Source organism: Chelon labrosus, assembly GCF_963514085.1.
Source record: "Chelon labrosus genome assembly, chromosome: 11".
NCBI classification, from domain to species: Eukaryota; Metazoa; Chordata; class Actinopteri; order Mugiliformes; family Mugilidae; genus Chelon; species Chelon labrosus.
This window is the reverse complement of record NC_140344.1, coordinates 24,553,745-24,625,833: the sequence shown is the minus strand read 5'-3', so window position 1 is coordinate 24,625,833 and position 72,089 is coordinate 24,553,745. Positions and strand designations below refer to the sequence as shown.

Genomic DNA, 72,089 nt, shown 5'->3' with positions numbered 1-72,089 from the left:
GGGCTACAGAAGCCCAGGAGGTTCGCAAAAGGCAGAGTGCAGGAAGGTAATTTCCACAGGAAAAGTTAATAAAATAATAGTAAATGAAAATAACTCATAGAGATAAAATTCACAAATACTCAAAATAATTATAAAATAATAAATAAAACTTACAAATACAAATTGGAAATAATAATTAGTAGTGCATTTTTAACTCCGTTACATCCACCCCCACTGAATTTTATCGAAGATGAGTACCAACTACACAGTCTACACCATAGAGAACACTACAAGTTCACAAATTACTAGGGGCCATTCACAAGTAAACCAACACAAAATGTATCCCATAAGGATGAAGTGGCATGAGAGCAGCGCTTATCCCTCAATCCAGCAACTGGTAACAGGGTGCCTTGTACACCCCACAGGACCCCAAAACAGAGTGTAGTGCAGGCTCATGACACAGTATAATATGAAAACAGCGGAACATTACATCAACATAAAAACTTTCATACCCAAAAGGGGCACAAGCTATCTGATTAAGTTTTTAGTCAGCAAAAGCCTGGAACACCGATTTGCAAACAGCTTTAACACTGAACTTATCCTGAACAACATCCTGCCTGGACATCGTTTGTATGAGCCTGTTCACAGGTTTGACTAGGCGACCAAATCTTGACCTGACTTGTGTCTGTGCATCAGAACGGTCACAGTGCATGGTTGAGGTCTGGTCAACAGTGTGCAGAACGTCTGTCTGTCTGTGTCATGGTACTGAGAGCAGGAGCTGGCTGTCTCACACTTGCCAGGACATCCACAGCAGTCACAGGGGCAGGGTCACAAGTCACAGACAGAGCAGTCGTGTGGCTCTCAGGTGGGACAGAGCAGTTTCGGGGGTCAGAGGTCATGCTTGTCATGTCAGTAACATCCTCTGCTGACTGACTTGGTGCAGACAGCTGTGTGATCCATTCTATGGTTCTCCTCTCAGAGTCCACAGGTTCCGGATCAGTCAAAGGGGACTGTCCCTCCTCCACAGACACAGGTGAGTTTCTGTCACTTCCAGCATCAAGGCTCTCACAAGCTCCGCAAAGAGTCTCGCTCTCCCTCTCAAACAAGGTCTCTCCAACCTCTCTGACACCATCATTTCCTGAGGCTGAGGATTCTGTAGCAGGCATGGATGAGGCAAGGTCAGACATTTCACATGTGTCCTCCACAGGGAGAAAATTGGCCAGCATCAGCAGGTTTCTGTGGATCACCTTCTCCTGGCCAGTGACTGTGTCACAGATCCTGTACGTGTGCGTCTCTGCGTTCATGTCCACCACAGTGTAAATGGTCGATTCCCACCTGTCAGCGAGCTTCTTCTTACCCCTTTCCTTCCTGTTGGCCAAGAGCACTCTGTCACCGATGTTAATGTCTGATCCCTTCACTTTCTTGTTGTACAGCTGAGCGTGTCTCCTCTGCTCTTTTGTGGCGTGGTCCTGAGCAATCACCATCGCTTCCTTCAAGTCATTAGCGAGACATGCCACATACTTATCATAGCTCGTCACAGCAGAGTCATGAAGGACAGTACGGAAAAGGACGTCAACAGGTAGGCGGGGGACTCTGCCAAACATGAGGTAAAAGGGGGGATAACCTGTCGTCTCATGGGCTGCGCAGTTATACACAAAGGTCAGTGTCTGCAAGCGGCGTGGCCAGTCAGCTTTCTCTTCAGGGGGCAATGCACGGATCATGCCACCCAAGGTTCGGTTGAATCGCTCCACACTTCCGTTTCCCATTGGATGGTAGGGGGTTGTGTGTGATTTTCTGATACCTGACACCAGTGGCGGCTGCTGGTCTTTCAAATAGGGGAAGCCCAGTTTTGTAAAATTGGCCAATTATTACATCATTACTAATTAATTCTCCTTATATTGTATAGGCCTATGTTTATAGTTATTATTAGTTAATTGATAGCATAGGCCTATATTGCTTTTGACAACATTGTCTGCTAAGGACCACATCCATGTTATTTATATGTAAATTCTGCCCTCCTTTCTTTTTCAAGGAAATGCTCTGTTACCCTGTCATACCAACTAGGAGTCTTTTCCAGAGATTTCACCAGTTTCCTCTCAATGGCCAGAAGAGCAAGGTTGCTTAAACGGGTTTGGGCCATTGTGTTGCGGCTGTATGACTTCACTCGTTTTAAGCAAGAGAAGCTCCTCTCTACACCTGCAGATGTAGCCCCAATTGTTGCCACTAGAGACAAAAGCTTGTACAGCTGAGGCATTGCATTATCCAACTCCATGTCTTTAAAAAACTGTAGGAAATCACACAGCTTACCCCTGTTGCCCTGCAAGTCACGATTTGAATATAGGACTTGGAGTTCAGATCTCAGTCTCCCTGCATCAAAGAAATTGCCATAACCTTTCAGGAGATTTTGGAATGCCTCCTCAGGAAACACCTGTCTCATTTCATCAAATTTCCCTGGATTGATTAGTTCTAGGTAGCGCATACTTTCCAAATTTGAAAAACGCTGAGAAATCTGCTGCATAAGATTGTCCAGGATGGACATGTACAGTTTTCTGTAACGCTCCTGGGGATCCTGACACCGACGCTTTCGCCTAGGCTCATTTTGGGGGTCTGATGTGAGACTGGCTGCTTTTGCATACATAGCCTGAAAAGCCTCCTCTGATCTCTTCTCCTTTGCAAAAGCAAGGAGACCCTCAATTCTTTGTCTGCAGTACAGAACATCCATAGCCCTCTGCTGCACAATGTCAAAGACCACATCAGTTTCTGAGAAGATTTGTTCATATGTGTTCAACATAAAAACAAACTCAAAATCCTCCAGTGTCCGCATGAAGCCTTTGGCAGAATTGATTGTGTCCTCATCCATTGTCTCATCCTCTAAAATCTTGTCAAAAGTCTCCAGGAGCCCATCATAGTTGTTCACGGTGCTCACTATCCGTGATGTGAAGTTCCACCGGGTAGGAGCATTTCTGGGCATCCGAGAGCATCCTGCAGACTCAAGGAAAGCTATCCTCTTAGTGGAATTAGAGAAAAAGGTGGTAAACCCGGAGAGAGATGCAAAAAACACTCTGGAATCAGTTATGCATTTTGCCCCCTGAGATAACACCAAGTTCAGTCTGTGTGCATAGCAGTGCACAAACACTGCATTAGGGGCTACTTCTTTAACTTTAGCCTGAAGTCCATTCAGAGAGGAAGCCATGACCGCAGCCCCATCATAAGTTTGACCCACAAGTTTGTCTTTATAATTGTAGCCCTGCATGTGTTCATTTAAAACATCAAAGACAGACTGGGCATCTCGACCCCCAGAAACATCATAAAACCCAATAAATCGCTCCTGAATTTGGCCTGCAGTATCAACATATCTAAGTATCACAGACAATTGTGCATGGCAAGAAATGTCAGTTGACTCATCTACTTGCCATGCAAAAAAGGGAGCAGTGTGAACTTGACCTTTGATTTCATCAAGGACAGTGGCTGAAGTAGCTGAAATTAAATCATTCTGAATGGAATGGGACATGCCAGAAAACACAGAAGATGACTGGAAGTGTGTGGCCAAGACAGAATCATATTTGGTTAATGTTTCAGTGAATTCTCTGTAATGCCCCTTGTTAGCAGATTCACTACTCTCATCATGCCCTCTGAATGCCAGCTCTTGACGGCCAAGCAGTGAAGTGACATCAATCAGGCGGTTCAGAAAGGCCCTGTTCTGTTTCACTATTTCATTGTGTTTTGACACCTGAATGCGAACACCATCATTAATTGCATGTTCTACTCTGACCCTGCCAAGACAACTTAACCTTGCACATGAATTCACATGTTCATTGCTTTTCTCATGTCTTTTGTATGCCCTATCAAAGTTAGCTAGATCCTCAAAGCCCATTTTTGACCAAACAACACATCCCTGAGATGGTTTCATTAAGAGACATGGCCAACAGTATATCCTCTTTGTCACAGCACTTGCAGTCAGCCAGCTTACCTTTTCATACCAGGACTGTTGAAAAGACCTGTTATGTTTCCCTTTGCTTTTAACTAAATCAATCTTGGGCATTGGTCTGCCTTGCTGTTTAATTCTGAGCTTCTCTTCATAAGGAAGAACATCAAATGGCCTTGCCAGAATCAATCAACAGCACTGTCTGCCATCATGCACAGCTAGCTAGCTGGCTGGCTAGTTTACCCCCCACAACTGCAAATAAACGAACTTTTTAAAACTGAAATGAAAACAAGTAGCAAACTCAATAACGCTATATTCACGATTTTATTTTTACTGATAATACAACAGATAATGAGTAGTAGATTAACCCTATGGTATTACTGCAACTTCACTCGCCAAATATCCGCATTGGGACTGACCTAAAATCCTTCGATGCAGAAGTATTGAGAGTGAAGAGTCAAGTCGCCTTCAGAACTTAACGGAGGCGCAACTAAACATTCCAGAACTCTTTAATTTTTGCGCGTTTATTATTTCGGCGGGACAGATCTACGAATACAAGAAAAGTAATCAAGTAAAGCAATGGAGAAAGTTAAGGCGAAAGAAAATGGACCTTACAGGGACAAGCTTACACCTACCGCAAAACAGCGGTAGGTGCGGTCGTGTTCGTGCGTTGTGTTTATTAAGACCAACAGAGACCGAACCACTGTTTTCGTTGATTTATTCGCCGTACCTGGCAGGACAGTATACAGTCAGTCTGGTGAAACTTCCAAATAACTTGCTCTCACACTGTAGCGCAGGGAGACAGTGCAGGAAAACTGTATTATTATGTATTATGACATTATGCTAACAACAAGGTAGCATAATGTCATGAGCAGAATCTCAACTACTTTTTAGTAAACATTAATGGTTGGCCATTGAGCATTTTCGAAGAGGCAACAGTTTGTTAGATAGTTAGCTCGGCAGCAAACTTCAGATGCACTTCAGGGTTTGCACAACATTAACAGCTAGGTAACCTACACTTATTCTTATTGCAGCCAACCAAGCAATCCGGCGTCTCCTCGTCAGGTCAGAGACTTGCTCTCCCTGATGATGTGTCCATTTCGGTAACCTAAAAAACTGTATTCCATTGTTCCTATGTTTTCCATATGTATCGTGTGAGGTACTGGAGCAGTTTTTAACGCAGCAGTGAGTTCCAGGCATGGTAAAACAGTGCGGAATTGCGAGAACCTCCTCTACCGAGTTAACAATCATGTTTTGCCGCTGGAATCCTGCCAACATGGCGGAGAGGGTGAGGATCCCGTGAGATGCCGCGATATCGAGGGGAGGGGCTCTGTACCATGACGACAACTCCTCACTCTCAATAGGCTTAAAGCGCTGTCAATCACGACGAGTTCCAGCCACGTTAACAGTTCATCCAATCATCATACAGAAGCTCGGCATCCTGGTACATCCCACTGCCCATAGAGAGCCGAAGTCCCGCCCCCTCTACTTCCGGGTTATGGGACCTATCGTTCGAAAAAATATGAACGGCAGTCTATGGCGAAAGATAAATTATTTTCTGGTCCCGATCGACTTGTGCCTTGGATTATACATATGTTGTTTTTCGGAATAAAAAATGATTTTATATGTCAAGAATGTCACAGTTTGTCGCAAGATAGTTAAGTAAAACGCTATGGAAAATACGTAATTAAACGAACTACAAGTCCCGCATGCTGGCGCGTACAGAACCGACCAAAACTCCCTTGGTGTAACTACAGCTCTCGACATGACCCGATTTATAATGATTTTCACCTCGTTTGATGCTTCTGCCTTCGTCCTGGAAGAAGACGGTAAAGCTCAACAAGGAGACAGCCATAGTTCTCAGACGAGAGATGTAGTTCACTAAGCGATCTCATACAAAACCTAATGTTGTTCAGCTTATTTACGTCAAATAATTTATCTCTTGACGTGAAAAATTATCTTTTAAATTCACACACATCATATGTGAAATTCATGCCACAATTCGATCGGGACCAAAAAATAATTATTATCTCTCCATAGACTGCCGTTCATATTTTTTCGAAAGATAGGTCCCATAACCCGGAAGTAGGGGGGCGGGACTTCGCCTCTCTATTCACTCCCAGAGACGCCCGGCTTCCCTGGAAGTGACGATTTTGGAGCGTTTGTCCAATAAATGTCGAGCTTTTTTGCCCTGAGACCGGCCCATTCTGAAGCCCCATTGAAAGTCCATTGAAGCCGAACCTCAGTGGGTTTTTAAACGGACCGTGCCATTACAGCAATATGAGAAAAAAAAAATCACGATAGACGAACGGCTAAAACTTATTAACGATTGTGTTATTATAAGAAGTAGCCATGAAGTCGATCATGTTCTAGCACATTTTAGTTTGAGTAGTAATGTAAATAAGTAGTATTTGACGAAATTGCCAGTGATATTTTAGGGGAGGCTGAGCTTCCCCTGTAGTCTTAGAGCAATCGCCTCTGCCTGACACCCTGAGGAGCTCACTTATCAGCTGACTCTCAAAATTAGCGCCTTGGTCGCTGTGAATCCTTTCAGGAAAGCCAAACACACAGAAATACCGGTCCCAGAGAACCCTTGCCACCTGCTTAGCAGTTTGGTCTTTACACGGAAATGCCTGAGCCAGTCTTGTAAAATGGTCTGTTATCACCAAAACATCAACAGACTTGTTTCTGGAGTCTTCGGCCGACCAAAAGTCAATACATACCAGCTCTAGTGGCCTGGTTGATGTTATAGTCTCCAAGGGAGCCCGACCCTCAGGCTCGATGGTCTTACTGACGATGCATCGCTGACAATGGCGAACATAGTCTCTCACGTCTCTGTCGAGGTTCAGCCAGAAAAACCTCTGTCTTGCCAAGCTGAGGCTCCTGAACTGAGCTTGATGTCCCGCTCCATCATGCACTCCATGCAGAACCTCAGTCTTGAGTGAGTCAGGGATGACATATTGGAAGCGCTTTGCCTTGGTCTTCTGATCCCTTGAAATCCTGTACAGCACACCATTACTCACAGTTAGCCTATCCCAGTGCTTCAAGTATTTTGTGACGGAGACAGACTCCTTAAACCTTTCTCTCCTAGAGGGCCTCCGACGTCTCTCAACGTAGTACACAACACGAGAGAGAGTTCTGTCCTCCAACTGCTTGTCACGGAGGTCCTTTTCGGTGTAGGCAGGTAAGGTGTCCTGTCCAGGTGGAACCAACTGAGGTAAATACTGCAACACTTCAACAGCGCGGGCTCTCGGACCGGCATCCCACTCAATGTGCGACTGTAGCACAGCAGACACATCCTCCGCTGCAACAGACTGAGTGTGCATTTGTAGTTGACTGCATGTGGACTGGGCATCAACACTCACTGGAAAGGGTTTCTTGTGACCACTGGATGACCGGAAGGCATTTTGGACGGAGGAATTAGACACATCCTTGACCTCGGTGAGAAGACCTACATAGGGTTCAGCGAGCAGCCTATGGCCAACGCTCTCCTTCACAAACGGCATACGGCTCAAGGCATCAGCCACAATGTTCTGCCGACCTGGGATATACTTCATATGGAAGTCGTAACTCGCCAACTTGGCCACCCAGCGTTGCTCACAACAGTCTAGCTTTGGCTTTGTCAGGATGTGAGTTAGCGGGTTGTTATCAGTCCAGACTGTGAATTTGTGGCCTTTCAGCCAGTGACTGAACTTGTCGCAGACTGCCCATTTCAAGGCCAGAAACTCTAACCTGTGAGCTGGGTAGTTCTTTTGGGACTGAGACAATGACTTGCTGGCAAAAGCAATGGGCCTGGCTTGTGTTTCACCCTCCTGAACCTGAGACAGAACAGCACCTATGCCATCCAGGGATGCATCAGTTGACAGCATGAAAGGACTCAACTCAACTCAACTCAACTTTATTTATAAAGCCCTTTAAAACAGCTGTGGCTGACACAAAGTGCTATACATAAAATACAACCTAAAATATAAGACATCAAACATAAGAGACAATATAAAAGCAATAAAAACAATATAAAAACAATAATAAATGATAAACAGTATTAAAATAATAATAAAACAGAACAGAAAACAGGGTCTCATGCTGTGTTAAAGGCCAAAGAATAAAAAATAAAAATGGGTCTTAAGATGTGTTTTAAAAATGGACAGCGAAGGGGCTTGTCTGATGTGTAGGGGGAGATCGTTCCATAATTTAGGACCGGCAACAGAAAAGGCTCTATCCCCTCTGAGCCTCCGTTTGGCCCTTGGTACCTCCAGGAGCAGCTGATCAGCTGACCTGAGGCACCGGGCAGGAGTGTAAGGATGGAGCAGCTCAGAGAGGTAAGGCGGGGCGAGACCATTTAAAGATTTAAAAACAAATAAAAGAATCTTAAAATGGACTCTAAAATGCACAGGCAGAGGTGGGAGGCGGGTGAAATCTGGATGTGCAAGGACAGCACTGTGAATCAGTGAGGACTTCAGGTGTTCAAAAGACTGTTCCTGCTCTGCCGTCCAGTCAGAGGCACACAACTTCCTGCCTGACAGTTTGGTCTTATGGTGTTTACCTTTTCTTTTCCCACCCTTCAGCGGATCAAAGAGCGGCAGAGTACCTGGGCACGAAGTGCTGATAGTAATTTACCATGCCCAAAAAGGACCTTATCCTCTTCTGAGATGGGGTCACACCGTCAGGCTCCATGAGGTCAGTGGTCATCAGGGGAGGGGCTACAGAAGCCCAGGAGGTTCGCAAAAGGCAGAGTGCAGGAAGGTAATTTCCACAGGAAAAGTTAATAAAATAATAGTAAATGAAAATAACTCATAGAGATAAAATTCACAAATACTCAAAATAATTATAAAATAATAAATAAAACTTACAAATACAAATTGGAAATAATAATTAGTAGTGCATTTTTAACTCTGTTACATCCGCCTCCCACCTCTGTCTTATATGTTCAGAGTTATGTACATTTGTTAACAGAAATATATAATTTACTAATTATTTTCTTATCTCCGTGACTTATTTGTGTAATGAGAAACTTTTCTATAAAGGTAGGTCTTATAAGTTTTCCCCAATCCTTGTGCTGAGAAAAGATCTCAGCTGTAGATATCTGAAGAAGTCTGTCCCGGGGAGACCAAATTCATTTTTCAACTGTGCAAATGTTTTCCGATTTCCATCCTTAACTAATTGGTACAGATGGTTTAGTCCATGGTCTGACCACTTCTTAAAACCAGAATCTAAATTGTTAGGAGTGAAGGTCCTCATGAGTCCCATATTTGCTAGTGATGAAAGTATCTTTGGCAACCCAAAGGCTGACTGTATTTTATTCCAAATTCTTAAAGTGGTTTTTGTCCTGTCCGCCATTTCCTTTATAGGAGTGTCTAGAAAGGCCAAGACTGATTATCATTATAGTCCCAAAGACTCTGGGCACATACTTTTCTCGATATTAAGCCATCATGTAAAAGTACCATTCTGAATCCATACTATAAGTGGCTTCATCTGTGCAGCCCAAAAATAATATCTTAAGTTTGGAAGTTTAAGACCTCCGTCCAATTTCAGTGACTGTAAAATTTTAAGTCTAATTCTAGGGCGTTTGTTTTGCCATATAAATTTTGCTATCATTTTGTCAAGGTCATCAAAGGTTATTTTTGGAATTTCCACAGGTAACATCTGGAATAAATACAATAGTCTAGGCAAGACGTTCATACGGATACTTTCCACACGACCCAATAGAGACAGTGGAAGTGAGGACCATCGTTCTAGATCATTACTAATGTGCCGAATTATTTTATTGTAATTTGCATCATACAGATTGTGTAGGGATTGGGGTATATAAATACCAAGGTATTTGATGCCTTCTCTAGGACACTTAAAACCACTTTGCAGCTTAACACTTTCTGAAACAAGACTGTTCACATCCATAGCCTCCGTTTTGTCCACATTAACTTTATATCCAGAATAATACCCATACCTAGAGATGAGCTCCTTAAGATATGGTATAGTGGATATGGGTTCTCTTAAATACAGCAAAACATCATCCGCGTATAGTGATATTTTGTGTTCTTCTTTATTTATTGTAATCCCTTTTATGTTAATATCATCTCTAAGAAGCTGGGCTAGTGGCTCAGTGCTAATGGAAAATAGCAAGGGTGACAAAGAGCAGCCTTGTCTGCATCCTCGTTCTAGTGTAAATCTCTCTGATGGAACACTGCCACCAGTGTTGGGAACGTTACTTTAAAAAAGTAATTAGTTATAGTTACTCACTACTTGTTCCAAAAAGTAACTGAGTTAGTAACTGAATTACTCTATAATAAAAGTAACTCGTTACCAGGGAAAGTAACTATTTGCGTTACTGTTTAAAAAAAAAAAAGTTGCTATATGTCAAATAATTTGGATTTTTTTGAGCAGTTTTCACAAGTCAGTTGAAATGACTAGAACAGACAGGTGTTTGTACATAACTTTCGATATTTATATATATATTTTATAATTATATTTATATTAAATTTATTTTTATAATATTTATATTTCGGTAGGGTTGAGACGGCGAGCTGTCATCTGTGGTGGAGGTATCGGTGTTTTTGGCCACTAGCTTTGTAGATGCGTGTGTCGTTGTGAGATGCTTCATTAAATTAGAGTTGCTTACAACGGATGTCGAGAAAGTCTTCGCTCCTGGACATAATGTACACATTACATGCACGTTCCTCCCTTTGACCACAATGATTTTTTTTATTTATTGAAGTAGTGCTTATATCTCCACCTTGAAAATGCCAACTTTTCATCGGATTGCTCCTGACTCGCCATCTCTGCTGCTTCATCGAATCTCTGTTTAGCTGTTGGGTGTGTGTGTGGCGCGTGTGCTGTCATGTGTGTAAAACCACTGGCTCTGATTGGCTACCATGAAACATGACTCTGCCTTAGCCAATCATAATCGCTTACCTCGTTATTAACCCACCTCCTCACTAGCGGTGAGCCAGGGGTGCGTTCGGATTACACAGTTTATTCAATCAATGCATAGTAACGCACCGCATTTAACCTCCAGTAACGTTAACGGCGTTGTAACGACGGGAAAAGTAATTAGTTAGATTACCCCGTTACTGAAAAAATAACATCGTTACCTAACGCCGTTCTTTTAAACGGTGTTATTCCAAACACTGACTGCCACAGTTCTGATGCTCTAAACAGATAATGAAGCAGATTTCTTGGTTAAAATGTTGAACAGCAGGTTACTCAGCAGATCAGTCATTGTTGGTTGTCCCAAAGACAAAGAGGAAGATGAGAGGTGACCGTCCCTTTGCAGTTGCTGGCCCCAAACTGTGGAACAATTCGCCGTTGCACATTAGACAGGCCGACTGTCTTCCTCATTTTAAATCCTCTCTTAAAACACATTTTTTTTCTCTTTGGCTTTTAACTCAGCATGAGATGTTGGTTCTTATTGTTTACATGGTTTGATTGGTTTTATGATTTAAATCTTGTTTTTAATTTTTCTTTGTGTTTTTATATTCTCATGTCTGTGTACAGCACTTTGGCCAACCTCGTTGTTTTTAAAGTGCTTTATAAATAAAGATTGATTGATTGAATGATACTAATGAGGTTTCACCACACTATTTGAAGGTTATGTCTTATTTGAGCTTACACCCACACTCCGTTTTCCGGTTAGGCACTGGTCAGGTTGGCCCACAGTGGCAGCGTGCATGAGTGCAGCGGCTCAGGACCAACCCTCCATGTCTGACCATGTAATTTTGTTATATGATACTTGTATAATATAATGACAAATAAAAGCTCTTAATTAATAAATTTATCTATATTAATTCAGCATAATTCAGATTCAGAAAACTTTGTTTTTAAGGCACATGTGAGCAACATGTTGTGAAGAACATATACTTTTAAGAACAGAAAATAGAACAAAACACACAATATATGCAAAAAACGCTGCCATAAATGTTTGAAACTTTCCAAACTGTCCATGAGGACATAAGCATAACTGTATGAACGTAAACCGGAATTACATGGATTATTCATTCATTCATCTTCTGTGAATGCTTGTCCTGTGAAGGATCGCGGGGGTGCTGGAGCCTATCCCAGCTGTCATTGGGCGAGAGGCAGGGTACACCCTGGACAGGTCTCCTAACACAGAGAGACAGACAACCATTCACACTCACACCTATGGCCAATTTAGAATCACCAATTAACCTAACCAGCATGTCTTTGGACAGTGGGAGGAAGCTGGAGTACCTGGAGAGAACCCACACAGACACAGGGAGAACATGCATACTCCACACAGAAAGGCCCCAGCCTCCGAATAATAAATAATAATAAATATCAATAGTTATTGGGGTAGTTGCAGAAAAAAAAACATGTGAAAGTTGCTTATAAAAAGCTATTTACATTCACATAATTATGAATGTTTAGAAGTTATCAGCACTACTGTCATGGCGTTGAATTTTGAGTGTTTTCTGTAACCTTGTTTTTTTTTTCATGTTTCCTGTTTTATTTTGTAGTCTTGTTGGATCTAAGTGTACCTTCCTGTCTGTCTGTCTGTGTGTTTGTCTGTCCCCGCCCCTGTGATTCCACTAACCTGTTTTCTTGCCTTGCCTCTTTTTGCCTGCATGCTCCGCCCCTTGTTGGTCTCAGCTGTTTCTTGTTATTCCATCAGCCACGTGTGTGTGTGTCAGAGTGCACATTATAGCCTTTCCCTTTGTACTTTATCTGTGATGTTACCCCCGTTTGTCTTACACTCGTGCTCCTTAGTTCTCGTCTTGGTTTTGGTTCTTGCCTGTTGTTTTCTGGAGTAGTGTTTTTGGATTACCCTCCCATCCCTGCAGCGCTTTTTGTTCCTCATCTTGTAAGCTGTTATTAAAGTCATTATGTTTCCCCTTTGTGTCCTGCACACAACAGGAATTGTCACACGTACAGTTTCTCACGTTACAGCCTTACAAGTGAAATACTATTCGGTGAGACAGGACAACAAAATATTATAAATAGAGGGACATCAAGGGTTCTGCTGGACTACTATAGACATTTGAAATAAAAACATGAGAATGAGAGAAAAGAGACCGGTGAAAGGTTTCCCCCTGTATTATTTACATGGAAGTTATCTTTCAGCTTTTAAAAATTGCTGGCTTTGCTTATATTGTTGTGTTCTGGTCACATGGAGGCGCTAGCAACCTACCTTACAACAGACGCACCTTTTTGTGTATGGCAGACCGACACTGCAGAAGTTTCAATGGGGCTGACTCTGTTCTCTACATTCGTATTCAACTCAGCCCTGACGCACCGAGCCAACATATAGGCTTTAGTGTTTTGATATCAAAGGGTGGCAGTGCTCTGCCGTGAGAGAACTCGTGATGAATTCAGATGTTATTCATTTCTCAACACTAAAAGAAGACGCTGCTTTATCTGTGCTGACTTTAAAACCACCCACTCTGTTTGTGGCTCTCTTTGACAGCCTCTCTAAACTGTTATAGAGAAAAAAAGGACTCCCACAGAAAAGGGAAGGGCTAAGAGACGAGCTGCCCCTTTTGTTCAAAGTCAACGGTCGAGCCTTCTCACTTTACTTCAGCCCAGTCCGTCTCACCATGTTTGTTTCAATAGTCCTGGTATGGATCTGCGTTTTCTTCATCGTGCTTCAACTCAAATCCCGGAGGCCGAAGAACTTTCCGCCGGGACCCTTTGCCCTGCCCATACTGGGTAATGCATTGCACCTGAACCCAGAGAACCCCCTGAATGACTTTGAGAGGGTAAGGAAATCCCTAAAATGAACACTATTGATCTTTAACTGCTTTAAAGATGAATGAAATTGCTAGAATTAATACTTAAATACGTCTAAATTGTTAGTTACTAACGCTTATCTCCAGTGCTTTGTTGTTCCTGACAGTTTCAACAGTTCAAAGTTGTAGCACTGTTAAATTTTAGACGATGAATAAAAACCCATTGGCTATTAAAAATGAAATCCATGAGGAAGCCGCAAAAAAACAATAAAGCATGTGACTGCACACGAGGTTATTACTGTGTAGTTGACTTCTGACATAGTTGACAACAGGAACCCAGTTATTAGTGCAAGTCATTGGGTGTGTTCTACCTTCACGTGTTGATAAAGCAATGTAGGTAAAAGGGGTTTAACCTATGGTGTTCAGTGTAGTGAAAAGCCACCTTTAAAAACAATGACTCATGCCTAATTACACAAACGGCGTTCAGAGAAAGTAAAATCCAACCGTTGCATCAAGCATGCACTTTTAACTGTTGTCTTGACATGTCTCGTCCATCCCAGCTGAGGAACACGTATGGAGACGTCTACAGTATCTTCATTGGTTCCAGACCAGCTGTGGTCATCAACGGGATGAAGGCCATCAAGGAGGCTATAGTGATCAAGGCTGTTGATTTTGCTGGACGACCCCAAGACCTTTATGTTAACGATGCCACCAAGAAGAAAGGTATACTAGAGATGCTTACACAGATCAGCCACAACATTATGACCACTGACAGTAAATAACATTGAGCATCTTTTGACAGTTCAGTGTTCTGCTGGGAAACTTTTGGACCTGGCATTCACTGGTGTGGATGTCACTTAGACATGTAGCACCCACCTAGACCAGACCAGACACCTCCACCCCCATAGCAATGACACTCCTTGATGGCAGCAGCCATCCCCAGCAGGATGCAGCCTGAACAACTAAAACAAAACGTGAAGAACAGCGCAAGGTGTTGACCTGGCCTCCAAATTCACTAGATCCCAAACTGATCAAGTATCTGTGAATTTGGAGGCCAGGTCAACACCTTGTGCTGTTCTTCATGTTTTTTTGAGTTCTTCGCAAACTGTTTTTGTGTGCATTCCTGTGTCAGGCTGCATCCTGCTGGGGATGGCTACTGCCATCAACTAGTGTCATAACTATGGGGTGGGGGTGCCTGGTCTGTTCTAGGTGGGTGCTACATGTCTAAGTAACATCCACATGAATGAATGCCAGGTCCAGAAGTTTCCCAGCAGAACATTGAATTGTCACAAGATGTTCTTGTCAATGTTTAATGCAACCAACTTCATATTGGGATTCATAGGCTAAATACAATAGTAACTTCACACTCCTATCCGTTTTAACATGTCACTAATTAAAATCAAAACTAGTATACTGTGAGTACATTTAAACCATAAATGTTGTGAAACTCTGCATTCTATTATTCCTAAAGACCTTATTTCCATTTGCTTTCTAAACAAAGGTCATGATTTAAACATTAACATGGATTGCTTCACTTGCCTCTACCGGTTCTTGTATCTTGTACCCATGTATGTTGCCAAATAAAGATAAAACGCGGCAGTGTAGACCAGTCAGAAATATATTCCAAATGTGGTGATCAGATTTCAGAATATTCATATTCGAATCACTATGCTAACAACACAAGAAAGCAAAGTCTGTATTTTCAGTGCAAGTTATTAAGACACTTGACTGTTTTAAAGTGCAACTTTGCAGTGTTTGCTCAGGTTTTGAATTACATGAATACAATGCAATAAAGCTCTTTGGAGATTAAATCACAAAACAGACAAGAAAGTAGCTCAAGAACAAAACTGTGCTGATCACACATGATGGTGACATTTTGGAAAAATGTTTCATTGGCTCTTTGTGCTGCTGCATCTGTTCTTAGGAGTGATTCTGGCTGATTATGGCCCTTTTTGGAAGGAACATCGCCGCTTTGCTCTGATGACCTTAAGGAATTTTGGTCTGGGGAAGAATTCAATGGAGGACAGAATTCATGGAGAGCTTGAATACACCGTTAAAACGCTGGAAAAGACCATTGGTCCGTCATCTCTTGTTCCTCTAAAGTTCTTTTGTGTTTTCGCACAATGCTGTGACGTTCATTAGTTTGTGTTATGTTTTACAGGCAAAACCATGAGTCCTCAAATCATGTTTCACAACGCATCCTCCAACATCATCTGTCAGGTTCTGTTTGGTACGCGCTACGATTACGACGATGATTTCATCAAAGTGATTGTTCAGTGCTTCACTGAGAATGGCAAGATAGCTAATGGGCCGTGGGCGATGGTGAGTCAAAGTACGCTTCTGAGGTCAACAATCTGGCACATCTTTATTCAGCGTGTGGTCTGCAGCCATGACAGCAGCTCTGCTTGGCTAATATTAGCATGCCAGCATGCTTAACAGAAGGACTGACATGTGCTTTGCAGGTGTAAGAGTTTACCAAGTTTACCATCACAGGTTAGGGCTAAATTAAATTCACAGCTCTTCCTATAACCAGGAAGCAAAATCTACATATCTGGACACAAATGAACAAATGATTTATCCTTGTTTTTTTTTTACAGCTGTATGACGGTCTTCCCTTAGTTCGTTACCTGCCACTGCCCTTCACCAAGGGCTTTAGGAATGTTGAGGTAAGAAAAAATACATATAATAATCGTAGGATAAGGAGTATACTGATCAACATGCAGTGATGATAAAAAAAGAAGAAGGAAATTCACACAAATTATGAATTATTTGTCTTTTAGATGTGTTATAAACTTCTAACGCCTGTGGTGGCCGAGCATAAGAAGACAAGAGTCCCTGGAGAGCCACGAGACTTTGTTGACTGCTATCTGGACGAACTGGAAAAGGTTAGGGTTAGGGTTAGGGTTATTTTTATTTACGTTTTGCATTTTTTGCCTCTCCCATACTGGCATTTGTCTCACAATGATCACTGTCCTGTTTTCAGAGAGGCAATGAGACCACATTTTCAGAGGACAAACTCATTGGGAACGCGTTAGACCTTTACTTTGCCGGGACTGACACCACCTCCAACACCCTGCTCACCGCTTTTCTTTACCTAATGAACTACCCAGAAGTACAAGGTACACCTGCACATGTAAATATTTCTGTCTGTCTAAAATTTGCATTATATTTTGCTGCAATTTAAACCTTTCTCAGTGGACGCAGTTTTGAAAGCACACGTGTAAATGATAACATAAAAGAGGGCTCCATTTCATTTACGTGTACTACAAAGCCATGGACACACAGTTGCATGTCATATGCAAGGACAATAAATGGAAATCAACCATAGCTTCAGCTGACGTGTTGTACTGGCATCTGTCACTCTGCTGTATTATCATATTCTCAAACAACAAACTGGAGGGTACCAGGAAGTGGAACCCAGATAAAACATGGGTGTTGGCAGGTACATAGCTAGTCACAGACCTCTTTATATGTTCAGCTGCTCCATGCACAGTGCAGACAGACAATGTAGCTCACAAACATTGGCTGCTGCTCCACAAAGATCTTCTGGAAGCTGGCCAGTCAGAAAAAAAAGTGTGTTTTTTAAGGAGTGGGCCTTAAAGAGACAGGAATTAAAAAGGCTTTAGAATGCATGCTCTTGGTTGCATAAAAGGCCAGGTGGCCAGCGTGGGATTAATAGGGATTTTACAAACATGCAAAGCTATTCCATAGTTTCAGAATGAAGATCTTGAGCTGGAAAGAATTGTAATATATCCCCGCCTTTGTGTTTGAAAATGTGGAATGTTAACCTGCTCATACAGAGCGCTGTCAGCAGGAGATAGACCAGGTGTTGGATGGGAAGTTTCGGGTCAGTTTCGAGGACAGACACAACATGCCTTACATGCAGGTAATACAAACTGTCCAAAAGCGATTCTTTGACACTGAACTAACCTGCATGCGCGAAACAAAGTCGGCTAAAGGGAGTAAGGGGACTTTTTTGCCTTCTTGTTGATGCTTTATTAGTATGTGTTTCTGTTGCTGAAACTGCATTGGTTTCATTCTCCTCCAAGTCAGATAATTCATAAGAAGAGTTGTTTACATCTCTCTTCATCCAGGCTGTGATCCATGAAGCCCAGAGGATTTCCAACACCGTTCCACTCAGCGTCTTCCACTGCACCACTAAAGACACACAGCTCATGGGGTATTCCATCCCCAAGGTAAGACGGTTAAACAGATGTTGGCAACACAGGCAACAACATGAAGAGCTGTCCTTTATGCGTTTAGTTCTTGTGTTTCATCTTCTCTTCAGGGTACAATGATCATTGAGAACCTGACCTCGGTGCTGAATGAAGAGGGACAATGGAAGTTCCCTCACGAATTCAACCCTGAAAACTTCCTTAATGACCAGGGAGAGTTTTTTAAACCAGAAGCCTTCTTGCCTTTCTCTGCAGGTACAAGAGCACAAAAAGTGCATCACATTTGGAGCGACATGCACAGGCACAGTTAGTCTTGACGTCTTTTTTTTCTTTGTCTCAGGTTCTCGGGTGTGTCTCGGAGAAGGTCTGGCTCGTATGGAGCTCTTCCTCATCATTGTGACTCTGCTGAGGAAGTTTAAGTTCATCTGGCCTGAGGATGCAGGGAAGCCAGACTTCACTCCGGTCTATGGAGTCACTTTGACTCCCAAACCTTATCACATGAAGGTTCAACTCAGGGAGGGTGTTAGTCAGTAAAAATACACAGGAAAACAAAAAAGGAATTTATTTTGTTTGTGCCACCATTGATGGCTGATGACAACAGACGTAATGAAATACAGGGCCTGTTTACACCTTGCATTAAAATCTGATCCAAGCCGGTCAATTGGAATCGGATTGCCCAGATCGGATCTTAATGCTAGATCTGAACAGGCCCGTGAAGTTTGAGGAGGGCATTTATGGGAATCAAATGTTTCTGCCCACTGTGGAGCATTAAATCAGCCAGAAATGAAACCGAACCAAACATTATTGGCAGCACTGTCTCCTTCCCTCCTGGAAATTTGTCACATTATTCATGTTAAATGTATTTATGTGATCTTACATTGGATCATATTTGTGTAGTCCTTTCAATAGATTAAAATATTTAGTCAACGTTAATCAGATGATATTGATAATGAACAAGTGATCAACGCAAATCTATCACTCTTAACATGTGCTCTAAATGTACTTTAAAAGGGATATTTTTCAAGTTTATAATACTCTTATTAATCGACAAATATGCTTGCTTTGTGCAAATGTTATAACTGTTATTGCAATGTCTAAAACAATGACAAATACTGTCATTTTGCTATAGCTGTTGAAAGTTCGTTGCTTGTAGAGTTGTTTTAGGCTTGCATAGTCAATTCAGTTCTTGTCAGAATATAAGACGCCATTTTATTATGGGGCGCGTTTCAAATACCTCTGCTGGCAAGTGGATAATCCTCCACGCAATCAGACCCATTTTGTTGTGAACAAATTCAACTAAGTGGCGCTCAGGCTACTACTCTATTGTCCATCACCACAAAACGAGTAACTTACCCCCATGCCATGTTTGTCGGCGGATGAACTTCTTGCTGGTTTCCATCCTAGAGTTGTCCAGGCGTTTCTTTGTTGCAATTTGCAATGGGGGAAGGGGGAGGGCTCTCTGCTCTCGGTGGCATTAACTCAGTTCACATTGATAGTAAATGCAAACAACTTTGTTCTTATAGAGATAACCATCAGCCAGGGTATTGAAGCTGAACTTGTGGTTCAAAAGATTAATTTCTTTATCAACTCCTGCTTGTTTATTTTGATTTGCTTCCTCCTCCTTTTGGGATTTTTGGCAGCTTTGAGACTACAGGGGCAGTGTATACGTATGTGACTGCACTACTAATTGCAATGTTGTAAAGGATCCAAAATGAAAGGGCTATTATTTAGTTATAATTACTTTTTCATTTTATTGATCCACTCTTCTGTTATGAACATTTTTTTTTTGCAATGGAACAAATATACTTAAAGTCTGTGGACACTTTAATCTTTAATCTGGGAGAGAAAAGATAAAGAGGCAATAAATTTAAACTTCAGGTGGATTTAAAAATTTTTATGAATGTCACTTGATTTTATTGAGACGACTTGGTTTTTGTTTGCCAGTGTTTATTAACAGTTTCTAAAAATTGTAAATGAACAAAATTAAATAAACCAAAGGAAAATAAATATTGTCCAGTCAATAATTGATTTGAGAAGCCAACACAAACTGCACATAAAGACACCAGCAACACGTTTCCTCTATCTCTGAACCATCGCCTGTGTCTGTTTGATATTTCCTCACTCAGAGGAACAAAGTCCGCAGGCAGAGGGGGCAAGGCAATGGGCTGAGCTCCCCTTTTTATAGCAAAGGCAACCAGACAGGCATTGGAGTTCAGTCCGATCCATCGGCACCATGTTTGTTTCACTTGTCCTGCTATGGCTTTGCGTTTGGTTCATCTTCCTTCAACTTAAACCACGGAGGCCCAAGAACTTTCCACCGGGGCCCCGTTTCCATACTGGGGAACATTTTGCACATGAGCCTAGACAACCCCCTGAAGGACTTTGAGAGGGTAAGAAAACTGCAGTTATATAAGCATGAGTGTTTTAGGAAAAACTGCCGCTCGTCTAAATGTGATTGCATAACGTGTTGTTCCTTAAGAACTCACTGCTTGTACGTCTGGAGCGAAGCCAATCAGTGCAGCAGGTCACCCACAGTGGAATTTACATTGTTGTGATAAGCCAGTATTTGCTTTGCTCTTTTTCGCGTGTCTTTGCAGAAACGGTTTCCTGGAGGATCATTTGCAAATGTCACTGTCCTGGGAAAAAAAGTAGATTCACTGAGAGAGGAGCCTGTGACTTGATCTCAGTGAACTGATTCCACCTAAGTGTCAACAGAGTGACGGAGTAATTAGTTTTTCGCAGTCATTTTTGAGAATCCTGTTGGAACACTGCCAGAGTTCGTTTTTTTTTTTTTTTTTTAATTTATTCATTCATTCATTCATCTTCTATACCCGTTTAGTCCTGTTAAGGGTCACGGGGGTCTGCTGGAGCCTATCCCAGCTGTCATTGGGCGAGAGGCAGGGGTACACCCTGGACAGGTCGCCAGTCCATCGCAGGGCTAACACAGAGGATGTGAGCAACATGTTGTGAAGAACATATACTTTTAAGAACAGAAAATAGAACAAAACACACAATATATGCAAAAAACGCTGCCATAAATGTTTGAAACTTTCCAAACTGTCCATGAGGACATAAGCATAACTGTATGAACGTAAACAGGAATTACATGGATTATTCATTCATTCATTCATCTTCTGTGAATGCTTGTCCTGTGAAAGGTCGCGGGGCTCTGCTGGAGCCTATCCCAGCTGTCATTGGGCGAGAGGCGGGGTACACCCAGGACAGGTCTCCTAACACAGAGAGACAGACAACCATTCACACTCACACGCACACCTACGGTCAATTTAGAATCACCAGTTAACCTAACCAGCGTGTCTTTGGGTGGTGGGAGGAAGCCGGAGTACCCGGAGAGAACCCACGCAGACACAGGGAGAACATACAAACTCCACACAGAAAGGCCAGCCGGCCCATGGATTCGAACCAGTGACCTTCAATTCAATTCAATTTATTTATATAGTGTCAATAACAATACAAATCGTCTCAAGACGCTTTACAAAAACCCGGCCTGAAACCCCCAGAGCAAGCCTGAAGGCAACGGTGGCAAGGAAAAACCCCCCTTTTAACAGGAAGAAACCTCGAGCAGAACCCACACAACACACAGCAGTAAACATTCTACATAGTAATAGCACAGAATTGCATGACTAGTAGTAGATAGGAAATTAGAGGGCAAGAGCTCTGTGCCAGAGAAAAAAAAGTGGAGGATGCGAGAGAGGAGAGAGAAGAAAGAAGGAGGACATGTGTTTGGTGCACCTTCTTGCTGTGAGGCATCAGTGCTAACCACCTTGCCACTGTGCCGCCCTTTTTTAATTTAATTTTTATTTATATTTTCACAAAGGTAATATGACAATCCATTTCTCTTCATATACATTTTCCCTTTTTTACAGCTTCGGTACATATCTCCCTCCAAGTGTCCAATGATATATTTTTGTTTGTCTCCGCCTCCCACCTCTGTCTTATATGTTCAGAGTTATGTGCATTTGTTAACAGAAATATATAATTTACTAATTATTTTCTTATCTCCGTGACTTATTTGTGTAATGAGAAACTTTTCTATAAAGGTAGGTCTTATAAGTTTTCCCCAATCCTTGTGCTGAGAAAAGATCTCAGCTGTAGATATCTGAAGAAAGTCTGTCCCGGGGAGACCAAATTCATTTTTCAACTGTGCAAATGTTTTCCGATTTCCATCCTTAACTAATTGGTACAGATGGTTTAGTCCATGGTCTGACCACTTCTTAAAACCAGAATCTAAATCGTTAGGAGTGAAGGTCCTCATGAGTCCCATATTTGCTAGTGATGAAAGTACCTTTGGCAACCCAAATTCCAAATTTTTAAAGTGTTTTTTTGTCCTGTCCGCCATTTCCTTTATAGGAGTGTCTAGAAAGGCCAAATTTTCCAAAGACTCTGGGCACATACTTTTCTCGATATTAAGCCATCGTGTAAAAGTACCATTCTGAATCCATACTATAAGTGGCTTCATCTGTGCAGCCCAAAAACAATATCTTAAGTTTGGAAGTTTAAGACCTCCGTCCAATTTCAGTGACTGTAAAATTTTAAGTCTAATTCTAGGGCGTTTGTTTTGCCATATAAATTTTGCTATCATTTTGTCAAGGTCATCAAAGGTTATTTTTGGAATTTCCACAGGTAACATCTGGAATAAATACAATAGTCTAGGCAAGACGTTCATACGGATACTTTCCACACGACCCGATAGAGAGAGTGGAAGTGAGGACCATCGTTCTAGATCATTACTAATGTGCCGAATTATTTTATTGTAATTTGCATCATACAGATTGTGTAGGGATTGGGGTATATAAATACCAAGGTATTTGATGCCTTCTCTAGGACACTTAAAACCACTTTGCAGCTTAACACTTTCTGAAACAAGACTGTTCACATCCATAGCCTCCGTTTTGTCCACATTAACTTTATATCCAGAATAATACCCATACCTAGAGATGAGCTCCTTAAGATATGGTATAGTGGATATGGGTTCTCTTAAATACAGCAAAACATCATCCGCGTATAGTAATATTTTGTGTTCTTCTTTATTTATTGTAATCCCTTTTATGTTAATATCATCTCTAAGAAGCTGGGCTAGTGGCTCAATGCTAATGGAAATAGCAAGGGTGACAAAGAGCAGCCTTGTCTGCATCCTCGTTCTAGTGTAAATCTCTCTGATGGAACACTGCCACAGTTCTGATGCTTTAAAAAGATAATGAAGCAGATTTCTTGGTTAAAATGTTGAACAGCAGGTTACTCAGCAGATCAGTCATTGTTGGTTGTCCCAAAGACAAAGAGGAAGATGAGAGGTGACCGTGCCTTTGCAGTTGCTGGCCCCAAACTGTGGAACAATTTGCCGTTGCACATTAGACAGGCCGACTGTCTTCCTCATTTTAAATCCTCTCTTAAAACACATTTTTATCTCTTTGTATTTTAACTCAACATGAGATGTTGGTTCTTATTGTTTACATGGTTTGATTGGTTTTATGATTTAAATCTTGTTTTTAATTTTTCTTTGTGTTTTTATATTCTCATGTCTGTGTACAGCACTTTGGCCAACCTCGTTGTTTTTAAAGTGCTTTATAAATAAAGATTGATTGATTGAATGATACTAATGAGGTTTCACCACACTAGTTGAAGGTTATGTCTTATTTGAGCTTACACCCACACTCCGGTTTCCGGTTAGGCACCGGTCAGGTTGGCCCACAGTGGCGGCGTGCATGAGTGCAGCAGCTCAGGACCAACCCTCCATGTCTGACCACGTAATTTTGTTATATGATACTTGTATAATATAATGACAAATAAAAGCTCTTAATTAATAAATTTATCTACATTAATTCAGCATAATTCAGATTCAGAAAATTTTGTTTTTAAGGCACATGTGAGCAACATGTTGTGAAGAACATATACTTTTAAGAACAGAAAATAGAACAAAACACACAATATATGCAAAAAACGCTGCCATAAATGTTTGAAACTTTCCAAACTGTCCATGAGGACATAAGCATAACTGTATGAACGTAAACTGGAATTACATGGATTATTCATTCATTCATCTTCTGTGAATGCTTGTCCTGTGAAGGGTCGCGGGGGTGCTGGAGCCTATCCCAGCTGTCATTGGGTGAGAAGCAGGGTACACCCTGGACAGGTCTCCTAACACAGAGAGACAGACAACCATTCACACTCACACCTATGGCCAATTTAGAATCACCAATTAACCTAACCAGCATGTCTTTGGACAGTGGGAGGAAGCTGGACTACCTGGAGAGAACCCACGCAGACACAGGGAGAACATGCATACTCCGCACAGAAAGGCCCCAGCCTCCGAATAATAAATAACAAAAAATATCAATAGTTATTGAGGTAGTTGCAGAAAAAAAAAACACGTGAAAGTTGCTTATAAAAAGCTATTTACATTCACATAATTATGAATGTTTAGAAATCATCAGGGAGTTATCAGCACTGCTGTCGTTGAATTTTGAGTGTTTTCTGTAACCTTGTTTTTTTTTTTTTCGTGTTTCCTGTTTTATTTTGTAGTCTTGTTGGATCTAAGTTTTACTTCCTGTCTGTCTGTCTGTGTGTTTGTCTGTCCCCGCCCCTGTGATTCCACGAACCTGTCTTCTTGCCTTGTGTCTTTTTGCCTGCATGCTCCGCCCCTCGTTGGTCTCAGCTGTTTCTTGTTATTCCATCAGCCACGTGTGTGTGTGTGTGTGTGTGTGTGTGTGTGTGTGTGTGTGTGTGTCAGAGTGCACATTATAGCCTTTCCCTTTGTCCTTTATCTGTGATGTTACCCCTGTTTGTCTTAGACTCGTGCTCCTTAGTTCTCGTCTTGGTTTTGGTTCTTGCCTGTCGTTATCTGGAGTAGTGTTTTTGGATTACCCTCCCATCCATGCAGCGCTTTTTGTTCCTCATCTTGTAAGTTGTTATTAAAGTCATTTTGTTTCCCCTTTGTGTCCTGCACACACCAGGAATTGTCACACGTACAGTTTCTCACGTTACAGCCTTACAAGTGAAATACTATTCGGTGAGACAGGACAACAGAATATTATAAATAGAGCGACATCAAGGGTTCTGCTGGACTACTATAGACATTTGAAATAAAAACATGAGAATGAGAGAAAAGAGACTGGTGAAAGGTTTCCCCCTGTATTATTTACATGGAAGTTATCTTTCAGCTGTTAAAAATTGCTGGCTTTGCTTCTATTTTTGTGTTCTGGTCACATGGAGGCGCTAGCAACCTACCTTACAACAGACGCACCTTTTTGAGTATGGCAGACCGACACTGCAGAAGTTTCATTGGGGCTGACTCTGTTCTCTACATTCGTATTCAGCTCAGCCCTGACGCACCGAGCCAACATACAGGCTTTAGTGTTTTGATATCAAAGGGTGGCAGTGCTCTGCCGTGAGAGAACTCGTGATAAATTCAGAGGTTATTAATTTCTCAACACTAAAAGAAGACGCTGCTTTATCTGTGCTGACTTTAAAACCACCCACTCTGTCTGTCTCTCTCTTTGACAGCCTCTCATAACTGTTATACAGAGGAAAGAAAGGACTCCCACAGAAAAGGGAAGGGCTAAGAGACGAGCTGCCCCTTTTGTACAAAGTCAACGAGCTAGCCTTTTCACTTTACCTCAGCCCAGTCCGTCTCACCATGTTTGTTTCAATAGCCCTGGTATGGATCTGCGTTTTCTTCATCGTGCTTCAACTCAAATCCCGGAGGCCGAAGAACTTTCCGCCGGGACCCTTTGCCCTGCCCATACTGGGTAACGCATTACACCTGAACCCAGAGAACCCCCTGAATGACTTTGGGAGGGTAAGGAAATTCTTTAACTGAACGCTATTGATCTGATCTTTAACTGCTTTAAGGATGAATGAAATTGCTAGAATTAATACTTAAATATGTCTGAATGGTTAGATACTAACGCTTATCTCCAGTGCTTTGTTGTTCCTGACAGTTTCAACAGTTCATAGTTGTAGCACTGTTAAATTTAAGAAGATGAACAAAAACCCATTGGCTGTTGAAAATGAAATCCATGAGAAAGCCACAGAAAACCAATAAAGCATGTGACTGCACACAAGGTTATTACTGTGTAGTTGACTTCTGACATAGTTGACAGGTACCCAATTGATAGTGCAAGTCATTGGGTGTGTTCTACCTTCACGTGTTGATAAAGCAATGTAGGTAAAAGGGGTTTAACCTATGGTGTTCAGTGTAGTGAAAAGCCACCTTTAAAAACAATGACTCATACCTAATTACACAAACGGCGTTCAGAGAAAGTAAAATCCATCCGTTGTATCAAGCATGCGCTTTTAACTGTTGTGTTGACATGTCTCGTCCATCCCAGCTGAGGAACACGTATGGAGACGTCTACAGTATCTTCATTGGTTCCAGACCAGCTGTGGTCATCAACGGGATGAAGGCCATCAAGGAGGCTATTGTGATCAAGGCTGTTGATTTTGCTGGACGACCCCAAGACCTGTTTGTTAACGATGCCACCAAGAAGAAAGGTATACTAGAGATGCTTACACCGATCAGCCATAACATTATGAATACTGACAGTTGAAGTAAATAACATTGAGCATCTTCTGACAATTCAATGTTCTGCTGGGAAACGTTTGGACCTGGCAGGATACAGCGTGAAAACATGAAGAACAGCACAAGGTGTTGACCTGGCCTCCAAATTCACTAGATCCCAAACTGATCAAGTATCTGTGGGATGATCCACAGAGGCCCCTCCCCTCGACCCACAGAAACCTCAACTACCCTATGACCAGATCAGGTTAAACTAGTTACTGTCTGATCGTTGACTCCATTCACTCTCTCTACAGTCAAAACAGAAATGCAGGTTTATGGATTCACACTTGTTTATACAGTTTAAGCCACTTAATTAAATGTGTACATCTGTACTATACACCAGTATCAGGCATAACATTATGACCACCTTCCTAGTACTGTGTAGGTCTCCGTTTTGCCTCCAAAACAGTTGTAACTCATCAGGGAATGGACATGGGCCTTCTCGGGGTGTCCTGTGGTGTCTGGCAACAGAATGTTGTTAGTATACTGGTTAATCAAAACCAGTATATTGTGAGTGCATTTACACCATAAATGTTGTGAAAGTCTGCATTATATTAATCCTAAAGACCTTATTTCCATTTGCTTTCTAAACAAAGGTCATGACTTAACCCCTTGATGCCTAGTGTCGCGAATTCGTGACGCACTGTTTCCACTCAGACTGCAGCCAAAATAACGCATGTAATACTCCAATGTCGGTTTGTGCACATTCAAAAAATTCCTAGGAACCTTCTGCAAGCACTAGTTTCTCGTAGGACCGGTCGGAGTACCCATGTATGTTGCCAGATAAAGATAAAACGAGGCGGTGTAGACCAGTCAGAAATATATTCCAAATGTGGTGATCAAATTTCAGAAATATTCTGTATTAATCTACTGTAGCCCAGCTACAGTAGATTATTACTACATATACTACATATTCAAATCACTATGCTAACAACACAAGAGAGCAAAGTCTGTATTTTCAGTGCAAGTTATTAAGACACTTGACTGTTTTAAAGTGCAACTTTTTGAATTACATGACGACAATGCATTAAAGCTCTAAACAGACAAGAAATTAGCTCAAGAACAAAACTGTGCTGATCACACATGACAGTGACATTTTGGAGAAATGTTTCATTGGCTCTTTGTGCTGCTGCATCTGTTTTTAGGAGTGATTCTGGCTGATTATGGCCCTTATTGGAAGGAACATCGCCGCTTTGCTCTGATGACCTTAAGGAATTTTGGTCTGGGGAAGAATTCAATGGAGAGCTTGAATACACCATTAAAACACTGGAAAAGAGCATTGGTCCGTCATCTCTTGTTCCTCTAAAGTTCTTTTGTGTTTTCGCACAATGCCGTGACCTTCATTAGTTTGTGTTATGTTTTAAAGGCAAAACCATGAGTCCTCAAATCATGTTTCACAACGCATCCTCCAACATCATCTGTCAGGTTCTGTTTGGTACGCGCTACGATTACGACGATGATTTCATCAAAGTGATTATTCGGTGCTTCACTGAGAATGGCAAGATAGCTAATGGGCCGTGGGCGATGGTGAGTCAAAGCATGCTTATGAGGTAAACAACCTGACCTGACACTTTGCAGGTGTAAGAGTTTACCAAGTTTACCATCACAGTTTAGGGTTAGGGTTAGGGTTAGGGCTAAATGAAATTCACATTCCTATAACCAGGAAGCAAAATCTACATATCTGGACACAATTGAACAAATTATTTATCTTTTTTTACAGCTGTATGACGGTCTTCCCTTAGTACGTTACCTGCCACTGCCCTTCAGCAAGGGCTTTAGGAATATTGAGGTAAGAAAAAAGCAATAAAAAATAAACATAATAATCATAGGATAAGCAGTATACTGATCAACATGCAGTGATATAAAAAAGAAGAAGGAAATTCACACAAATTATGAATTATTTGTTTTTTAGACGTGTTATAAACTTCTAACGCCTGTGGTGGCTGAACATAAGAAGACAAGAGTCCCTGGAGAGCCACGAGACTTTGTTGACTGCTATCTGGACGAACTGGAAAAGGTATGTTTTGCATTTTTTGCCTCTCCCATACTGGCATTTATCTCACAGTGATCACTGTCCTGTTTTCAGAGAGGCGATGAGACCACATTTTCAGAGGACAAACTCATTGGGAACGCTTTAGACCTTTACTTTGCTGGGACTGACACCACCTCCAACACCCTGCTCACTGCTTTTCTTTACCTAATGAATTACCCAGAAGTACAAGGTACACCTGCACATGTAAATATTTCTGTCTGCCTAAAATCTGCATTATATTTTTCTGCAATTTAAACCTTTCTCAGTGGAGGCACTTTTGAAAGCACATGTGTAAATGATAACATAAAAGAGGGCTCCATTTCATTTACGTGTACTACAAAGCCATTGACACACACTTGCATGTCATATGCAATCACAATAAATGGAAATCAACCATAGCTTCAGGCGACGTGTTGTACTGGCATCTGTCACTCTGCTGTTTTATCATATTCTTAAACAACAAACTGGAGGGTGTCAGGAAGTGGAACCCAGATAAAACATGGGTGTTGGCAGGTATGCAGCTAGTTACAGACCTCTTTATATGTTCAGCTAATCCATGCACAGCACAGCACAGCACAGACAGACAATGTAGCTCACAAACATTGGCTGCTGCTCCACAAAGATCTTCTGGAAGCTGGCCAGTCAGAAAAAAGTGGGTTTTTAAGGAGGTTTTTTTTCGAATGCATGTTCGGGGCTGCATAAAAGGCCAGGTGGCCAGTGTGGGATTAATAGGGATTTTACAAACATGCAAAGCTACTCAATGGTTTCTGAATGAAGATCTAGAGCTGGAAAGAAATGTAATATATCCCCGCCTTTGTGTTTGAAAATGTGGAATGTTAACCTGCTTATACAGAGCGCTGTCAGCAGGAGATAGACCAGGTGTTGGATGGGAAGTTTCGGGTCAGTTTCGAGGACAGACACAACATGCCTTACATGCAGGTAATACAAACTGTCCAAAACAATTCTTTGATATTGAACTAATCTGCATGCACGAAACAAAGTCGGCTAAAGGGAGTAAGGGCACTTTTTGCCTAGTTGTCAGCGCTTTATTAGTATGTGTTTCTGTCACTGAAACTGCATTGGTTTCATTCTCCTCCAAGTCAGATAATTCATAAGAAGAGTTGTTTATATCTCTCTTCATCCAGGCTGTGATCCATGAAGCCCAGAGGATTTCCAACACTGTTCCACTCAGCGTCTTCCACTGCACCACTAAAGACACACAGCTCATGGGGTATTCCATCCCCAAGGTAAGACGGTTAAACAGATGTTGGCAACACAGGCAGCAACATGAAGAGCTGTCCTTTATGCCTTTTGTTCTTGTGTTTCATCTTCTCTTCAGGGTACAATGATCATTGAGAACCTGACCTCGGTGCTGAATGAAGAGGGACAATGGAAGTTCCCTCACGAATTCAACCCTGAAAACTTCCTTAATGACCAGGGAGAGTTTGTTAAACCAGATGCCTTCTTGCCTTTCTCTGCAGGTACAAGAGCACAAAAAGTGCATCACATTTGGAGCGACATGCACAGGCACAGTTAGTCTTGACGTCTTTTTCTTTTTCTTTGTCTCAGGTTCTCGGGTGTGTCTCGGAGAGGGTCTGGCTCGTATGGAGCTCTTCCTCATCATTGTGACTTTGCTGAGGAAGTTTAAGTTCATCTGGCCGGAGGATGCAGGGAAGCCAGACTTCACTCCTGTCTATGGAGTCACTTTGACTCCCAAACCTTATCACATGAAGGTTCAACTCAGGGAGGAAGTTAGTCGGTAAATACACAGGAAAACAAAAAAGGAATTATTTTTTTTGTGCCACCGTTGATGGCTGATGATAACAGACTTAATGAAATACAGGGCCTGTTTACACCTTGCATTAAAATCTGATCCAAGCCGGTCAATTGCAATCGGATTGCCCAGATCGGATCTTTCGACGACTAAATGAAATGATGAAGTGATAAAATGATCCAAAACCTCGATCACTTTTGACTTGCACAGTGTGGTTCTGCCCGCTGTGAAGCATTAACCAAACTTTATTGGCATCACTGTCTCATTTGTCACATTAATCATGTTAAATGTATTTATGTGATCTTTGATTGGATCATATTTGTGTAGTCCTTTCAATAGATTAAAATATTTAATCGACATTAATCAGATGATATTTATAATGAACAAGCATTCAACACAAATCTATCACTCTTAATATGTGCTCTAAATGTACTTTTAAAAGGGATATTTTTCAAGTTTATAATACTTATTAATACTAGAGTGGACAAATATGCTTGCTTTGTGCAAATGTTATAATTGTTATTTTAATGTCTAAAACAATGATAAATACTGTGTTTTTGCTATCACTGTTGAAAATTTGTTGCTTGTAGAGTTGCTCTAGCCTGGCATACTCATTTTGTTGTGAACAAATTCAACTAAGTGGCGCTCAGAGGGTGTGTATGACTACATCGCTATTGTCCATCACCATAAAACATAAAACGCCGACAAATAGAGCTTTGCTGCAGTAACTTCCCCCCACATGACGTTTGTCGGCGGATGAACTTCTTGCTGGCTTCCATCCTAGAGTTGTCCAGGCTTCTCCGTTGGCAGTGGGGGGAGGGGAAGGGCTCTTGTTAACTCAGTTCACATCGATCTTAAATGCAAACATCTTTGTTCTTATTGAGATATGCAGGCAGGCTATTGAAGCTAAACTTGCAGTTCAAAAGATTAATTTCTTTATCAACTTCTGCTTGTTTGTTTTGGTTTGCTTCCTCCTCCTTTTAGGATTTTTGGCAGCTTTGAGACTTCAGGGCGTAGCATACGTATACGACTGCACTACTAATTGCAATGCTGTAAAGGACTTGGAATTAATTCAGAATTAAAGGGCTATTACTTAGTTATAATAAATGTTTCATTTTATTGATCCACTCTTCTGTTATGATCATTATTTTTTTTAGCAATAGGACAAATACACTTAAAGTCTGTGGGCATTGTGTTCAAATCAAATCTAAACTGTGCAGCTACTGCAGCACCTTTAATCTGAGAGAGAAAAGATAAAGCGGCAATAAATTTAACCTTCGGGTGGATTTTAAAGTTTTTATGAATGTCACTTGATTTTATTGAGACTGCTTGGTTTTTGTTTGCTAGTGTTTCTTAACAGTTTCTAAAAATTGTAAATGAACAAAATTAAATAAACCAAAGGAAAATAAATATTGTCCAGTCAATAATTGATTTGAGAAGCAACACAAACTGCACATAAAGACGCCAGCAACACGTTTCCTCTATCTCTGAACCATCGCCTGTGTCTGTTTGATATTTCCTCACTCAGAGGAACAAAGTCCGCAGGCAGAGGGGGCAAGGCAATGGGCTGAGCTCCCCCTTTTATAGCAAGGCAACCAGACAGGCATTGGAGTTCAGTCCGATCCATCGACACCATGTTTGTTTCACTTGTCCTGCTATGGCTTTGCGTTTGGTTCATCTTCCTTCAACTGAAACCGCGGAGGCCCAAGAACTTTCCACCAGGGCCCCGTGTCCTGCCCATACTGGGGAACATTTTGCACATGAGCCTAGACAACCCCCTGAAGGACTTTGAGAGGGTAAGAAAACTGCAGTTATATAAGCATGAGTGTTTTAGGAAAAGCTGCCGCTCGTCTAAATGTGATTGCATAACATGTTGTTCCTTAAGAGCTCACTGCTTTTACGTCTGGAGCAAAGCCAACCAGTGCAGCAGGTCACCCACAGTGGAATTTACATTGTTGTGATAAGCCAGTATTTGCTTTGCTCTTTGTTGCGTGTCTTTGCAGAAACGGTTTCCTGGAGGATCATTTGCAAATGTCACTGTCCTGGGAAGAAAAAGTAGATTCACTCTTTTGAGCAATGCAAATAGATTCCACCCGAGAAGTCCTACTAACTGTCTTCTTTGTGCAGGGCTGTTAGAACCAGGAGGTTTACACAGAACTGAACTGAATAATGGCGTTGTTTGCTATCAACAGATGTTTAAGAATATAAAACGCTCCTCTCTCAGGTCATTGACCCACTGCAGCAATGTGACGACAAACATAGATCAATTCACAGCTTTTAATTTGAGAATCGCCATCTCAGAGTCCAGTGCTATCACACACAGTAGTCCATCTTATTAATTGATGAATCATTATCACAGGGACGCTAAAGAGTGACAACACACACTTGCTTAAAACGCTGGCTTCAGAGAGTTCCCAAGTAGTACCCATAACCATAGGTTCTCATATGTACTTGGAAACCAGGTAGAAGCCTCTAAATCCTGCACACTGGACTCGGAAGTAATATCCGCTTGAAGGTACGATACGCACTCACTGATATATTATCATGTTCCATCCCAGCTGAGGAACACTTATGGAAACGTCTACAGTATCTTCATTGGTCCCAAACCGGCTGTAATCATCAATGGGTTGAAGGCCATCAAGGAGGCTGTAGTGATCAAGGCTACTGATTTCGCCGGACGACCCCAAGACCTGTTTGTTAATGACGTCACCCAGAGGAAAGGTAAAGCAGACATTACTGTACATGTCTGTATCTGCATTTCTTGGATCAAAGATTTGACAATAACCGGCATCGCCTGAAGAAAGTAACTAGCCATAGTGCAGCTGAAGTTTTCAATACCACTGTTTTTAGTAAATAATCCAAAGAAAACTAATTTTTGGAAGGAACTGGATATTTAAGAAACAGGAGAGCGAAAATGTAAATGGTACGACTTCCAAACTTCAACACCATCCTTAATCAAATACAAAGCAAGGAATTATAGGCGCAATAAAACCACAAATGAGATAATGATGAACATTATACTAACCCAACAATCAATTCATTTGTTTTCCTAGAGTATGTAGTTGGAATCAAATCACTGCTGTGAAGACACGAGGGTGCAGTGTCTGTATTTTCACTGCTTATCATTACTATTTTCCCTTTTATGTTGTAGGAGTGATTCTGGCCGATTATGGCCCTAGCTGGAGGGAACATCGCCGCTTTGCTCTGATGACTTTGAGGAACTTTGGTCTGGGGAAGAACTCAATGGAGGACAGAATTCATGGAGAGATTCAGTACATTGTTAAAACACTGGAGCAGAGCATTGGTATGTCATCCATGCAGCGCTGTTGCTCGCATAACGTCCTTTTACATCCTTGAACAATGCTGTGCCATGCATTAGTTTGTCTCATGTCTTTTACAGGCAGCACCATGAGTCCTCGGGTCATGTTTCACAACGCGTCCTCCAACATCATCTGTCAGGTTCTGTTTGGTACGCGCTACGATTACGACGAGGATTTCATCAAAGTGATTATTCGGTGCTTCACTGAGAATGGCAAGATAGCTAATGGGCCGTGGGCGATGGTGAGTCAAAACACACTTGATTCAGGAATTGCATCAAAAGTTGAGCTGACATGGAATCGACACATCTTTATACAGTCTGTGGTCTGCAGCCATGACAGCAGCTCTGTTTGGCTAATATTAGCATGCTAGCATGCTTAACAGAAGGACAGACATGTGCTTTGCAGGTGTAAGAGTTTACCAAGTTTACCATCACAGTTTAGGGTAAGTGTTAGGGGTGATGGTGAGTTAAGGCATGTTGTAGATCTTAGATGTGGTGGTAAACCTGATTCATAGAGCTCATCAAGGACAATAATCTTGATATCATGGTTTCAGCGTGTAGGCCGGTTTAAGTCAGGTGCATGCTATTAGCTACTTAGGCTTGGTTTTTGGGGTAGGAGGGGCTGGAATCTGTCCGTGTTGGTAGACTACACCTTGGACAAATCACCTGTCCATCACTAACAGGCTAAACCGTGCTTGTACTAATAATACTAAGATGCCACTGCTTTTCAATATTGCTAAATGTCAAAATCAGATGATTAGCACTAAACCGTTCTGTTTTGAGGAGACTAAGCCCTAAAAAAATAAGTGAATATGACCAATTTTTTCATCCCGCAGTCCACAAAATTAATATTGGACCCATTTTTCACAAGCCATTCTGATCTAAAATTTGTATTTTTTATTTTTTATTTTTAGATGGACAAATCAGAAGAAATGTAACTTTGATGCCTAAATAATTACTAAAATAATATGTGCTTCTGTTTTCTTTCCAAAGACACATTTAGGATTAAAGTTACTCATCTCCCACACATTCTGTCTTGTCTAGTGTCTAGTGGATTTAAAGTTAGCCTAGGTATGTTGAAATCTCTTTAACGCCAAATATGGCTGCTACTGTTTCTAACTGAAACTCTGTTGTTGAAAAATATAAATCTTCTATCCGTCCTATTCTGTTCACAACTCCTCCTCAACGCTCATTTCACACCATTACCACAGTGATCAAACAACAGTTTGTTTTTTTCAGAGCGAATCATACAACGGAGCAGAATCTTGACATTTTGGACTCAAATAAACCAATGATTTATTTTTCTTTACAGCTGTACGACTCTGTGCCCATCATTCGAAACCTGCCCCTGCCCTTCCGCAAGGCCTTTAAGAATGCTGAGGTAAAGTTAAGACAAGGTCACACACATGCTGTATGCTATAAAACTGTATTTTCTTCGTCAGAGAAAAGTGCAGAAAGAAGAGAAAAGTATGAATAATGACTTCCCTTTTTTATTTTTAATTTAGGTTTGCCAGAGTCTCGCCGCTTCTGTGCTGGCCAAGCACAAGGAGACAAGGATCCCCGGACAGCCACGAGACTTTCTTGACTGCTACCTGGACGAACTGGAAAAGGTGTGGTGCAAGGGTACTCGCTCAAACTTAACATTTTGTGGAAAGGACAGCTGCAGTGGTGTTATTACACACAGATGAACATACATGAGCTAATCTCTATATAGAATGATATCAGCATACGTGTTGAGATGGGGGCGGAGAGGCAGGACCCTAACGTGGGATAGAACGGAAGGGGAGCAGGAAATAACAGACCTTTAAAGACAAGCAAGAAAAAACTAAGAAATACAAGGAGCTGAACTGAAAGACTAGGAAACAGGGGTAACAGCACAGACAACTTGGCAAGGGACAAAGAGAAAGACAGGGCTATATACACGTGGGCTGAGGGGTTGACAAGACACGGATGAAACTAATGAGGGTGAATCCAGAAACGTTAAAGCAAGAGAGCTGGACTTGTAGAGTTTGTGGAAGACGTTACGACACTCATCCGAGCAGCTTCTTCAGTTCTGAGCTTCGGTTCTTGAGAACTTGCTTTAACGTTTTTGGATATACCATGACCTGGATGAATGAGAACCTTCACAGACATCATGAGGGTGAACACCAAGGAAGAAACTTTAAAACCGGACAGGAGTACAAGTGAGGTAACACAGCACAATATCATAACAATACGACAATGCTGACAAAGAATTTGGCATCAGAAGATTCTGGTTTGCATTCCCAGTCCGTGCAGAATTGACCAGTCAGGTGAACCGCAAACACTAGTCATTGTCCCTAGAGTCTAACCAGTCAGACTGTATCCTACGGGTTCCCAAAATCCGTTGTGACCTTCTCCAGCAATGTGTGCATCAGAATGGTATAACTGCATTTTGTCTTACAGTCATCACTCTCCTGTTTTCAGAGAGGTGATGACTCAACATTTTCAGAAGACCAACTCATCATGTACTCTCTAGATCTTCACTTTGCTGGGACTGACACCACCTCCAACACCCTGCTCACTGGCTTTCTTTACCTAATGGCCTATCCGCACATACAAGGTACACATGTGAGACATCTGTTTGTCTTAAAACGGCGTTATTTCACGTGTTCTTCAGCGGATACAGTTCAGAAAGCACGTGTGTAATTGATATCTTTAAACATGGACCAAGGCTTATCCATGACTCACATAAATTAATCCACTATTAATCAGCCTCTCTATAACTGATATAAGGTTTACCTTTCACCATCTCACCCTTTCACTCTCTTTGTTATCACTGTTATTCGAGTCATGTTGCGACATGTTATCTTGCTCCTGTAGAGCGATGTCAGCAGGAGATAGACCAGGTGCTGGAGGGTAAAGACCGGGCTAGTTTTGAGGACAGACACAACATGCCTTATGTGCAGGTACTGTACATTGTCATATAAGAATCTTCCTAATAATTTCACTCCTGTGTTAAATGTGTACCTGGGCCTGAGTGACGTGTCTGTTTTGTGTGTGACACAAAGTCGTAGAAGGTTGTAAATCATTCACAGAAGGGTATTTACAGTAAATCAACAATTAAAAAAAAAAGTTGGTTTTGGAGATTTTGTGGAATCACTGTTTGCGGTGAACACAGACTGATCAGCCATAACATTATGACAGATAGATAGATAGATAGATAGATAGATAGATAGATAGATAGATAGATAGTCAGGACAGGACAACTAAATAACATTTGTCTTTGACAATTCAATGTTCTGCTGGGAAATCTTTTTTAATTTTTACGTTGCGTTACGTCACACTTTTTGGATATACCATGACCTGGATGACTGAGGACCTTCACAGATATTCTGCTGGGAAACTTCTGGACCTGGCATTCGTGTTGATGTTACTTATACATGTATCGCCCACCTAGACCAGACCAAGCACCCCCACCCCATAGCAATGACACTCCTTGATGGAAGCAGACATCCCCAGCAGGATGCAGCCTGACACAGACACACACACAAAAACACTTTAGGAACAACTAAAAAAAAAAAACATGAAGAACAGCACAAGGTGTTGACCTGGCCTCCAAATTTACTAGATCCCTAACTGATCAAGTATCTGTGGGATGATCCACAGAGGCCCCTCCCCTCAACACCAAAGGCCCCCCACTAGCAACATTCTGTTGCCACAGGACACCCTCAGAAGACCCATGTCCATTTTGGAGGCACAAGGGAGCTTTATCTTGATGGCCATGTTTATGGTTATGCTTGCACTGGTTTCCAAATAATCCATAAGAAGTGCTGTTTACATCTCTCTTCATCCAGGCTGTGATCCATGAAATCCAGAGGATTGCCAACACCGTTCCACTCAGCGTCTTCCACTGCACTACTAAAGACACACAGCTCATGGGGTATTCCATTCCCAAGGTAAGATGCAACTGGTAAAATAGGCGTTGGCAACACAGGCAACAACGTGAAGAGCTGTCCTTTATGCCTTTTGTTCTTGTGTTTCATCTTCTCTTCAGGGTACAATGATCATTGAGAATTTGACCTCAGTGCTGAATGAAGAGGGACAATGGAAGTTCCCTCACGAATTCAACCCTGAAAACTTCCTTAATGGCCAAGGAGAGTTTGTTAAACCAGAAGCCTTCTTGCCTTTCTCTGCAGGTACAAGAGCACAAAAAGTGCATCACATTTAGAGGGACATGCACAGACAAACCGAGTCTTGATGTCTTTTTCTTTTTCTTTGTCTCAGGTCCTCGGATGTGTCTCGGAGAGGGTCTGGCTCGTATGGAGCTCTTCCTCATCATTGTGACTCTACTGAGGAAGTTTAAGTTCATCTGGCCTGAGGATGCAGGGAAGCCAGACTTCACTCCAGTCTATGGAGTCACTTTGACTCCCAAACCTTATCGCATGAAGATTCAACCCAGGACAAAGACACAGAACTGAACTTTAAATCCCAAAAGGCCAGAAAAGTAAAATATTAACAACTCTAAATGAAAACTATCCGTATATTTTGTTGTCGTCCAGAGCAATAAGCTGCTGGAAAACCTTAAAGCCTTCAAGAACCTGCTGCTAATGTCACTATGACTGATACCTTCAGGACACCTAGAGTCCTTGACGGCTTTTAGATTGACAAGCAGACAGTAACACAGTACTACAGTAATAGACATGTGGTTTTAATATACATTAATCTGGTCTACCTAATGAACATAACTCAGTGTTTTAAACATCTGTGAATGTTTAAAGCTCCTTTTGATAGGCTGACATAAAACTACGAACAACGTTTGAGCCCTCAATGCTCAGCAGTGAGTGTTATATTTTTCTTCTATTAGTTATTAGACAAAACTAAAGTTAGCATGAACCAGTCAGCCATGGACGGTGAACTTAACTTGAATGTATTGGTTAAAGTAAATCAAAATATTATGTTATATTATATAAAAAAGGTATTATTTGGAAGCACAGATGCACTCTTTTTGTCTCTTTTGTTTTTGCAGATTTGATGTGAGTACTAAATGATAACACAGCCCTTACAAGAGCCATCAACTGTGGTCATAACCTCTTATTAGCTCTTCACATAAAGCCTGAATGGACTGTGTCTTTTCCACTCGTGGGTCCATTTTCGTGGGTTCATGTTTGGACACAGGTTGTCCTCAATGAGAGATGGCAGCACCATTGTACATGCTGCTAGCATGTAATACGTTACATGCCCCCGCTGCCCTCTAGAGGACAAGCGGCTACAGAATATGAATGAATGAATTTGTGTGAACGTTGTCCACTTAATAAGAGTAACTGTGCACGGATATTTCTTTTAATTTTGTCATAGTTTTATTGTAGGCAATCCCGAAATATCAAACGTTGTGTTTTAAAGACCTGCAAAGGAAAGAGCTCCACACATACACGGGCATGTGTGGAGCTTTCGCAACTCTGTGCAGCACTGTTGTTTTTAGTGCTTTAGAAATAAAACTGACACTGACATTAACATTCTCCGTCTGCATTTTGGGGTTTTCAGACATCAGCCTTTATTGTCCTTGGACGTGAACAAACATGGATGGTTTTGGTGCCTCTGTCACATTCAAGTTCAAAAGTTTATTGGTCACATGTTTTGTAAAAAAGAGCATTCTTTACATACAGTGAAATTAAAAAGGGGTAAAGCAATCTGTCTGTCACTGTGCAAAATACTTTTATAAATAGCAATGCATTTTTTAAAAAAACAGGCATCTACCTAAAGTTATGCTATAAAATAGTTGATAAAAGGTTAAGTGTAAAAATGACTTAAAAAGTGCAGGTGTTTTATTTTTAAAAGTGCAAAAGTCCATAAAGTGCAAAAGTGCCAATTAGAGTCCATCATGGTTGAGAAGTCTGACTGCCTGTGGGAAAAAGCTCTTCCTCAGTCTCTCAGTCCTGGCCTTTATGCGGCGTAGGCGCCTGCCTGACTGCAGCAGGGTAAAGAGACCAACATTAAGGTGAGAGGCATCCAGCCTGATTTTCTTGGCTCTCGCCCTCACCCTCTTGCTTTACGTTTCCTCCAGCATGGTGAGGGATGCCTTGATGGTGCGCTCTGCCGAGCGTACCACCCTCTGCAATGCAGCTCGTTCCCGTACAGTACAGCTTCCATACCAGGCTGAGATACAACCTGTGAGGATGCTCTCAATGGCTGCTGAGTAGAAGGTTCTCAGGATGGAGGGGGAGACCTTAAACTTCCTCAGCCGCCGGAGAAAGTACAGCCGCTGCCTTGCTTTAGAGACCAAGTGTCCCGTGTGCAGTGACCATGAGAGGTCCTGAGTGAGGTGCACTCCCAGGTACTTAAAGCTGGGGACCCTCTCTACAGGCTCTCCTCTAATGAGGAGTGAGCTGAGCCCAATGCCCTGTTTCCTCCTGAAATCGACCACCATTTCCTTAGTCTTACTGATGTTGAGGGCCAGGCTGTTGGTCTTCCACTTGGTTCAGGTAATCCTGCTCGTTGTTGTCAGCGATAAGACCCAGCACCACGGTGTCATTCATGCACAGCAAATGCTGTGGAGTTAAAATTCTGGTGTTGGCGAAATTTTAGCAAGTTAATTCTACTCTTTGTAGAGATACCAATGTTGGTATCGAGATTGATCGATACCAATGTAATGAGATCGATACTTAAGCTACAGTTTCTCTCGGTTCATTAAAGAGGATGTAATCTGACTCTGTCTAAATGCCGCTGCTGTCACAGAGCAGAGCGGGTTAACCTAACCCTAACCCTAACCCTAGGCTGTAAGATACAGTGATAACACAACAAACTTGTATAAGCATATGAAAATTTTTAAAATCCCTCGCCCCCTGGCCCCTACAGATCCCTGAGAAGAAGAAAAAAAGTGCACTAAAGGGGAGAAATGTTTTGTATTGTATTGTACTTCCTAAACACTTCCTTACATTATTTATAATATTTGTTGTGGAGTGATAATTTTGTACGTCCAAATCCAGAAAGAAGTGCAATGAAGGGAGGGATTTAGTTTTATAATTTATAGTTTCTGAACAATCTGCCTGAAAAAATAATTCGTTTTTATTTGTCCTCAAGTGATCATTTTGTGTTGTTTCTGAACAAAAACTTTTATCGCGATAATAAAGTATTTTCTATTTACTTATAAACTTTGCCCAAATTCTATACTGGATTTTAACTGATTAATGATCCAAAAGGCAAATCTAAAAAAAAAACAAAAAACAGTTAAATGTCATGAAAATTCATTCAGATTTAGATGAATTCAGACTGATGATGCATTAAAAAGTATCGATATCGGTATCGGCGATACTAGCCCTGTATTTACTTGGTATCGGATCGATACCAAATTTAGCGGTATCGCACACCTCTACTGAACCTGGATGTAACACCTAAGCAGGTGTTAATTTATAAACTCCGCCCATTTATTATACCCGCACCTGGACGGTCATCCAGACAACCAGCGACTGATTATCACTAATGAAAAAACGTTGTTTGGTGAGTAAATGTGCTTCACTTTGTCTATAATGTTATGTTTGACGTAAATATTGACTCTTAATCTCGCATGCGGCATCATGCCCCGTACACCGCCGTGTCCGAACAAGCTTTATACGTATGCTAAAGTCAGTAAATGCTAATTCATGTACAATTACAAGGTTAACATAAGTAGACTATTTCAGTTGTTACAGCTGACCAAGTAGATAAAGAGATAACTGCGGTGGTGTTAACATGTTTGCCGGTTAGTATTAAGTTTGACCCTAGCTAAACCATAGCGGGCCCATCACACTCGGTGCCGTTAACGAACAGCAAGTTCCAAATGTCCTGCAGGGAAATATACATTATTTGAGAGCTTTCTGTCTTCCCCAATAAAATACTGGTAAAGTTGATAGAGACCGACAAGACAGCGAGTAGTATAAGTTAGCTGCCCAGCTGCAGGTTGCTGTATCCCGGTACGACTGTGGCACCACGTTGCGTGTTTGGTGGTTCAAATGAAGTCCAAAAACTCTGTATTAGTCATTTGATTATATTTCTCTTTTAATTCAACTTTTAACTTTAACAACTGACACTATGAGAAAGTTGATATCTAACATATAGTGTTGAGAGAAACTAACACTGGTTAGTGTTGAGAAGTGTTAAATTTTAACTCTAAGGAGAGTCAATAATATTACTCTGTGGTGTGGACCCATATAGACACTTTAAAAGTGTTGAGATTAACTCTGATGGTGTTGATTTGGGGTATGCTGACTTTGCTGTGTGGGTTGTTATAAATAAAATCCACCAATAAATATAAAACTATAAATAAATTACTGCTTATCAGATGATGAAAGTGCTCTTTACCTGTGGGATGCGGTCCAGTTCACTTCTCTGATGTTTGATAGGATTAAGGAAAACCTGTGACCTGTCTCCACGCCCCTTGACTGTGCAAAGGTCATGTGTATTTACAGATAATAACGGAGTGAAAAGCTTTGACTAAATTCACTCGAATCGGCGCTTCATCATGTTTGCATCGGTGGCTCTGCTCCTGCTGGCCGTTACCTTTTTCCTGCTCCTCTTTCCGACGCGCCGGCCTAAAAATTTCCCTCCAGGACCCCGAGCCGTTCCCATCCTTGGAAACTTGCCGGACCTCAATTTGGAGAGTCCCATCGCTGATCTGGAGAGGGTAAAGTTGAAACCCAATTCTCAGTACAGTTGAACACAGCTGTCTTAATGTCTGTCAGTGTGTGTGATGCTTTAAATGTGTTTCTTAAATATGTTTTACTTTGCAAAATGGATATTGAGCTCCAGGATAGATCTTTTAAATGCAAGTAATTCATCTGTAAAGGGTAATTTTTTATCTGTTTGAAACTATATGAATACATTTTTCTGACTAAATACAATATATTACAAATATAGTACAATGCATATTAGTTATATAATACAGTGCATCTCTGTCACCAGCTCTCCAAACGCTATGGTAACGTCTACAGCCTTTTCATCGGCCCCAAGCCCGCGGTCATCATCAATGGGCTGCAGGCCATAAAAGAAGCCCTGGTCAACAAAGCTGCAGCCTTCGCCGGCAGACCACAGAACCAAATGGTCAATCGAGCCGCGCGAGTGAAAGGTACCGTGGACTTTTCTTCTGTGCAGAGTGATGTTTGATGCAGGCTTCTTCCACAATTGTAAATGTGAGGTCACGACAGAGCGTTGGGGAAAATCTGCACCGTCTTTGCTTTTTTAGCATATCCCACAAAAAGATGCAGTTTAAGTGTTGCCAGTTATCTTTTACCAGGAGAAATAGGAGCAAGTTGTGCAAGTAAAGTGACACATCCTAAATTCACCATCTGTCAAATATTAAGCATTTTTTCACTACCCTTTGTGAGAGTAAAGGAAAAGTACACAGAGATACTATCTCTTTTCTCCAGTCGTTATCTACTGTCTGGTCCTTGAGTAGATCAGGAACTGTTTATCTTTTCTGATTTGATCATCCCTTGCTCTTCAGTTTTGACACACATCTTTCTGTGAAGGGTGTTGTACTGTATGTATAGTAGCTTTTTCAAGGTGCAACCAAAATCTCAATAATCTCTGTGACTGGACAAAAAGTAAAAAACATCATAACTGATGAACAAACATCCATATGTTATATATATATATTATAGATATCCTCAGGTCTGGCTCAGTCCCCCGTTCACTCAAACTGGCTGCTATCACCCCCATCCTCAAAAAACCTGGACTCAACCCTGACATCTTGTCGAACTTCCGGCCCATCTCCAATCTCCCCTTTCTGTCCAAAATACTGGAGCGTATTGTCGCCACACAACTCAAAGCCCACCTCTGCTCAAATGACCTGTTCGAACCATTTCAATCCGGTTTCCGTTCCCAACACAGCACCGAAACAGCCCTCCTGAAAGTCACCAATGACATCCTCCTCTCCGCAGACTCCGGCCAGCTCACCATCCTCATCCTCCTGGACCTCACTGCAGCTTTCGACACCATAAATCACACCATTCTCCTCTCCCGCCTTGAGTCCTCCCTCGGCATCACTGGCACTGCACTCTCCTGGCTCAAATCATACCTCTCAGACCGACAACAATTCATCCACATCAACAACTGCACCTCCTCCACTGTTCCTCTGTCCCAAGGTGTCCCCCAGGGATCGGTGCTTGGTCCTCTCCTCTTCATACTTTACCTGCTCCCCCTTGGCAACATCATTCGCCACCACGGTCTCCATTTCCACTGTTATGCTGATGACGTCCAGCTTTATATCTCCACCAACTCCATCACTCCCGCCACTCTTTCCACTCTCTCCAATTGCCTCGCTGACATCAAATCCTGGATGCAGATCAACTTCCTCAAACTAAATTGTGACAAATCAGACCTAATCATTATCGGCCCCAAATCCCTCAACAACACCACAGACAGTTTCCGCCTCACCATCGACAACTCCACCTTGTCTCCATCCCCCAACAGCCGCAACCTCGGAGTCATCTTTGACAGTAACCTCTCCTTTGATCATCACATCAATCAAATCACCAGAACTGCCTTCTTCCACCTCAAGAACATTGCCCGACTCCGTCCATCACTCTCCTTCTCTGCTGCTGAAACCCTCATTCACGCCTTCATCACTTCCAGAATTGACTACTGCAACAGCATCCTCTATGGCACACCATCCAAAACTTTAAATAAACTTCAGTACATCCAAAATTCTGCTGCACGTCTGCTCACCCACACCCGCTCCCGTGATCACATCACTCCTGTCCTCCAGAAACTCCACTGGCTCCCAGTTCCACAGCGTATTCAGTTCAAAATCCTCCTCCTCACACACAAAGCCCTCCATAACCAGGCCCCTTCCTATCTCACTGACCTGCTCCATCGCCACAATCCATCCCGCAGCCTCCGTTCATGTGACGCAAACCTCCTTACTCCACCACTCAAGACCAAGCATCGAACCTGGGGCGACAGAGCCTTCTCTGCAGCTGCCCCCTCCCTCTGGAACTCTCTCCCCAAACACATCCGCGACTGTACCGACCTTCCTACCTTCAAATCTCTGACAAAAACACACCTTTTTAAAATTGCTTTTAATGTTTAGCTCAGTTTATTGTGTTTTTGATGTTATATTTCACATTGTTTTGCTAATTTGATGTCCTTTTTATGTAAAGTGTCTTTGAGTATCTTGAAAAGCGCTTTTAAATAAAATGTATTATTATTATTATTATTATTATATAAACCGTCACAAGATTAACATCTGATTACCAGATTGGTTCATTCCTGAAAATTGAAAAATACTAAACTGGAATCGAGTTTTATTTGCAGACTTGAGATGAGTTAGTTGTCAAGATATAAAACCAAGGCAGCTTGACTGGTTGGAGTGTTTTGAAAACATGCAACCACTCATCCAAATGGCTTCTTCATAACTTATATGAACTTATATAACCTGGAAAGCTCCAAGCTCAGTCTGTTGAAGGAATTCTGTGTTATAGATCTCCATCCTGTGTAAACCGCTGACATTTTTTAGTTGCATCTTTATCAGCTCACGGCTTGTCTCACATCCTCACTGTGTTTATAGTGATGATAAGGTGCATTCACTCTCTACTAACTGTTGCCCAAACTAACAATGACAATGCTAAATCATTTATCAGCAGACTGATAAACCGATTGGTTGAAAAAAAAAAATGCATGACCCTTGCGTTGCTGCAGGTGCAAGCTGACCTAAACCAGCTGCCACTGCCAAATAGGCAGCAAGTTATCTGATTTATTTCCTCTGAAAAACAAATTCCACAAAGGAAATGGACATGTTTACTTTTAGGGAACAGATGGTTCAGATTAGTGAACTAATCAGGGGGAGGACGAAGCATTTGGATCCTTCAGCAGAGTAAAACTATAAATGTCACGATGTAAAAAATAAGATCCATGGTACCAAAAATAAGTACCATAGTCCTGTATTCATAATTTTAAAAGCAGAAAATTAATAAACTTCCAAATTATGTTTTGTTTTTGTTTTTTTAAGTGTAATATCTTAAGGTGCAAAGGTGTGTGCATAGTGATAGTGGCCACTGCTGACCTATATAACTGAGAGAAATATAAAGTTTAAAAATATCAGATCTGGCTTTAATACAATAATAAAAGAAAAATGTAAAGCAATAAATAACGCACAGTTGGTCAAACATACACGCTGAGGGTATAAAGGCTTTACAATGGTGCCATCTGGTGGTAGCAGTGGCGAAACACCACAATACGTCAATGTAAAAAAATACTTGTTTTTAATTAAAAATACAGAAAAAAATACAAAACTGTCAAAGAAAAAAAAACAAATTATAGATCCTTTTGATTATTGTTTAGTTTTTGTTTTTACTGGCGCTCCTTTCATTTTTTGATCCTGTTGTTACGGTTCAGCTCCCTCCACAGAGTCACACAGCAAATCTGACAGGTCGTGACATGATTTATTCATAAGGCAAGAATGAAAAACAGTTCTTCTGCACCAATTTAACATTTGCTTTTTTTGTGTTCGATAAATAATAATAGACATCTGACCGTAACATACAAGTCTCTCACAATAATGACAGAAATGTGCACAACAGAGCACATTTTCATCAGTATTAACTTAACATCTCCTTTTAAGCTCTCAGTTGGCCTTTTTGTCCGTGCAGCTCATGCTCCAGGAGTGATTCTGGCAGACTACAACATCGTCTGGAGAGAGCACCGGCGCTTCGGCCTCATGACCCTGAGAAACTTCGGCTTGGGGAAAACATCGATGGAGCAGAGGATTCTGGGGGAGATACAACATGTTACAAAACTTCTGGAGCAGAGTGTGGGTATGTCTGTGAGCCGTAAATGAGTTTATAAATGAATCTTTTAAACTACTCTGAGCTCATCTTTTCATATTGCTTCTCCAGGCAAGCTCACTGACCCTCAGGTGCTATTCCACAACGCTGCAGCCAACGTCATATGCCAAGTTCTGTTTGCCAAACGCTTCGACTATGACGACGAGTTCATGAAGTTTTTCGTTCGCCTTTTCCAAGACACCTCCAAACTGATCAATGGACGCTGGGGCATGGTGAGTACTGCTGGAAAGTTGAGTATCTCTTAGAATCATGTTCAGAAAACTTTCTAAATCTTTGTAATTTATCTTTTGACACAGATTTATGACTCCATTCCAATGGTGCGCAACCTGCCTCTGCCCTTCCAGAAAGTCTTTAAGTTGTTCAGGGTATGTTTTTGTTTTATTTTCTTAACTTCACAACAAACAAATCAGCAAAAGGTTTTTTTTAAAAAATTAATCATCATACACCAATCAGCCACAACATTAAAACCACTGACAGGAGAAGTGAATAACATTAACCATCTTGTGACACTTCAAAGTTCCGCTGGTAAACTTTGGGACCTGGCATTCATTCATGTGGATGTTATTTAGACATGTAGCACCCACCTAGACCAGACCAGACACCCCCACCCCCCTTCTCCCCCATAGCAATGACACAAGGTTCAAGGTTCTTTATTGGCCATTTGCCTGGACCAACAGTCCAGGCACATTGGAAATCTTGTGCAGGGCTCTCAGAGTCAACAGTTTAGGTGGTTAAGGAAGAAAAAGAAGTATAAAATATAGAAATCACTATACAATGTTAGGAAATGAGGCACTATAGTAACAAAAATATAAATACAAAATATAGAAACATTATAAAACGGTAAGAACAAAATATAAAGATGAAGAATGAAGGCGTTATGCTGAAGGTGGTGATATGTACACATTTTTAACTTCAGGTACTAAACACAGGACACTCCTTGATGGTAGCAGGCATCCCCAGCAGGATGCAGCCTGACACACACACAAAAAACACTTTTGGAACAACTAAAAAAAAAAAAATGATCCACAGATTCCCCTCCCCTCAAAGGCCCCCACTAACACCATTCTGTTCCCAGACACCACAGGACACCCTCAGAAGGCCCATGTCCATTCTCTGATGAGTCACAACTGTTTTGGAGGCACAAGGGAGACCTATACAATATTAGGAAGGTGGTCATAATGTTATGCCTGATCGGTGTATTTTCTTACTTGTTGGAAATCTCCAACATGTTTTCAGTACATGTAAGCCAACATACTAAATTCTAATAACCGACTGTGACGTATGTTTTTGTCTTTGCCTTGTGAAGGTCAGCTATTCTTTAAAAACTAAACTCTTTCTCTTTTCCAGCTTTCCTTTGAGAAACGTTCAGTGATCTTGACTGAGAATAAAAAGAGCAGAATTCCTGGTAAACCACGACATTTCATAGACTGCTACCTGGATGAACTGGATAAGGTGTGTGTGTGTGTGTGTGCTTATATATATGAAACCGTCGTGTTGTTTTAGCAGTCAGTTTGGAGAATTGCTAACCCACTGTCTTTCTCTGGCGTCTGCTCGCATAGAGAGGAAACGATGGCTCGTTTTTTTCCGAAGACCAACTGAATGCGATTCTTCTGGAGCTTCACTTTGCTGGAACAGACACGACCGCCAACACCTTGCTCTTTGCCTTTCTCTATCTGATGAATTATCCCGAGGTTCAGGGTACGTCTGCAATCTGTATTTAGAAGTCGCGCTGGGAGCACAGCTGCGGAGAGAGCGATGTTCATATGTTAGTCGGCCTTTTGTGCAGACTTAAATACCTCCATTCAACTCAAATATCTATTGTCCTACTGATGTTGACATGACATTTTGCACACGTAGGCGTAGCTCCCAAACACTGTATCCTAATGGGATTGAAGATCCACGTGGAGTTCTGATGAGATATTATAAGGCACATAAAGCAAGATGGATCCCTAAGAATTACTGAACAGGCCTCCTGAGCTCAGTCGCAGCTGCCGAAACCGTTTGCCTTCAGAATCTGAGCACCCCTGGGACTAGGGACAGCTGTGCATTCACATGGTCCCCTGAATGTGCCCAAATAACCTATTATGAGTGAGCTTACCTAAACAGGCCTCAACTAAAACCTCTGTAAAACTGCTTCACATTATTAGCTTCAGTCTTGGTACAGGTAACATGCAGTCCAATTCTTACACATCTGCAGTAAACTTGGACGTGTTGCATTTATTATGAGACATAAATTATACAAATAAACCCTATAGCTGCTCAGATACACTCTTTTTTTTAAAGTTGAGTGGCTGAGTGGCATCAACACACCTCAGCATTAAGAAAACATGTGCAAATAGACAAAAAAATTAAGAGCAAATTAAGAAAATGTCTTCATCAATTTGACAACGCATGCACTGCAGATACAACAACAGCAAATACAGACGCACAATACAAGAAAATGACAACAGATGTGTTTCCAGGGGACCCGAAATAAGTGATGAAAATGTTATTAATGCCATCAGTCTATGAATTAATAGTGTATGTTGTCAGATTGTTTGAATTTGCAAGCTGCTAAAAAGCAAAAGCCTTCCAAGAACTCGTGCAATCGGGAAGTTAAAATAACAAATTAATAGACAAATGACTTCAATCAACAACTCCAAAAGTCCTAAAGCTCTGACCAACATACCCGTCCCAGTCGGTGTTCAAGAGCCTAAAAAGCAAACACAAACAGATGATAGAATATGAAGCCTCTTCAGGGAGGCCAAAAAATACATGCTAAAGAAGATATTACTGTAAAATCACAAGATCTTCCATGTATTACTCCTCCTAAAAACAGTTTAGGAACAACAACAAAAAAACAAACATGAAGAACAGCACAAGGTGTTGACCTGGCCTCCAAATTCACTAGATCTGTTATGTATCAGACACCCTCAGAAGGCCCATGTCCATTCTCTGATGAGTCCCAACTGTTTTGGAGGCACAAAGGAGACCTACACAATATTAGAAAGGTGGTCATAATGTTATGCCTGATCTGTGTATATTGATGCAGGTCTGGATTAGATCTTTTCTAACCATAAAACTCCTTTTCAACCTTCACCTCTGACAACTTTCTTTTCTCTATTTGTCAGAGCGCTGTCAGCAGGAAATAGACCAAATTCTGGAAGGAAAAGATCAAGCCAGTTTTGAAGACAGACACCAGATGCCCTACGTGCAGGTAGAAGTTTGTTTTTTTTGGATCGGCTTATGTCTTCACACTCTTGTGAAGTTACACAGTCTAACGTTTCTCAGATGTTCCGGTGGTTCAGTGTGACGCTCTAAAAGATGTCTCTGACGTGCAGGCTGTTATTCATGAGATCCAGAGGATGGCTAACATTGTGCCACTCAGCGTTTTCCACTCCACCACTGAAGACACAGAGTTAATGGGATACTCAATCCCTAAGGTAAATAAAACATATAGTTTGTTGTAATGTAAAAAAAAACTGATGTGTATGAAGGTTGTTATTTTAGATGTGGTCTCCTGTACAGATTTACAAGCATCTTTCAAACTTCAGATGTTGGTCTAATGTGTGTGGAGTTGGTGAGTGATGGTTACGTGTTCTCTCCAGGGAACCGTTGTCATCCCCAACCTGACGTCGGTGTTGTTTGAGGAAGGACAATGGAAATCCCCCCGTGAGTTTAACCCTGAAAACTTCCTCAACGACAAGGGAGAGTTTGTCAAACCAGAGGCTTTCATGCCTTTCTCTATAGGTACGTTAAACCGTTCTTACACTAACAGATACAGAAAGCGGAGAAGAAATATGAGGCACTTGTAATGCGTGTACTGTTGATGTTTTGAACCACAGGTCCTCGGGTGTGTCTCGGAGAGGCCCTGGCCCGTATGGAGCTCTTCCTCTTTCTCGTGACTCTTCTGAGGAGATATAAGTTCATCTGGCCTGAGGATGCAGGAGAGCCAGACTACACTCCCATTTACGGGACGACCCAGACCCCCAAACCATATAACATGAAGGTCCAGCTCAGAGGAACTGCCTGATAGGTCAGAGGTTTCCCTGACACTGAAACAAACAATAAAACTGCACTCAGAAACAAATCGCTTTGTGTAAGTTGAAAGGGCTCTGTTTTAGGGATGGACCTACTGAAAATCACCGCGTTTCAGCTCCGTAAAAACACTGATCTTTAAGCGTGTTGTTTTTCTTGTAATGACCCGAACTGTAACTGTTGAGATTAATTTCACTGCTCACATCAACTTCTAAAAACAAGTAGTCTTATTTATGTGAAAACATATCATGTCATCTAGACAACTTGTTTATAAGCTTGCATGTATGTATGAGTATGAACATCCACAAAAATGTCCACAAATAAAGAAATCTTTCAAAGAAATTTTGAATTGTATCTGTTTGCTAGTATCTTTGTTCAGTGTGTTGTTTAGTTGTGCAGACAAATGTCCTAAAAAAGAAGTTTTCATCTTGGGTGTCTCTCTATACATCACAGTCAGGTGTTGTTGGTACACTTCTGGAAACATCCATTCCCATCAGTAATAAGAGGTGAAAATGCTTCACCACCACAAATAGAAGAACAGATTTATTTATTGATAATACTTGAATATTCACTGTTTCCCTTGTTGGCCCTGTAAAATGAAAACAAGCATTAACAAATGTTGTGGAACATAAAATCATATGATGCACTTTGATATGATATGATATGATATGAAACGTTACTATACATTAGGAAACTACACAATACCGAAGAATATGATACAACACATTACGTTTGTGTTACACTCATGTTCCAGTGCGTTCTGCTACACCTACCGCTAAGTTAGGATACAATATGGTACCTTATGTTGGAGTATTTTATGTACTGATGTATTAAAATATATTGCGATATAGTACACATTATGATACGCTATATTATGAAAATACAATACAGTACTATACAACGCAGTGCGAAATGATGAGATATGTGACGATATGAAATGAAATACTATAATACTATATGATACAGTACACTACTAGATACAGCCCAATACAAAAGGAAAGGATGCGATGCGATATGCAAAGGGAAGGGAAGGGAAGGAAACGATACGATACGATACGATACGATACAATACGATACGAAAGGGAAGGGAACGATACGATACGATGCGATACAGAAGGGAAGCGAAGGGAAGGGAAGGGAAGGGAGAGATACGATACATTAAATTCCACGTCTTTTGGGGCTTCCATGGATGAGAATAAACTGAATGCTGGGAAAACTGCCGCAGTCTGATGGCACTAGCCGTTAAGGCTTCAGTAATCACTGCTTCTCCTCACAGGTAGATGAAGCGGATCTGTATTGGCCCTGTCATGGACCAGGCAGAAATCCTAGCTCTCTGTATCTATACTGCATATCTGGTAATAAAAAATACTCATCATGTGGCTACTGCATGGCCACTGAAGCTGAACGCTCAAATATTTATTTATGTTGTGCGAAGTTGTGTATTTGATTTGCTTTAGGTTTCTTGTGATTACATTGTGACCAGACATTGTGTTTTTCTTCCTTATGAGTTAAATACAAGTCTGCTCCTCAATTGTTTTTCCGATTTGTTGTATACAAGAAAAAAAGCTGAATTAATTAATTCAGTTCTTGAAAAGTAAAGCAATAATATCACTGTTGTGTTTCTGCACAACCTCTCAGAAACATATCAGGACGTGTCTTTTTCTGCCTGGCATTGAGGCACACTGAACATTGTGCTGTTCAGTTCAACCAGTGGCCTTTTGATGCTTGGACAGTGGTGTATTATTGAAGCTTTTGTGTGGATGCTGTATTGTTTTACTGGGGCGGTCTCTTGATTGTCAGCGGGGGGCCGGGGGGTAGAGGGGGGGTGGGGTGGGCTTGTGTGTCCATGTGCTGACATGGACCTTCTGTGATGACATTCAGTTGGATGACTGGTGTGGCTCCGAGGACAGAGAGGGGAGAGCAGAAGAGAAACAGAAACTGAAGGAGTCACAGAGATAGAGCAAAGAAAAAAAAAACAATCAGAGACAAGAGTGAGACTGTCTCTTCAAGGACGTACAGAGACTGAGATGGAATCGAAGAGACTGAGACAAACCTGGGATTATCAGTAACGGAAGTGGAGTTATTCAAACATGGACTAGTTTGCGAGGCTGTACATACATAACGCAAATACACACGAATACACACACACACACTTTTGGTTTCCTGTTGTGAGCGGTCTTGGCAGCGGACAGGTGTCAGCATGCAAGAGTCTCCAGGTGCCGCGGGCGTCGATGGCAGCTATGCCAGCAACGTTCCAGCCTTTCTCACCAAGCTGTGGACGCTGGTGGAGGACCCTGATACCAACCACCTCATCTGCTGGAGCGCTGTGAGTCCGTCCTCTGGACACACTCCACATGATACAGGCAGATGTTAGAGGGACTTGTCCCAATAAGACATTTACTCTAGTATCGAGTAAATGTCTTATTGGGACACGTCCCTCAAACATCTGTCTGTTTGGAAAAAGCCTCTAAAAAAAAAAGAAACTTGGAAAGAAACTAGTGTTGATCATCTAGCTGCTATTCTAGGGAAAGACTACAAGAACTATTACATTATATTGTAGTATTTTTTGATTAATTAATACTTTTAATTACTTTTAATGCTTATAATAGGCCTGTGAAGGTGAATGTAACTGTAGCAGCCAGGGGAATACATCTATACGCAATTTATCTCACTTTACGTGACTGTTATTTAACCTTCTGAGAGAAGCTGAGCTGGCTTCCTAAAAGTTTGTGAAGAATTGTGCACCCGGCTGCATTTCTTAGGAAGATCTCACTGCAAACATTATGTTTGGGTACTTTTTTTTAGTTTGCTCTCCTTTCTCTTGTCTCTTTACCCGACCGGCCTTAAGCGAATAGGTCCCACCGCCATCATAACTCTTCCTGGGGGTTTCCAGGAAAGCATTTTGAAACCGCTTGGATCATTATCGACACCGTATAAATAAAACTGAAAGTAACTGATTAAAGCCAAATGACAGCAGCGTCGCTCCTGGGATTCCCTCAACACATCACAAGAAAATTACTTACCATTCAGACATGCGATCCGCTTGTGAGTTCCTTAAAAGTTAAAAAACACATATAAATGAAACTACTCTTCACACTGCTCATGTTAAAGTAATTATGCTGGTTAGGTTCTATATAAGAGGATATACAGTAGTCCTACCTGCCCAGTTACATTTGAATTTCAGTCTATTTGTGTATTTAGTGCGTATTTATTCTCACATATTTGATTTGATTGCCTCATTACGAGCAAAACTCAGTTGAAAATATCACAGTATAGTGTAATTACTACGTGAAATGCAAAACAATAGCAGTAAAAGTATTTTCTTGATGTTTAACTCAAGATATCAAGCAATGCCTTTCCTTTAGGGCTTATTTTTTTCTTCTTCTTCATCTTGCTGCCTTGATTGGAAACTCGGGGTAAGCTGAGGTCTAGTGAGAGAATAAATACTTGGACTCTTTACTTTTACTTGTGCCTCGGTGAGACCGCACATTTAGAGAGCTGATGGGGAAACATCAACTAATAAAAATCCCAAAAGTAAAAGCTCAGAACTATTAGTAAAGTCACTTGTTTACAGTATATTACAATGTTACTGATGCATTCATGTGTTCTGATTTAGGTGGTCACGGTGGAGCTAGTTGTAATCGGCTCATACTGTTTAGGCTTATGGGGGTCCAACATAAGGTTTTCCATCTTCCAGTGTGTCAGAAGATAATCAGTTCTATGAGTATATTCATACCTTATAGACAGGACAGTGTCCAAACCATATGTACCTGAGAACGAAAGTTCCGCAATCTTTCTTTGGATGGTACCTTTGACCCAGTTATATTTACATTTTAATCCAGCCTGATGCAGTTTGTGCAGGATGGAGGCAACAGACTGACAGCAAGCACAACTTTACAAGGTGTTCTTATGAAGCCTTCAGTTAATTCAGGTCATTTTTGATAAATTCAGTTTCAAATCTTTGACTTATCCTCTGCTTAAACAGGATACAACTAAATAATGTTTCATACTTTTGCGTGAACTGAAAGACACATCCTCTTCTAAATATATATTTTTTTTATAGCATCATTAAGATGATAACAGGAAAGCTTTTCTGTTCCACTTAGAAGTGACACAAACAGGTGCAGTCCAATCCCATGACAGCCATAGTGAGAGTGCAGCATCAGCTGTTAGACTGTCAGACTATTATCGGGAAAGTGAGCATGACGTGGTCTATCAGACACATCTAATCTTAAAATGTCACACATGTGAACCTCTTTTAGCCGTTTGCCGTAAGTATGTGCAATAACCCTAACCCTTTTTCAAAGAGAAAACAGATGCAGTTGCTTAGTAAGACTGGGAGAGAAAGCATGACTCATCCCTGAGAGAAAAAGAGACGGTCTGTTTGACTGGCTGACTGAGTGAATATGTGGCTGCTGATGAATAGATCCTGCACTGTGATGCTTTACGTCACGCTTGATTATTTATGGACTCAGGGTTTGAGTCAGAATCAATTGTTTGATTAAAATGTCCAATTTTCTGGTCAGTTTTTGTGCAGCAGTCCTTCACATCCAGACTCACCACTGCACACCATGAGTCAAAAGCAGATACAAAAAAAAAAAAGCGAATGCAGCTAAGTAAGCTTATCCAGGCGACTGAAACCAACTACAGTATTAAAATGCTCAAACGGGATCACAGGGAGTACTCAAACAAGCTGATGGCAGATTTAAGTGCAACTTTTCAGTCTTTTTAGGAGCTTGAAGCTTATTTCAAATACTTCTGAACAGGCAGCTTCATCCAAAATGTTCTAGATTAGTATATTAATAGATGTAAACTCAATCAACAGAATCTGCCAGATACATCCATCCCGTCTGTTAACTATAAACTTGCATCCCTGACTATGTTCTCTGTTTCAGACTGGGACAAGTTTCCATGTGTTCGACCAGGGACGCTTCGCCAAGGAGGTTCTGCCCAAGTACTTTAAACACAACAACATGGCAAGCTTCGTCCGCCAGCTCAACATGTGTGAGTGCACCCTTCTTCTCTTTTTCTTTTCTTTTCTTTTATTATGTATTCTCTTCATTTGTTTGAATTTCAATATGATGTGCGTATGTGTGCTCTCCCAGATGGTTTCCGTAAGGTGGTGAACATTGAGCAGAGCGGCCTGGTAAAGCCTGAGAGAGACGACACAGAGTTCCAGCACCTGTACTTCCTCCAGGGGCACGAGCACATGCTGGAGCACATCAAGAGGAAGGTACGGAAACGTGTGCACACACGGGAATACAGGTTTCTTAATTGGATGGAGTGCACGTTTGACTGAAACGTGTAAAGGTCGACTTAACCCCAACCCTAAGGTTAGGCTCTATAGGCAAAGTAGCACTTTGAGCTAAAAGCTAGTGCAAGAATGCTAACAATGCTATCATTTAGCTGGTGATGATGCATGCTAAATATTTGCACGTACTGTTTTTTCACCATCTCAGCTTAGTGTGCATATATGTTTATATTCACCAAACACCAATTTTTAGTCGTTTAGATTTTTGGTAGAAGCTTACAGTGACTTGGTGGACTACGCACCCTATTAAGAGTTAAGCGCAGTTTATGCCTTTGCGGGACATAAGCGCCGTAACCTATGCACGTAGACTACACATGTAGACTACGCCGGTGCAAATGTTTGTATCTCCAAACCTCCTCAGTTAACCTTTCCTTGGTGTGTTCCATATTTATTGATCCAAAACAATCAATCCAAAAATTGCAGAGACGGAGAAACAGCCGGAAATACTAAAGCGGAATCACGCTACTACCAAGCGGACCAATCACAGCTCTTGCGGTCTGCATCGCCAAGATGCATAGTTACATTTTTGGGGAGGTGCACCTCAGGCTACGCTTTAGGGTTTGCGTAGGGTCTGAACTGTCACTGTAGGTATGACGTCAAATTGACGCAGAAGCATAAACTGCACATTGACCTGAAAGCCATTTGGTTGCGTGCAGAGGTATTTCTTTACTCTGTATCAGATACCAGACTCACATTCTGATAAGAATTGATTCTGTCTATACCCGGCCAAAGAGGAGTACAAATCGTTTAAATCAAATTTCAAGGCAACCCATCCAGGAGTTCTCAGCACAGTCTGACGCAAAAGTTGATCTCAAGGTGTAAAAGAGGAACCACTAAAGTCATTAGGATTCCTAATATATTAAATATCAGTTACCTCATTAGGGTGCACTTTGTGTTCTCAGGTGTCCATAGTGAAGAGTGAGGAGACCAAGGTTCGCCAGGAGGATCTCAGTAAACTGCTGTATGAAGTCCAGCTTCTCAGAACGCAACAGGACAACATGGAGTGTCAGATGCAGGACATGAAACAGTGAGTACAGAGATTGTGTGTGTATCATCTTTACCTCCTGTATAGATGACTTTTCCCATTTGGGGTTTGCTTCATTCGTTCGGGACCGAGGCAACCTTGTGCAAACGTTTATAAAACATTTTAAATTAGTGAAGTACTGGGGAAGTTGGGCTTTAAATTAACCTTGAGAAAACTACTCAACCCAGTGTTGATGCAGCAGAGAACTGCTAAAGTCCCAGGTGTGAGGAAGGACAGGACAAACAACCAGGGAACACTGGTGAATACCCTGGGGCTCCTGATCTACCTCTTGCAAAATGTCTTGTTTGGATGAGCTTCAGCCTCAACAGGATAATATTTTAGAAAAATCTAGTTGCCTCCTATTAAGTTGCCTCCTATTAAATCAAACACTCAGGGCTGTTTTCAGACGGACGACCGCATCTGGAAGTTCTGCTCTTCTGGACAATCAAACACTTTTATGCCTCGCTCAATTACTTTGTAAATGAAACAGATCTTATTAGTTTACCTCACAAAACAAATCACTGTGCTCCACTGTGATGACATTACAGACTTATAAAATCCTGTCCAGCTTTAATTGTAAACTCATTGTGGCATTTTGATAATCTTTTAAATGATTTATCTGTGACACCACCTTGACACGCTGGATTCTATTTCATCGTCTCACCGGCACCTGAAACAAACCAGCTCCTCTCAGAAGTTGACAGAGAGCCTGCTCAGTTGAAAGTGATACGTACACATACACCGATCAGCCACAACATTAAAACCACTGACAGGAGAATTAAATAACGTTGACCATCTTGTGACAGTTCCATGTTCTGTTGGGAAACTTTTGGACCTGGCATTCATTGGTGTGGATGTTACTTAGACATGTACCACCCACCTAGACCAGACCAGGCACCCCCACCCTATAGCAATGACACTCCTTGATGGCAGCAGCCATCCCCAGCAGAATGCAGCCTGACACAGGCACACACGCATAAAAAAAGTTTAGGAATAACTCAAAAAACATGAAGAACAGCACAAGGTGTTGACCTGGCCTCCAAATTCACTAGATCCCAAACTGATCAAGTATCTGTGGGATGATCCACAGAGGCCCCTCCCCTCAACCCATAGGACCCAAAGCCCATAGACCACCACAGGACACCCTCAGAAGGCCCATGTCCATTCTCTGATGAGTCACAACTCATTGTTTTGGAGGCACAAGAGAGACCTACACAATATTAGGAAGGTGGTCATAATGTTATGCCTGGTCGGTGTATGCATCTGAGAACATGCCCGAGTGCATGTATGGAGATGGAAGATATTGATGTTGGTTTGGCCATGGTACCTTTCTCTTTGTTGAACTATGACTTCAGCAGAGACAAAGTCAATAATTTTCAGACATATCTCTAAAAATAATTTAATTCAAAAATAGAATTCGCCCACTGAATGATAACTGTATGACTTGTCTACAGCCTTGAAAGGTTAAACACCACTAAAAGCTGTTTAAAACATTTATTTTTATCTTTTGTGAATACAGTCATGATGAGGCATTATAGATTTAAAGCAAAGCACCAAACCCCAACCTTCATGTTAACCTCATTCTAAGGGAGTAACATGAGCAATTAACCTGTCAGTTATTCCTCTTGCTAATTTGGAACAAATCACCCGGTGGATGAACCGACGTTTTCTCTTCAGGCTATTGTTGCTGAAAATAGTGTCCATTGAGCGGTTGGAGCTGCTTTGTGCTCGGTATTGTTTGCTAATGAGAGGAGAGAATGTTCACCTGCTCACCTGACTGACGAACACACACACGTACGCGCCAATAACGGCCGACGACATTCTTAGAAAGGACACGTATACATGTGTTGTGCACGTGGTCGCGAACAATGTCCCCACACAGATGTCAGTCTTTTGTCTTAATTATAAACGTATGAAACTAATTCTGGCTTCACAAAGTCATAGCAGTGTAGCTTTCTTTTGTGTGTGTGTGTGTTTATAAATTGTTTTAAATGACCTATATACAGTAGTTGAAACAGCAGAGATGGTGGTTGCACTCTAAGCTGCAACCTTGCTGACAGTTCACATGTATTTGTCAAACAGAAGGACCATATTTAAGACTATAAAAGATTAAACAGTTCTCGGTTTACAACTTGAAATGGGAGCAGGTTGATCCGGAAAACGAGATATTCTGAATTATTGTCTGCAAAGGTTCTCAGTCATCCAGGTCATGGTTCATCCAAGAAAAAGAAAGGCAACTGGACTTTTCTTGATGATGTTATGCTGGACTGGTGGTGCATTGAGGGTTTAAACAGGGACATGTGTGTGTAGGCCTTCACGCAGTCTCCCCTTAATGACTGTCGTTAACAGACACTAGTCAAACAAGTTCCTGACAAGATTAATCATATGTAGGAGTACTATAAATACATGTACCTATGTAGGAGTAGGCTAGTCTCCGAGGCCTGTAAATAAATGTGCTATGGACTAGCCTACTCCTACGTAGGTACATTTATTTTTTGCTTTTATGAGAACACCTGAGATGGCATCGGTTGTGGGTGAAGACTACAAATTAGAAAATAAAAATAACTTGAGTTCGAAAAAAGCTAGCTCCACATCTCAGCTTGATGCTAGCAGTTTGCGGCTACTGTGCATTAGCTGCTGCTATCATTGCTGCTTTTGCATTGTTGGGAATGCATACATCAAGTTTTGACAAGGAAGAAGAATATGTGGATTAAAAATATACAATCTCTCTGACTCTGCTTTATCGGTTCTGATGACTCGGATGTGCTAAAGCGCCGTTGTGGTGTAGCTAAGACGTAGCTAAGGCGTTCACACTCTACCAACAGGAAATGAACCTCTCTGCTCATTGCTGGAAGCGTGTCTAATCATCTGTCTATCCCTTTGGAAAAAACTGCCAGCCTGACTAGGCGCCAAACGACTCTCGAGATACTTTTGAGAGGCCCACTAGAGAATTAGCCATGTGGTGCAATTAGCAGCCAAATCATTTGAATCTGCTGCTTTGATTTTTCACAGCGGGACAGCAAAAAAATAAAAGAAAAATCTCTCTTTCGAATATCTCACAACCAAACAAGATGCAGTAAGGGATCTTGTTTACAGCAACTAGCAAGACAGCTGACAGGTTTTCTCAATACAATATAGGGACTCGACAAAAATACACTGTATTTCCTCAAACCGGTCTGCTCTCTGTACGGTGGAGCTGACAGGTGAAATAAAACACGGCTGGTGCAGAGTGACTGTAACAACCAATTTGAAACAGGAAGAGTGAAATCACACGTGCTTTTGAGATGGAACTATCCGTAGCAATAATGTCAACTTCTGTCACGGACGACCAGAGAGTGAGGTTCTTTTTTAAACTAAAATAGAAGTGGCCACATAGTGCTGAAGGGCCACACTCTTCTGAGTCAGGATAGAAGCTGAGAGAAAAGAAAAGAAAAGACGATACAAAGGGAATTAAAGTGTGTGCAGTGGGATTCATATCTCCAAAGTGCTACTTGAGTTCAAATTGTCCTCAGTAAGGGAAAAAAATGCAGGTTTTCTCTAAGATGGTGCTGGTAAATCAATCTATTTTCAGCTCGGCCTTTGAACCAGGTGATAATGATATCCTGCTAATCACGGTTGTGTTTGTCCTCCCGCCCTGTGTCATCTTTGCAGGCAGAACGAGGTGCTGTGGAGAGAGGTGGTCTCACTGAGACAGAACCACACACAGCAACAGAAAGTCATGAACAAGGTCAGTCTTTGTGAGTCTACGTATATGTGTGGCTTTTGATACTGCAGTCTGTGCCTCTGCATTTAAGAGATCCAGAGGAACTGGTGTGTACACGTGTGCAGGTCCTCTTCAGTGTGTACATATAAACTAAATTAAATGGATGATTTTAGGTAAATTTCCATAGCGTTGGCGCATACCAGGAGTATCATTACCCTCTCTCTGCACTCTGACACAATTTACCATTTAAAGATGTTCATGGATTGGTTTTCTTTGTTGCTTTGGATGAATCCTTTAAATGGAACAACCGAGCTTGTGGTTATGACATGGGAAGTCCTGTGCAGAGAATACTTCTAGGCACCTATAGAGGTCAACAACAGTTTAGCAAGCCATTGAGCGTGAAACTTAATGTAGGAGATGTAGCCGTCATGACAGGATGGGGCTCGGGAATATCAGCATTTTCCTCAGATACATTGTAAAACAAGGAAGACAACTCTAATCCACTAAATTACAATATAATAATTAACCATTCACTCCAGCTTCCTCCCACCGTCCACAGACATGCTCGTTAGGTTCAACGGTGATTCTAAATTGGCCGTAGGTGTGAGTGTGAATGGTTGTCTGTCTCTCTGTGTTAGCCCTGAGATAGACTGGAGACCTGTCCAGGGCGTACCCCGCCTCTCGCCCAGTGAAAGCTGGGATACGCTCCAGCCCCCCTGCAACCCTCTAGAGGACATGAATCCACCATCCACCTCTAGTATTTCTGAAACTGTCAGCAAACCCATCACAGCTTGTGCATTTTGCTGAAAACTCCCACTTACCAAGTCATGAACGACACAAGAGGGACTTGTCCAGATGGACTTTGCTTGACGATACGTTACAAACAACACCACGCGAAGGCAGCATAAGTCTACGCCGACAGTTTTGTGGCTCACCGCTGATGGAAATCAATACTTGCTCTCGTGTGCTAAGCCATTTAATTTTCTTCAGCGGAGTGTCAGATCAGATCATATGACTCAGTGACGTGACTGTTTTTAAAAAATTCACGCTGCATAATGCTGCGGAGCAACTGCCTCTCGAGGGATCACAGAAGTGGTGGAAAGTACGTTTAAATAATGTAAACAGGGAGTACATTTTATATAGAACGTACAACATAAACCGGCTGGGAGCCAGTGAAGTATTAATTCGTCAACATGAACTCATGTGCACAGATGATTATTTGACATATATGTGAACATGTAGGAGCATGTTTACGGGTATATATATGTGTGTGTATTTATGTTTATGTGTGTGTATATATATATGTATGCATGAATGTATTCATGTGCATGTGTATACTAACTGTCAATATTGCATATATATATAATATTACTGTAAAATACTAACTTACCTTATACAATAGTCATAGCCTGTTCCCTACTATTGGTTAATTTTTCCACTTTTTGCTATTTGCACTTCTGGTTAGATGCCAAACTGGACTTAAGTTGATATTTCAGTGTATTTTGGCTGATCCCACCTTTACTCAAGAAGGAGTTTAAGTGCAGAATGTTAATTTTACCGTATAGCCTTAAAACAACAATTCTTTACAAAGTAGGACACATGTCTTCCTGCAATTATGGAATACTAGATTTTTTTTCTTTACCTTTTATAGCCCACTATTTTATTCTATTTATCTATTTTTACAAATACGCCAGGTTTATAAACTGTAAAAGGAATTATATTACTGTCTCAGCCCTTTAATTAGCTGTCATTAACACATATATTGCTGCGATTCTAACCTCCTAAAAAAGCAGGTTTATGGGTCATGCAGCTTATTTTCCTTTCCCACTTTAATGTTACGAGAAGGAAAAAAAAACTGGGATAGTCTGAGTGTTTTTTTTTCTCTGTGTGAGATCAAGTGAGGATGCTGATTCATGCTGTGCCTTTTCTCTCTTTGCCAGCTGATTCAGTTTCTGTTCAGCCAGATGCAGTCCAACACACCCAGCACAGTGGGCCTAAAAAGAAAGCTGTGAGTACACACACACAAACCACACACACACACACACACACACACACACACACACACACACAGAGCGGAGCAATCAACAAAAGTGAGACAAACAGGGCCACAGTGGGGCAGAGGGAAGGGCTGGCTCAGCTGACAAACTGAACAATCTAACTCAACGAGCACTGTGAATGGGGACAAGTGCTGAATCAGTCAGTCAGAGACACACACACATTCACGCACAGCGAAGGCACAGCAGAGTGCATGACCCCGCTGCAGCCTGTGTGTGTGTAAAATGCTGGTTCAGCTTTGTTGCTGAGAGTGAACAAGGCCAACGTGAGAAAGGAGAGGCTCGCTGGAGCACAAAAGTGCCAAAGAAATGTGGATTTCTGGGTCGGGATTCATTTTGGCCGCGTGTTTTACAGATATTTATCCACGGCTTTCTCTCTTTCGAACCAGTTCCCGAGTGTCCGCAGAGTGTGTTTTGCATATTTATGCTGCCAACCCACTCTCATGAGTCACCCCCCACCCACTCACCCACCCACCCACCCATTTCCTGTCACATCTTCACACTGAAATATCTAAAGAGATAAAAAAAGGTGAAACAAAATGGAAAACAAGCAAAACAACGGAATAAGATAAGAGCTTTAAATGGTAGTTATAGTATTCAGCAAAATAAACGCTGTTCACACTAGCACTGTTAACTTATTGATATTACACCGCTGTATTTTTTTATGTCCACAATCTTAGTTTAACTTGTTTGCATGCTGCATGGATTTTTTTCTTGAACATGTTGTCATTTATCGATCATATTATCTGGATGTATAACAACATGACCTGTCATAGAATTCTAACTCCTTGACTTATGTAAGAATAGCTTAACAGTAATATAATTTTATATTATAGCATAATAATACCCAAAAATGAATTATGTAAAGATGGATGATGGTTTTCTGAAGAGTATTTTGAAGCTCTCTGAGCGTCTGACTCCCTGCTAATTAAAAAATGGTCAAAGAGGTGGACCATGAGTGGAGCGGACGCAGGTGGGTGACAGCTAGCAACCTGTGATTGCACCAGCCTGTCACTCACACCCTTATTCCTTATTCCACGTCCTAACTTAAAGGGGAATTACCGTTTTTTACAACCTTATTTCTGGCATAAAATACGATCGTTTACTGACTCAACGGGGAATAGCACTAGTGTATCATAACAAAATATTGGTGAAATTAGCGAGTTTCGCAGCAGATAATGCGTTATTTAGAGGCTGTGTTTCGGTGCCCCAGTTACTCCCACTATACGGATATACGCTGATCTAAATATATGCCGAACGACTCCAAATGTCACCAAAGTTATATGAGAGTGAGTAAACGATCATGTTTTATGCCAGAAATAAGGTCCAGGTTGTAAAAAATGGTAATTCTCCTTTAAAGCCGTATTAATATTATTAAAAATGATGAGATATATAACAACTCAAAATACAGAATGAGTGTAGAAATTAGCCATAGAGACTAAAAGTTGAACATTTTCATGTGGATATCCACGGGGACTGACTCACTTTTGGAGTCAGCATCTAGTGGCCGTTTGAGGAACTGCAGGTTTTGACACTACTGAGGGCTGCCACAGTGATTTCAATCCACTCAGGTCCTGCTGTTGAGCCTCTGTCCTGCGTTACTCGGACACGTAGTGCATTTGAGTCATCATTAATACACCTGCGCTTTCCCTTACCAATCATGACTCAACATGTGTAATTCTCTCCAGGCCTCTAATGTTGGATGATGGCTCTCCCAGCCCTCCTGCCTCCAAGTTCAGCCATAGCCACCCGATGGAGTCCATGCACGAACCCTTCTACATCCAGTCGGTAAGAAAATGTGCACATTCAACACCTAAAGTCCACTAAGCGTGTATTAAATTAGTCAGAATATCTTTATTTTGATCTGCTTATTTTCCAAAAAAATTAATGTTCTTTGCAGACATTAATGCTTTCATTATTACTCAGCGATGCATTTCACTCTGAACTATTATTAGCTGCTGTGCCGCTGACCTTCCACATCCAGAACAAATAGTGCTGGCAGCCACATGCAGTAAACATCAACTCTGAAGTTAGCGGCTGGCCTTTCTAAGTGCTTGGCCATGTCAGGATTTTAAATTTATCTCTGAGGCCAGCCGATTCAGTCCCCAGCACTCCCTAACGCCGAGGTAATCCCATTTATTTGGCTCTACATTTACAGTTTACCTGAAACAAAATATCCATTACATCATGGCGAATATATTATCCGATCATAAATCTCTTTTACCACCCCGCTGACATCAGTCCAGCTGTTAGAGTGTACCAACACTAGAGGGAAGCAATGTGCAGAGACAGATATGGAGGGTGGAACTAAAGCCTTGGATTGAAGTGAATTTACTGTTTTTACTGTAGTTTATAAAATACTTGCACACACTGTAAGGGGAAGAGGAACAGCTACAGAAGAAGCAGTGATGTTGGGAATAATGTCTGTTCAAATAATAATCTGTTCAAATAAGCTAGGAAACAATACCTTAATTTTCTGCTTTTGAACCTTTCACATATACATTTTCTCTTTGGTTTTCCTTGTTTAGCTGTAAGGTTGTTGCATTCATGTTATTCCTCAGTTTCTACATTATATCTATATCCTTACTAAGCTGCTGCAAAAATGATGCACAGGATAAGTATTTAAAGACTGACCCAGATGTGGCACACTGTTATGGATGACTATCGATCACACAAGACATCAAATGTACTCTATGTCTTTTGATAAGGTTCTGGCTGTGCAAGGGTGAAATTAACTACCTTCAGTCAGCAGATATGCTGTCACTTTTCAAGTCCATTTGAACTCTTTTGAATGAGACAATAAACTCCATTCTTCTGGCAGTTTCAGACAGAATGAACTATAATGTTCATTTAATGCTCAAAGTTTTCACATAAGCTTACAAAACCCAGTTGCAATGGCAGTAATAGTCTTATTAAAAGGTTGAGCATGTGTGAGTTTCTTTTCTTTATTGATTTCTCATGGGGGAATTCATTCTATGCATTAAATCCATCCGTTTGCACAGCAGTGGGCTGCAGGGCCAGGGCCTTGCACAGGGCACTTCAGACATCGATGGACCCGTAGCTTCCCCCCAAAAAACACCATTCTCTCTGCCGAAACCCGGGATTGAACCAGGGACCTTTAGATCTTCAGTCTAACGCTCTCCCAACTGAGCTATTTCGGCACATTTCTGCCACTGAAGCTCCTATGAGGTCCTCCGATTCTGCTTTTCAACCAACAGTAAACCAGTGTGGTACCTGTTTGGACTTTTTTGTAATCTGAAATAAGTTCATTTATAACTAATAGCACTATAACAAAGACCAGTTTTAAGCCATTTGATTGCTCACACAGCAGTGGGCTGCCACATATGCAGCGCCTGGGGAGGTTTGGGGTTAGGAGCTTGTTCAGGACACCTCAGCCATGGACATAAGTCAGCGCTCATGGTCCCAAAGCTGCTTTGTTAACTCTCATTTTCCCACTAAAATACACCTTTCTCTCTGCCAAAACCCAGGATTGAACCAGGGACCTTTAGATTTTCAGTCTAACGCTCTCCCAACTGAGCTATTTCGGCCCGTTTTCTCCAAAATAAGGAATATTGGTTTGCAGTAACAACCAGATACCAGTTGGATCTAAACAAGAATTATGATCTAAAATCGGCATCAGGAGTGAAAAGCCTGCACCAACGCTGCGGTGTTAGAGAAGCGTCTTTTTGTGACCGGTTATGGATCCGAACACATCTTGAGGCCATCAGCAAACACTTCTGATCCACTGATCAAACATAATGGGGTTAACTGTGTAAGCAGCACTCAGCATTAGTGCAAAGAGGCATTTCTTCATTGTGTTGTTTCATGATTCGCAGAGATTAAACGCGGCTTTGTTGTGCGTCTGGGTATCCAAAACATTAATGCATCTATACAAAAAAGAGTGTATAACATGATAGCCTGCATTTGAATATATAATTTAAATGACTGGCGGTTATTCCTATGCTCCTATAGGTAGCTGTATGTGTCTTTGTTTTTTGTTCAACCTGGCGTGTCGTTATTTTGAATATCATCTTTAGTTGGAGAGATGTTGTTCTGTCAGCTACTGAGAGATCTATCGGGGGAAACAGTGCATTTGCTGCATCGTGTTTTAACTCGTCTTTGCTGTGTTAGGGTCTTTTTCTTTGTGTCAGTTACTGGGCAGCATTTCCAGGACAAATCTGTAGTGACTGCAACTTGCTGCAAAAGTTGTTTTCAGGAAAATGATTCATTTCTGCGTTGTGAAAAAAAAAGCTAGTGCATTTGATTAGGACAGTAGCACAGCTGTAAATTATATTGCCTCACACCTCACAGTCTTCTCCTCTTCGTCCTCAGCCATCCAGTGACACCACCTCTTGCTCCACCAGTGGACTGGCAGGAGGACCGATCATATCAGACGTGACTGACATGTCTCAGGCCAGCATGGCGCTTCAGATGCAGCCCGATGAGACCAGGTGAGGAATACAATAAAACCAGATACTTTTGATACAATTGGAGAGATTTTCTTTCTAAAAAATTATGGATTATCACTGATGCTTCACAGCAAGTAGGTTCAGGGTTCGAATCCAGGCCGACTGGGGTCTTTCTGTGTGGGGTTTGCATGTTCTCCCTGTGTCTGCGTGGGTTCTCTCCAGGTACTCCAGCTTCCTCCCACCGTCCAAAGACATACTTATTAGGTTCATTGGTGATTCTAAATTGGCCGTAGGTGTGAGTGTGAATGGTTGTCTGTCTCTCTGTGTTAGCCCTGTGATAGACTGGAGACTTGTCCAGGGTGTACCCCACCTCTCGCCCAATGACAGCTGGGATAAGCTCCAGCCCCCCTGCCACCCTTTACAGGACAAGCGGTTACAGAAGATGAATGAATGAATGAAAATTATGGATTATAAAACTTTTATCATAGGAAATGTGTTTAGTTGACGCCTTACACTAGTTAAAGGAGATGTGCTTGCTCCAAAGTTAAAGTTTTACTCTACTTAATAGGGAGAAGTGCATGATGCTCATCAAAGAAGAGCCCGTGAGTCCAGGAGTAAGAGGAGGAGGGAAAGGAGGCGGTGTAGGGGGAGGAGAGGCCGTGGCGTTGACCTCCTCCTGTGAGGTGTGCTCCTCAGAACCTCCCGTCCTCCCCGTCGCAATGGTCCAGTCTGTTCTGGAGGGAAGGAGCACAGCGGCCTCTGTGGTGGAGAGGAGGAGTAAGAGACCTTCTTTGGACAGGTGGGAGAAAACAATGCACACCCAGAAGATTGCACACACTGATGTAAACCATGTGTCTTTATCTGTATATTATGTATTACTTTGTGTGTGGGTGCAGAGTGGAGGTTTCAGACACGGTGGAGAACGTGGATATGAGCCTGGAGGAGCTGCAGCAGCTGCTGCTCAGGAGCCATCAACAGAGTAGTGTGGAAGCTGGGACCAGCGCTGTTATGGATGTCAGTAGATCTGAACCGTACACAGACAGCAGCCGGTGAACTGAACTTAATACTCAACTCAATGATTTTTTTTTCCTGTTCCTCTGCAGCCTTTCAGTTTAAGCCTGCCCCTGACTGAGTGGAACTTCACAGAGATGGAGTCCAACCTCAAATCAGTAAGTCTAGCTGCCTCTAATGTCTGTATACTAAGGTCCTTTTGAATTCAAACTGATAGATAGATAGATAGATAGATAGATAGATAATTCTGGGTTATGTTTTAGCTCACCTGATGAATTCAAGTCCAGTACAGTAACATGAACTTTAAGGATCATCTGATAACCGAGCAGTTCACAGCAGCTAACAGCACTATAACAAAGCGCAGTTTAAAGTCATTTATTTGCTCACACATCCACATATGCAGCGCCTGGGGAGGTTTGGGGTGAGGAGCTTGTTCAGGACACCTCAGCCATGGACATGAAGGATGCCAGCCAGCGCTCATGGTCCCAAAGCTGCTTTGCTAACTGCCGTTTTCCCACTAAAATACAGCTTTCTCTGTGCCGAAACCCGGGATTGAACCAGGGACCTTTAGATCTTCAGTCTAACGCTCTCCCAACTGAGCTATTTCGGCACATTTTCACCAAAACAGCTCCTATAGATGTGCCCCTGTGCGTACCTAGATGGTCTGGGTTACCTCTGATAGCTTTTCATCCAACAGTGAATCAGTTTGGTACCTGTCCACACAAACACATGATGGATTAGAACCTAGAATATTGGTTTGCACTAACCACTGGATGCCAGCTAAAGTCTGCACCGATACTGTGGTATTAGAGAAGAGTGTTTTCTTGACCAGTGCATCCTAAGGCCATCAGCAAACACTCACATCTCATCCACTCATCAGACATGATGTGCTTAACCGTTGAAGCAGCACTCAGCGTTAGTGCAGAGTGGAAAAATCCCACCAGGTGGAGGTTTTTCCGAACAAACTTGTAACTCTTCCACGCAGCTCAGTTTCTCCAATGTGACGCTTACATTGAGAGCTGAGTGCAGGGTCACTGCAGAAAAACTGTCCTCCACCTCCCTCCCCACAGTTTTTACTTCCAGTTGTCAGCAATTCAACCGCTAAAACTCTGTGTTCGCGGAGTAATCGATAATGTCATCAAAGTCCAATTTTCAGGACATCTTGCGTTGAATAGACAGGACGGTGAGCCGGTTCAATCAGCCTCACACGCTGTGGACCTTAAACAGTTTTGTTTGCTCTCTCGCTACCGGCTGTTGCTGCAGGACGTTTACTGCCTATTGACAGAAAGTGCTTCTTCAGAAATCCTTTGCATCTGCTCTATAACGAGAAAGACATTCTTAGGAACTCGGTGCCCTGAATGTCAAACAGCAGCAGCGATTTGTACTGCAGTAGAAACACAAGATACAGTATTGCAAGATACAACATCTGCACTCTCTTGATCAGCCTGATCTTCAACCATCCCAGAATGTTATATTTTTCTGTGTTACCTCATGTTTTCATAAATTGGACTGAAACACATGACACATTTATCCCCAAAGTGGCTTCAGATATTAAATCCCTCTCATCCTGAAGTCATAGCATAGATTTTGCATCATTTTCTGGCTCCAAACAACATCAACATCTCTTTCATAAACTAAATAAATCATTTTGCATCCGTCATCCAGAGCTGTACTTATTCCTATGAAAGGCAGATTTCTTGATGCTCTGTGTAGTATCTCGTCTAAAAGGGGGAGCTGATTTCTCCTCCATCTCTGTTTGGTTTTGTTTGCGCAGCTGAAACGTCAATACTACTCCCAGTAATTAGAGAGTGCTACAGGTTTTTCCACTTCCACTTGCACTCTGCGCGACTCGCATACGCCTCATGTTCATGTAATTCACCACGTGCTGTGTCATTTGCACAAAGACATGCTTTATCAATCCCCACATCATCATCCTTTGACTAATTTTGCCCAATTTATATATAAAATAGTCAAGAAATGAGGCTAAGTTGCCTAACTGTGCTGTACTGATGGTCTAAGCATGTGATTTTACAGACAGACATAGGGCTATGCTTGTGATTTGGTGGTTCTTGCAGCGTGCTAGTTTGGTTAGCATCCTTGTTAGCTTAATGTGTCGTCAAAAATGGTGACTTTAATTGTGCAGTCACGTCCCAGGACGTTGTTTTTGTGACTTCTGTGTCTTCATGTCATTTCAAGTAGAAATGTGAATACAACATTGACGCTACAGACAAGCTACAGCGTGCAGTATTTAAACCACATGCTGAAAACCGTTTCCAATATGTGCACGATAACATGATTCATTTTAAATGTTGATCTTTGCTGAATGTTAATCATAAAAAAAAAACAATATTTAATCAGAAGTGTGGTGTGAGGCCCTTGTGAGTTCTATACATGCAACTTGGAAGAGACAAAACCAACAAATACCATGTTTGCATTCCGCTTATATATGTCCACCACACCTGCGTATATCACGTCGACACCTAAAGTTTTGCTTTGCTTTGAGTTGTTGTTCTGACTTGAGGGAGTGCACTCACGTGAACTGAAAGCACGTGGAAGCACAGTAACATGCTAGTTAGCTTAACACATTGTTAGCCGGTTGGTATTAGTTGCTAGCAGGTGTTTAGCTGCTGAGGTTAGCTCGTAATTCTGTGGCCAGAGGAGGAAAAAGGCTCGGTGCCGAAGGTCAAGACATCTGAAGAAGTTACAGTTTAATATGATGCTCTGTTATAAATGTAACGTCCGGAACACGAGAAGAGCTAAAACGTAAAATTCGTAAGCAACTACTTTAAGCCATCTTTAGAGAATAAAACATGTTTCCACCATTAAAATAATGTGGGTGGAGCTTTAATAACTTGGAGGTTTGAACTTTTCGTAAAATAACCAGTGTGATGATTTTATTTCTATGACAGGGTTCATACTCCCCCCCTATCGATAAATTAATAAAATATGGAACACTAATAGGAATATTAATTATTGAAAATGAAAATTAACCTTTCTTGCAGTGCTATGGGAAATAATTAGAGATGTGTTACGCTACAAGCCACTAGAAGATTGTGCTTTTAATATTACTGCATTAGAAATTGTGATTGAACTGGGTCATCATGCCCTTTGGCTTTGAAAATGCTCACCCAACTTTTGGCACATTTCTGTTTGCAGTTATTGAAGAATACGCTCATAATGAACATGTCTAAAAATAGATTATAAATCCTGTACTTAGACATAATACTATTGAAAACACATCTCAAACGCTGAGCTAAACACATCTGACAGGACCAGAAATCATTCACTGTGCTTCTCATTAAATGTTACTATCTGCTTGTCTTACTTTTATTGTTATTTATTCAATAAAAGCTGGTGTTATATCCAGGATAGCAACCAGAGATTGTACCAACACTACGCGTCCAAGAAATCTGATGTCAACGCCACGAAAGTGCACCATGTATCTTCATGGATGCTGCTCTGTTTCACTGCTCGCAGGACGACGTGAACGCTCAGACGCCGATACGTTATTGTTAAATGAAAAATTACAGGAGGGGCTGACTTAATGAATGTGTGTTTACCTTTTTCAGTACATGTTCCAGAACCAGGAAGCAGAGGCTTTTCCAGCTACTGGCTGTGAGGAACAGTGAGTCTGTGCCGAAGTGAAAGGTAACCGTCCTGCAACTTATGGCAATATTTTCTAGTCACAGGATCAAGCGTGCGCGGGGTCATAAAACTAAGGTATTTGTTTTTCCACATGTGCAGGAAGGAAGTGAAGTCAGGAACCCATAACTCCACGTATTACATATTGCATTAAGCCATCTGTGAAATAAATAATAATAATATTTAAAGGATAGTTTTCTTCATCTGTACCTGTGTTATCTTTAATGAGATGAGCACTAGTCCAAGTTTCGCCTCAGATTTACAGATGGTTCAGTTGCTGAGTCGTTTGCCTGAGCTCCGTGTGTAAATACCGAGGTGTTGTTAATGCCCGCGGACACACACCATCATCTCCTCTCGTTTCTCTCCTCAGGCCACAGAAGCTGCTCATTATTCCGCTCTGCATGGGTTCGATCCCTGGGCCCCCGCCAGGCTGTTCCCTACACGTGGCTTTTTTATTTTTACTCTTTACGCATCCATACAAAATAAACAGGCCTCCATAGATAACCAGATCCTTTTGTTTCCAAATGAACGGATCAAAGCTCGGATTTCCTGGTTAGCTGACTGCCATTGGATCTGCTTGTCAGCTAAGTGATCTGTGGGCGCGACACGCAGGGGACGGCGCTGGTCTGAGGTTTTCAAACGAGTGTGTTATGACATGTTTATATCTAGACTCCGATCATAAG

At 41.6% G+C, this 72,089-nt stretch overlaps 2 protein-coding genes and 2 pseudogenes across 4 annotated transcripts; all 4 read left to right on the top strand.

The window, feature by feature from the left end:
* The first annotated feature begins 13,372 nt into the window (after positions 1–13,372).
* Positions 13,373–19,652, top strand: LOC311495532 (cytochrome P450 2J5-like). Its single transcript, XM_084555018.1, has 11 exons — positions 13,373–13,614; positions 14,145–14,307; positions 15,509–15,661; positions 15,746–15,906; positions 16,182–16,250; positions 16,365–16,469; positions 16,568–16,703; positions 17,385–17,470; positions 17,679–17,780; positions 17,873–18,014; positions 18,100–19,652. The coding sequence occupies exons 1-11, from the start codon at positions 13,453–13,455 to the stop codon at positions 18,291–18,293; spliced, it is 1,473 nt and encodes a 490-aa protein (XP_084411144.1). The 5' UTR covers positions 13,373–13,452; the 3' UTR covers positions 18,294–19,652.
* A 5,668-nt stretch (positions 19,653–25,320) lies between these two features.
* Positions 25,321–31,455, top strand: LOC311495531 (cytochrome P450 2J6-like; annotated as a pseudogene). The gene is made up of 11 exons (XR_014699970.1): positions 25,321–25,572; positions 26,105–26,267; positions 27,480–27,616; positions 27,701–27,861; positions 28,055–28,123; positions 28,247–28,351; positions 28,421–28,556; positions 29,220–29,305; positions 29,512–29,613; positions 29,706–29,847; positions 29,936–31,455. The product of XR_014699970.1 is annotated as a cytochrome P450 2J6-like (transcript).
* Positions 31,456–31,629: 174 nt separating this feature from the next.
* Positions 31,630–50,592, top strand: LOC311495426 (annotated as a pseudogene). Its single transcript, XR_014699969.1, has 24 exons — positions 31,630–31,936; positions 32,699–32,888; positions 33,292–33,444; positions 33,541–33,701; positions 34,772–34,840; positions 34,965–35,069; positions 35,905–36,040; positions 36,301–36,386; positions 37,275–37,376; positions 37,475–37,616; positions 37,705–37,884; positions 38,447–38,453; positions 39,482–39,587; positions 41,903–42,076; positions 42,355–42,517; positions 46,041–46,205; positions 46,287–46,447; positions 46,532–46,600; positions 47,583–47,687; positions 47,795–47,933; positions 49,346–49,431; positions 49,556–49,657; positions 49,823–49,964; positions 50,060–50,592. The product of XR_014699969.1 is annotated as an uncharacterized misc_RNA (transcript).
* Positions 50,593–52,276: 1,684 nt separating this feature from the next.
* hsf4 (heat shock transcription factor 4) lies at positions 52,277–71,770 on the top strand. Its single transcript, XM_084554587.1, has 13 exons — positions 52,277–52,578; positions 55,148–55,256; positions 55,358–55,485; positions 56,466–56,590; positions 60,239–60,314; positions 62,231–62,298; positions 64,033–64,132; positions 66,677–66,795; positions 67,322–67,552; positions 67,650–67,767; positions 67,857–67,922; positions 71,334–71,412; positions 71,509–71,770. The coding sequence occupies exons 1-12, from the start codon at positions 52,453–52,455 to the stop codon at positions 71,391–71,393; spliced, it is 1,326 nt and encodes a 441-aa protein (XP_084410713.1). The 5' UTR covers positions 52,277–52,452; the 3' UTR covers positions 71,394–71,412; positions 71,509–71,770.
* Positions 71,771–72,089: the final 319 nt, after the last annotated feature.

What these genes read in the sequence shown, in the direction of transcription:
- LOC311495532 (XM_084555018.1), top strand. Translation starts at nt 13,453, where the DNA reads ATGTTTGTTTCAATAGTCCTGGTATGGATCTGCGTTTTCTTCATCGTG. An exon ending in GAACTACCCAGAAGTACAAG is followed by an intron (nt 16,704 to 17,384) that starts GTACACCTGCAC and finishes CTGCTCATACAG; the next exon opens with AGCGCTGTCAGCAGGAGATA. An exon ending in TGGGGTATTCCATCCCCAAG is followed by an intron (nt 17,781 to 17,872) that starts GTAAGACGGTTA and finishes TCTTCTCTTCAG; the next exon opens with GGTACAATGATCATTGAGAA.
- hsf4 (XM_084554587.1), top strand. Translation starts at nt 52,453, where the DNA reads ATGCAAGAGTCTCCAGGTGCCGCGGGCGTCGATGGCAGCTATGCCAGC. An exon ending in AAGAGACCTTCTTTGGACAG is followed by an intron (nt 67,553 to 67,649) that starts GTGGGAGAAAAC and finishes GTGTGGGTGCAG; the next exon opens with AGTGGAGGTTTCAGACACGG. An exon ending in GGACCAGCGCTGTTATGGAT is followed by an intron (nt 67,768 to 67,856) that starts GTCAGTAGATCT and finishes GTTCCTCTGCAG; the next exon opens with CCTTTCAGTTTAAGCCTGCC.